This window comes from Hypanus sabinus, chromosome 23 (assembly GCF_030144855.1).
Source record: "Hypanus sabinus isolate sHypSab1 chromosome 23, sHypSab1.hap1, whole genome shotgun sequence".
Lineage (NCBI taxonomy): Eukaryota > Metazoa > Chordata > Chondrichthyes > Myliobatiformes > Dasyatidae > Hypanus > Hypanus sabinus.
This window is the reverse complement of record NC_082728.1, coordinates 17,800,344-17,872,432: the sequence shown is the minus strand read 5'-3', so window position 1 is coordinate 17,872,432 and position 72,089 is coordinate 17,800,344. Positions and strand designations below refer to the sequence as shown.

The following is a 72,089-nucleotide window of genomic DNA, read 5'->3' as shown; positions in this document are numbered from 1 at the left end:
AGTATTTCATTTTGTTTACAATGTATTGTTGAAACACAAGCCTTTGCCCACAATGGAAAGGAGCACTGATGGTACTTGCCAATGGTATCATTAGGTTATGTATGCTAGTTACTTTTTAATGACAAATCATACTTTTTCGGCATCAAGCTCAATGTGACTATTTTTGCTTGAAAACAAATCATGCAATCTATGGACAACAAAACTAGAAGAAACTGAAAGACTTTAAAATGATAAAGGTAAAAGTTCATGCTGCTTCTCTGGGGAAAATAAATATTAGATCCGTTGAACAGCAGAAGAAGGACATTGAACCATTGAACATTGTTGGGAAACGGTAATAGACTTTCAGTGTGCTCATGAGCCAAAAGAGAGGATTAGACCATTTTTAAAGAATCTTCCTTAAATGAATTTATTATTGTGTGCACTGACATTTAATATGGGTTGTTAGAGGTTTCCCCCACTATCCAAAGGTAGAGCATTCCTATGAAACCGTTTGTAAGCCGAAATGTCGTAAAGCGAAGAAACAATTACCATTAATTTATACGGGAAAAATTTTTGAGCATTCCCAGACCCAAAAAATAACTGACCAAATCAAACCAAATAACACATAAAACCTATAATAACAAGAACATATAGTAAAAGCTGGAATGATATGATAAATATACAGCCTATATAAAGTAGAAATATTGTATATACAGTGTAGTTTCACTTATCAAAATCGGGAAGACAGTGAGGCAAAATTGATGTGGAGGAAAAAAAATCGGTACGTACATGCCTACGCAGGTACACACAAACGCACGTACACGCATGTGCACACAACTACCCGCACAAGGCTTCGCAGTCATGGTAGTCTTTCTTGGGGTAACACACGTATAAAGCGGGCGTCTTTTTTTCGTAAAAGTGAAAATCCTCTTTGGTTAGCAAAAACAGGTGCTAATGTAGGTCTTTCGTAAGAGCGAGTTGTCCGAAAGTGATCGTTGGAAAAACGGGGGCCACCTGTATATGCAATTTAACTATCTATTTCAAATAGGAATATAGAGAGAATAAAATGGGATTAGTAAAGATAAGAAAATATCTTTATTTGTCACATGTACGTCAGAACATTTAGTAAAATCCATTATTTGCATCAAATCAAATCAGCGAGGATTCCACTGGGCAGCCCACAAGTGTTACCACACCTCTGACAACAATATAGCACGTTCTCAACTCATTCACCCTAACTGTACACTTTTAGAATGTGGGAGGAAACCAGAACACCTGGAGGAAACCAACAGGGAGAACGTGTAAGCTCCATACAGATCGCCTTTGACAGGAATTTTCACATCTACGTGACAGACATGCTCTACAAAATCAGAATCAGGTTTATTACGACTGATATATGTCATGACATTTGTTCCTTTGTGGCAGTAAGGTGAGAGGTGAAAGTTTAAAAGAGATCTACAAACTTTTTACACTGAGAGTGGTGGGTGCCTGGAATATGTTACCAGGGAAACAAGTTGGTAGAAGCAGATATGACAGCAATGTATAAGAGATATTTAGACTAACTCATGAGCAAGCAGGGAAGAGAGGATTATAGGCTTGTGCAGGCAGAGCTGTAGTTGAAATTGGAATCGTATTTCACACAAACATGATGGGTCGAAGAACCTGTTCCAGTGCTGTACTATTCTGTGTTCTGTGGAAATGGTATAAATGAGAGCTTGGTAGTCAGTAAATACTCAATGGGTAGAAAACAAGCAATCTCCTGGAAGACAAGCAATCAAGAATCATGCAGGGTTTTGACCCAAAACCTTGATGTTTTATTTCCACCCACAGATACTGCTTTGCAGCAGCCTTTCACTTTACTGAGGTCTTAAAGGACACAAAGCAACTTGTTTGATCTGCTTGTGATATGGAGCTACAATGTAGATCACAGAAACGTCATGTAATTTCCATCTGCTACTCCCTTCCACTTACGTACACACGCAATGCTGGAGGAACTCAGCAGACCAGGCAGCAGCAATGGAAATGTGTTGAACCACTTCATCAGGACTAGAAAGGAAGGGGAGAAGTCAGAATAAGAAGGTGAAAGGAGGGGAGGAAGAAATACAAGGTGGCAGGTGATAGGTGAAACCGGGAGAGGGAGAGAGGTGACGTAAAGAGCTGGGAAGTTGATTGGTGAAAAAGATAAAGTGGTGGGGAAGGGGGAATCTGATTGGGGAGGACAGACATCCACAGCAGAAAGGAAAAGGTGGGGGAGAGCACCAAGGGAGATGAGGGGCAGGCAAGAAAAGAAGGTGTGATAAAAGGAAACATGAGTGGGAAATGGTGAGGGAGAGGGGCCAATTACAAAGTACCAGAAGTTCAAGAAATCGATATTCATGCCATCAGGATAGGGGCTAGAAAGATGAAATGTAACAAATTGCCCTTCCAACCTCAGTGTGGCAGCACCTTTCTTTGAAGAAGGAGGATATCTCAATTGTTCTGGAATGAGAAGCCCCATCTTGAGAGCAGATGTGCTGGAAACAGACGAACTGAGAAAAGAGAATGATATTTTCATAGGGAGGGAAGAGGTATAGCTGTGAGCGTCAATGGGTTTATAAAAAGGTATCAGTAGATAGACAGTCTCCAGCGACAGTCTCACCTGAAAGGACCGTATGGGGCACTGAATGGTAGTGAGGGAGGAAGTGTAGGGGCGCGCACGCGCACATACACCCTCCCCCCGCCCCCCCCAGCCTGTATTTATTTATTTAACTTTTTTTTACAGAACATTTTGCCACATTTCTTGGGACGGGAGCTGAAAGCTATGGTCAGTGTGCAGAGTGAAGCATGCATAAGATTTCCTTTCAACATGAAAGGCTTTGCCTGGTTTATAGTTGCAAGTGGAGCACAGATGCAGACCCCGACACACTGGACTCTCTTGTGACCTTAGTTAGTAAAGCTTCTGTCAAGAAGTGCAATAAATTGCATATCAACCTTACAACTCAGCCTGGCCACAACCAGTCATGCCAGCAGGGGATGTTGACTTAAACTAGCCAAAGACCACTTGAATAAGCTAATTACTGCACTGATGAGTGGATTAATGCAGTATAAAATTTCACATTGTCTGCACAAGGGTTCAGAAGAAAGTGATTAAGTTTCATCAAACTGTTGACAGGGAAGTAGTGCCGTGAGGTCTATAGTAAATGGCTCTTAAAGCATTACTGAAGAGGTTTCACATTCTCCACATCTAATGGGAAATGCACAAACTATGCGCTAGAGAGAACAGGAATCTTTTACAGGATTGAACTCTGTGTGTGGGAATCTTATTACGGGTTTATGGATTTTGCCAAATGTTTTTTATATGAATCCTGTGATTACGTTTTCACAGGGATGTAGTACACATCTCAGAGTCTGAGCCACCTCTTATTACAGGCTGATTATTGTTCATCCACCTGATGTGATATCCACAGCAGGCTCTAAAGAGATAAAGAATTAAAGAAGGACATATTTACTTTTAAATTCCACATCTTTGTGGTTCTCCTGTTTTGAGTAGAGCTTTTGAGCATATTTTGTCTACTGGACTTGGATTCATCTTCTTTGTTCAACTGATGAGAATGATCCAAATTTTGCTTCAGTAAGAGAAAGCCACACAAGGACACAATGATCAAAAGAGGACGATTTAACTGTGGCATGAGTATTGCAAATTGGGAAGACATTGCACGTAGTAGATACAGTACTTTTGCAAATGTCTTAGGACTTCTACTTGCCTAATACTTCTGCACAGTACTCTCATAATTTTATGTATTACATAGTACTACTGCAAAAAATACTCATGACATCTGTGAGTGATGATAAACCTGATCCCAGGATGCATCTCTGTTGTAGATTGAGCGTGAGAAGGGTCAGGGAGAGGGGAATGCTGGTTTGGAAAAGGGGAAGGGAGAGAGGAGGGAGTGTGAAGCACCAGAGGGATATTCTGCAATGCTACATGAGGAATCAAACGACCTTGCCTGGTGTCTCAGAGCTGGGTGTGTGTGCACCTGCGCCACCCCGTCCCCCTGGCACTCTTTCTCTGTCACCTGTCCCACACCTCTCCTGCAGCATCCTACCCTCACCATTCCCAACACCCTTTGCTCCCGCCAGATTTACAAACTCGCTCTCTGCTCCATGTTGACAAATACAGTACTGTGCAGAAGTCCAAAGTACCCAGTTATATATACCTAAGACTTGTACAGTGCCACAGATGGGAGCAGTCTCCACTGTGGCTGCAGAGAACAAGGGCAGGTGCAAAAGGAGAGATTGAACAATTAATAAACCCAACTATTGATTTTTATTGGACTGCAGATCATGGTCTCTCTTTGGGGAGCTTTGCTATCACTTGCCTGGCGGGTGATAGGTGCTGATTCTTCCCGCTAAGTGGTGGAGCGAGACAGGGGAGGCTTGATGCTTTGCTGCTATTTATGCGTGAGAGGGGGGAAGGGGGCTTGGGTTCTAATGTTTAACAATCATTCATTCTTTGTGGTTCTCTTCTGTTTTTGTGGATGTCTGCAAAGAGCATGAATTTCATGTTGGGTACTGTATACATTCTCTGATATTAATTGGAACAGTTGAACCACAGCCACTCGTGGCCACACTGCACCTCTTGATATGTGGACCTCTTGATCAGCCTCCACAGCCACCCGATGATCCACCAATAGGCAACCCCACAGGAAAACATCAAGAGACTTGAGTGATTGCACTATTGCTATTGTACTAACCAATTGCCAAATAGATATGATCGATGACTGAAGGTAATGAGAAGGCACTGAAAAAAAATGACTTTTTTTTTAAGAACCCCAACCTCTTCCTTCTCTACATACTGCCTCTAAGTAAACACATTTTCAGACAACGTCGCATAAGAATTACTAAGCTAAGAACACATTGAAATTTTTAGGAATGTAAATTGTCTGCCAAGCTGCCCATCTATCTAACCTGAGTGCGAGGTTGAATCACTCCAAGCGCCGACCTAATTTGCTGAGATCAAGGACGGCTTCAGGCTGGACAGCCCAAGGGTAATGCTGTGCCGGAGTCCAGGTCCTAGAGCGAGGCACTACCCAGTGCTTGGACAACATAAACGCTGGTCATCTAGATAGACTGGAAAGCTCAAGTGTCAGGACCAGAGATGAGGGTCAGGCTGACCTTTCTTGCTGTCCTGCAATGTTCATTCCTCTCTCCACAGCACCGCGACTGTGAACTGCTCCGGCTGCTGTTTCTCTGTGAGTTTTGCGCTGTTTTGCCTCGCCAATATGATCAACTGAGACCGCAGTTTGGACTGCTCCAGGGAGTGAATGTAAGGACTCAGTTTGGTTCCGAATGCTGTCACTTGCTTCTATTGTTGCATGATTTGGGTATTTTTTCTCTTTCTCTGCGCAACGGGTGTTGGTCTTCCTGTTTTTTAAATAGGGTGCTTCAGGTTTCTTGCTTTGTGGCTGCCTTTGTGGTAAGTCTCAAAGTGCATAATTTATGTATTCTTTGATAATAACTGTACTTTGATCTTGAATCTTGCATGTTTTCATCATCACAGGGATTATCCTTCAAAGGTCTCTCATTGATGAGGAAATTCTAAGGAGCATCTCGATTGTGCAAGGCACTAAATGCAACTCTTCTTTTCCAGTTTTGTCGGGAGAAATAGAATTAGTTGCAATATATCCAGCAATATTCTATCTCTCTACCATATGTTTCAATCTTGCTTGCTTCTCTTTGCACTGCTGCCATCAGGAAGAAGGTGTAGGAGCCTTGGGACTCAAACAACCAGGTTCAGGAAAAGTTATTACCCCTCAACCATTAGGCTCTTGAATGAAAGGGGATAACTTCCTCAACTTCACTTGCCCCATCATTGAAATGTTCTGTGGATCCAAACTATGGATTCACTTTCAAGGATTTTTCATCTCATATTCTTGATTTATTGCTTATTTATTTATTATTATTATCTCTCTTTTTGTATTTGCAGAGGTTGTGTCTTTTGCACACTGCCTGAACACTTAAGTGGGTGCAGTCTTTCATTGATTCTATTATGGTTATTAGTCTGTTATAGAATTACTGAGTATGACTGCAAGAAATTAATGTCAAGATTGTCTGTGGTGATATTTGAATTTGAATTTCGGTTTATTGTCATTTTGGAAACCACAACTACAATGCAATTAAAAAATGAAACAATGTTCCTCCAGAAAGATATCACAAAAGCACATGACAAAACAGACTACACCAGAAAATCCACATAACGTTTGGCAATCCCCAAATCCAGAGTCCGGAGAGGCTGCTGCGTATTAATATCATGCTACCATTTTAGCGCGTTCCCAGGAAAGGAGCTCCAAATCCACCAGACAAAACAAGACTACCCAGACACACCAAGTCAGGAGACCAACTCTACCACCCAACAAACCAAGACCTAAAGCTACAAGACCTACACAAAACCACATAGTTACATATAGTTATAGTTAACATATAGTTACAACAGTACAAACAATAACGTAATTGATAAAAACAGACCATGGGACCAGTAAAAATAGTCCAAAGATGTTAAAAGACTATAAGTTCACAAGAAACCACCACACAGTTTCCACAAATCCTCAGGGTCCCGATAGACTCTTCATCCCACGCAGGCGGCAAAAGGGAATACCCCCGCTATGAATTTCCACGGTGCTGCCAGACCCAGCCTCGCAGACGCAGCACACAGTGAAAGTGCCCCGACCGCAGTGGGCTCCAAGTCCATCGAACCTCCGATCCTCCGACCATCCCCTCTGACACAGCCTCTCCGAGCACCATTCTCTACCTGCCACCGGCAACGCGACCCCAAGGGCTGGGGGGCTGTTCTTCCCAGCAGAGACCCGGACCTCACAACAGCAGCAGCAGCAACAAAGAAGGCCTTCCTGGAGATTTCCAGATGTTCCTCCGTGCTCCCACGTCTGTTTTTCATCAGATTAGGATTGTGCACAGCACCCCGCTTGACAAATAACAGATATCAACTCCAGCGAGGCTGCTGCAAACTGCGTCGCGCTGCCATCTTGAGAATATATATGTACTTTGGTAATAAATTTACTTTGAATTTTCTTCCCTTGTCTTGAATGAATTGGAATTTATCTATGGGTAAAAATGGAGACAGGTTAGGAGGAGAAATTCATTCTTATTAAGTATGAGTGAACCAAAAGGCCAGTACTGTTCTATAACTTTGTAGTTACAGGAACTGAACCTTAGAAGCAGAATTCAACATATGGCTTCTACTATTGCACGCCTCGTGCAAGGAGCAAATGGTCATTAACTTGTTGATTTGGGAAGATGCTGTGCTTGAAAGTAAACTTTTATGCCATTCTCAGTCTTGAGACCAACTTTATATTTCATGTATATTACTGTTTTTAAATTATTGCAGTATAAATTGAAATGGTTTCCTCCTTTCAAGATCTTAAATGTCCACCTGCTTGCCATTCCACCAGATGACCTTCTTCAGTTTAGTATCCATTTTAAAAAAAGTTGTGCTCTTTGTGAAATACTTTGGCATGTTCTGCAACCCACTAAAGCAAGCTTCTTAAATGAGAGCATATTCACTGCTGTTGATTTTGGACTCAAAATGCCATGTTAAATAAGACCATCTAAATGAAATTTCAATATAAACTACCAAGGAATAATGGTTTTTGTTGTAATTGTGAACAAAGGCACCAGAGAGACACTGAAGTGAATATACTAGTGTTTTATTCAGCATTTGAGACCCTTTTGGAATAAGAGGCCTGCTCGGCCCAATATTATATGACATTTATATAGGCTAAAGATCAAGGGTAACAGCAGGACAATTCTATTATTGCAATGTATCTAGAATGCATCCTTTGAAAACATATAGATTTCAAACATCTCCTTCACACCCTCACTCCAGATACACAAAATGCACGTGAATCCCCACTGATTCTAGGACGCATTCATGCATATGCAGGCCTCTGAGGTCTCAGTGGAGTGTTTCTTTGTTTGTGATTTAACCCAGGCTGCAGATCCAGGAAGCCCATTGTTCTGAGCTACGTTTTCAATCTGCAATCCACATTCAAAGATCGGTTGCTGATGAAATTAATATTTGCTATATACCCTAACTCCAGAATATGCCGTAGCAGTTCCTCCGAGAAACAGTAGTTGTAAAGTGCTACATTGTGTTTACAATATGACAATAATGTTAGCTTGTAGCAATTAAGTGTTTTGCAGTTTGACTAGATAGAGTTACAGAGTAAAAGAGTAATATCATTTGGTAGTAAGCCCTTCAGCCTAGCAAGACAATGCTAACCATTAGTACAATCTCATTTTATTCTCCAACACTTCCATCTAAACTCTTGACAGAACATCAATGCAAATCAATTCAAAGTGATATTATTTAATTTTTGGTGCTAGTGCAGTGATAATTCATTGGTTTTATCTTGTGTTTGGATAGTTGCCTTTTGAGTAAAGATTGAAGATATTTGGCTGTACCAAAGAATGAGGGATGTACTCACTGAGACATCCAGGATTCTGAGAGGATGGTCAGGGTTGAAGCTGAGAGACTGTTTAGTCATGCAGAAGTTCTGAATGAAATGGATTTCAAGAATTTCCTCAATGAGTCCATTATAACCTCTGGGCCGGAGAATGAGCTACAATATATCTTATCCCTTGTGGTCAGTAGACTTTCTAAGTAACCTCCTGAAGGTCAGGCTCTCACCTGTGACCAATAGCTGGTCTGATAATTTGTGTTAGACCATAAGATCATAAGACAAAGGAGCAGAATTAGGCCATTCAGCCCATCAAGTCTGCTCCACCATCCCATCATAGCTGATCATACATCTGCCTTCTTGCCTTATTCTTTGATGCCCTTTAAAGAATAAAATAAATGAATACGCAAGGCTAAATACAATATATTCCTAACCAGGATCGTGTTCAAAGGCAAGAGGTATGAAAAATAGAACAGCAATAATAGAAACCTACCCCATGGTCCAAAGTATACCATATATCTTGGGCCATTGGTTAATTAGAGGAGCTGCTTATTTGGGACAACTCATAAAGAACAAAAACCAAATGAGAAAATAGCCATGATTCCCTTTGTTTATTTGGGACCTTATGCCACTTAATTAATTGTCGACCAGTGGTGATATGTCATCAACACTGGACTATAAGGCAAATAGTCACATGTTTGAATCCAGCCAGCTCCTTGCACACTTTCTACCTGTGCTGGGTTGAACATTGAGCTAGCAACTCAGCCTCGTAAAAAAACAGTTAAATGCTATGGAAATGGCAAAAATGTCACCTGATGTGCCACAAAGCATGAAAAGGAACAACAACAGTGCCACTTAACTGGGACAGCAGACTGTTGCTGAACAGTTCTTACTATTGTCAGTCATATGCACCTGTGTGTGGCCATTAGATGCTACACTATGCTTAGAATGAACAGTTTTTAAATAGCATCAGTTGTGTGTGTTTGTGTTCAAAAAGCAATGCTTTTTGTCGCCGATAGTTGGCAAATAATCAGTAAGACGATTTAGACAGTTTTGCTCACTGTAGTTTCAAGCATTCAGGTTTGAAGATGCCAGAGACAGTCGTGAGTGAGGAGGCAGAGCTAAGTAGTTATGGGGCCCAATGGCGACTCCTTTGCTTGCATCTCCGAAAACAGTTCTATTTCCACCTTTAATATCTCTATTTTTCCCTTTCAGGGTTCTTTTGGAGTTACGTGCTGACTCCGGTTCTTGCGGGAATGGAACTTGCTCTCATGGTTCCACAATCGGCCCCTAAAGACTTGACCTAAGATTTCAGCATGGATTCAGAAGCCTGGGGTCTCGGGAAAATGGGGACAGGTGGATCAAGGGTCGGTGTCGCCACAGGAGACCCATATGTCGTTTGGGGAGTTGGAGTATCTGCTGTGTGCCTGGGGACCTGGGATCTTTGCAATCGTCAGGTTTGGACCTGGGTCCGCAGTCACTCTTTACAGAAGGGCTGAGTTCATGTGGCTGCTCTCTTCATATGCGATGTCTCCCATATTCTGAGATTTATGCGATGGCTGCACTGTACTTCATATTGGTTTCCCTCAGTTTCTCGGTGTTTTCTTTCTTATGGTCAACTGGCGGATGGGCGAGTTGCTAATTTTTGTGTGTAAGAGCAAGTGTTGAAGGTTTGGTGATACTGCCGCTGTTCTTTTCTGCGAGTGAGGGATCAAGGATTGTTATGTGTGAGGGGTCGGTGATTGTTATTGTGGCTGATCTTTGCTGCGGGGGAGTGGTGAGTTTCGGAGTCTGCGAGTTTTGTTTCTTTTGTTTTTCATGCGAGAGGAGTTAATGTCTTTTCTTTCATTAACACTCATGGTCTTTCTGTACTTAATGGCTGTCTGGAGTGGACAAATTCAGAGTTGTATCGTACATGCATACTTTGACAATAAAATGAACCCTTGAACTTTTGAACCTTTGAAATGCAAGGAACTATACTGTATATCCTGTATAACTGTAGCATAACATCCTTACTGTTGTACTCTATCTTCCTTGCAATTAAATTCAGTGCTCCATTGCCTTCCTAATTAATTGTTTTATCAGTATACAAACTTTTTGAGTCTCTTGTATTAGGAAATCCACATTCATCTGTAGAGTTCAAACAATATTCTGCTTGTTTATTGCTTCTACCAACATAGATCTAGATGTCATGGCCAAGAAGCTACATCTGTGCCTCTTTTTCTTCAGGTGGTTAGGAAAATTTGGTAGGTCCACATTAAGTCACACCTCATTGTCTGCCCTTTCTCAATATCAGTAACACTACATTCTGTCTTTGATTATTGATTTTTCCTTTGTACCACTTCAATGTTGTGAAATTATCAATATCCATATAAAACTGAGGTTTTCATTGTGATGCTGGTACATGTGCCAATGATAAGCCATTTACCAATTACCAATTATATTTTCCTATATTACGTTCCACTGGTAATTTTTTCTCCACTCACCTAATTTGCCAAATCTCTTGCAGAATCTTTATTTCTTCTGTGTCACTTGCTTTCTACCTTTGCATCATTTTTGGTATTACTTCCTGTGCGTGCATAGATCTGCTGGCAGCCTTAGCCAACTCATGTCCCAGAGGGTCTCGAGGGTCTCTACCCTCTGCCCATGATGCCTCACTGTTTTTGCTGTGCACAGCCTTTACAGATATTCACTTACAAACTGCACCTCTCTTGTCAAAGGTACAAGCAGCTTTTAAATAAACATCACCAGTTCAGTTGCTGCTTTAAATCTGCTTTTGGGAATATCAAAATGTGCTTAAAATATTCTGCAAAAACAATGGGGTCCGCAGGGAAACCTTTTCTGAGCATGAAACCTATTAATTCCTGGCCTTGTAAATGATAACAGAAAAGGATATTTAAATTATAAATAATGGCTGGAACTAGTTCTCCTTGACTGGACATTCAGTCCACAGCATGCCAGAGTTTTTCATTTTATTACACCTTAGTGTAATCTTTTTTATATTTTCACTACTGTGCAGCAGAATGACTCCATGCTATGAATTATGCCTGTGTTGCAAAGTGGCTATTAGGAGCCCCAAGTTGATTTTTGTCCAGATTATATTTTATACCATCTCGAATGGTGGCATATCTGAATGCCTTTTTGCAATTAACCCATCCTTGTTGCATTTGAGCTTTTTTCTGAGGTAACTTTCTGTGTAACTGGCTGATACAGCCAGTGAAGTATTTGTAAGTCCAGCTCCTCACTTTGCATTCAAAAAATAGAACATCAGCTCTCCTTGATGGAGCATATTTATTCTGTGTAGGCAGGAGAACTGACTGAGGTCTGATGACCCCCTGAGTGAGACTGGAGTTTGAGGCCTAGTGTTCGGGATCTTGTCATTGGTGAGTCCACAGTTTAAAGTCCAGTGTTCGGTGATCAGCATGTACTGGCATTAATGCCGAGGATCGAAGCCTGAGAGTTCAAACAGAACTCTGTATGTCAAGGCCCGTTCAATGGATCTGAATTCACTGGGGAAAACAATGTCTGATATCTGCAGGCCCAAGCCTGTATTCACCTGAGGTTCGAGGCTAAAGGCCTTTACTGGGATTAATGGTCTGTGCATGTGCATGGCTGTGAGGCAGGGGCAGAGATTGTTTTTGCTGTTGTTGTTTCCTTGCTTTTGTTCTGTTCTGAGTTCTCCTGTCCGGCATTGTGGACATGCTATGTTGGACCAGAATGTGTGGTGACATTTGTGGGCTGCATCCAGCACACCTTTGGGTGTGTTGGTTGTTAACACAAAAGATGCATTTCACTGTTTTGGTGTACTGGTGATAAATAAACTTAAATCTTGACTGGAAAATGATAAACTCAGAATACGGCAATCCACATTTTGTTTCTGTTACCTATTGTCGGTTCTTTTTAAGGCAAAGTTATATTTATATAAATCACCCTTGAGATATGGTGGACGATGGTTAACTGTCAAATTGCTGCTTATAGATTCTGATTCAGTTTTGGATTTATATATTTATCACATAGGCATCGAAACGTACAGTGAAATGCAGCAGTTGTATTAACTACCTACACAACCTAAAGCTGTGCTGGGGACAGCCCGAAAGTGTTACCACTTATTCTGATGCCAGCAAAACATTCCTAAAATGCTCAACAATGTTAGCTTGCTGTTCAGAAACTAGCTGCTGTATAATTCCCCGGTTGAAAATGACCAAGATGGCGGCGCAACGCACTTTGCAGCGGCCACTCCGGAGTTGATATCTGTTATTTGTCAAGCGGGGTGCAGTGCACAATCCTAATCTGATGAAACACGGACGTGGGAGCACGGAGGAACATCTGGAAATCTCCAGGAAGGCCTTCTTCGTTGCTGCTGCTGTTGTGAGGCCCGTGGACCCGTGGAAGTCCATAGCGGAGGTACTCTCTTCTGCCGCCTGCATGGGATGGCGAGTCTGTTGGGACCCTGAGGACACGTGGGAACTGTGTGGTGGTTTCTTTTGAACTTATAGTCTTTTAACATCTTTAGACTATTTTTACTGTGCCCATGGTCTTTTTTTTATCAATTATGGTATTGTCTGCACTCTTGTAACTATATATTAACTCTAACTATATGTTATATGTTAACTCTATGTATCTATGTGGTTTTGTGTAGGTCTTGCAGTTTTAGTTTTTGGTTTGTTGGGTGGTAGAGTTGGTCTCCTGACTCGGTGTGTCTGGGTAGTCTTGTTTTGTCTGGTGGGTATGAAGCTACTTGCCGGGGAACGTGCTAAGATGGTAGCGCAATATTACTAATACACAGCAGCCTCTCCAGACTCTGGATTTGGGGATTACCAAATGTTTTGTGGATTCTCTGGTGTAGTCTGTTTTGTTGCGTGCTTTTGTGATATAATTTTGGAGAACGTTGTCCCATTTTTTAACTGCATTGCATTTGTGGTTTCTAAATTACAATAAACTGAACTGAACTGAACATGTTTCAAATAGTCTTCATTGGCAACAAAGGTGACAGACATAAAATGCAAGTCTTTCTTTCTTTCCTTACAGTCAGAGTTGAGTAACTAGGTTTAATTTGCCAGTGGGCAGCGTGAGCAGCCCTTTTTTTGAGTGATGAACTGTTTATGGACTGCTTCTGGTCTACATAAAATCACACATCAGGGATAAAGAATACAGAAGCTGGTAATGCACTATATTGAGCACACGTCACAGCAAGCTATGATGTGAGCTCAGTATAATGCATTACCAGCACATGAGGCTACTTAGCAAGATAAGAGCCCATGATATTACAGGAAAGATACCAGCATCGATAGACTATTAACTGATTGGCAGGAGGCAATGAGTGGGAATAAAGGGAATCTTTTCCATTTGGCTGCCTGTGACCGCTTCATTTCACCTTGAATGTCAAGGACTTGGATGAAGGAATTAATGGCTTTGTGGCCAAGTTTGCAGAAGACACAAAAATAGATGGAGGCATAGGTAGTGTTGAGGAAGCAGGGAGTCTGCAGCAGGACTTAGGCAGATTAAGAGAATGGGCAAATAGAGGTGGCAAATGGAATACATCACTGGGAAGTGTATGGTCATGCACTTCGGTAGAAGGAATAATAGCATATTTTCTAAACAAGAAGAAAATTCAAAGAACTGAGGTGCATAGGGACTTGGGCATCCTCATGCAAGATTCACTAAAGGTTAATTTTTAGGTTGAGTCAGTGGTGAAAAATGCAAATGCAATGTTAGCATTAATTTCAAGAGGACTAGAATATAAAAGCAAGGGTGTAATACTGAGACTTTATAAGACACTGATAAGGCCTCATTTGGAGTATTTTAAGCAACTTTGAGTCCTTTTTTCAGAAAGGATGTGATGACATTGGTGAGGGTTCAGAGGAGGTTCACAAGATGGATTCTGGGAATGTAAGGCTTGTCATATGAGAAGCAGTTAATGGCTCTGGGCCTTTTCTCATTGGAATTTAGAAAATGAGGAGGATCTCCCTGAAACATATCAACTGGTGAATGGCCTTGATAGAGTGTATGAGGAAAGGATGTTTTCTATGGTGGCTGAGTCTAAGACCAGAGTGCACAGCTTCTGTATAGAGAGATGTCAATTTAGAATTGACTTAATTTGATTTGACTTTATTACTTACATCCTTCATATACATGAGGAGTAAAAATCTCTATGTTATATCTCTGTCTAAATGTGCAATATGCAATTTATAGTAATTTATAATAAATAGTATGTACAGCAATATAATATAGAAATACAGTTGTGTCAGCATGAATTAATCAGTCTGATGGCCTGGTGGAAGAAGCTGTCCCAGAGCCTGTTGGTCTTGGCTTTTATGCTATGGTATCATTTCCTGGATGGTAGCAGCTGGAACAGTTTGTGGTTGGGTTGACTCGGGTCCCCAGTGATCCTTTGGGCCCTTTTTACACATCTGCCTTTGTAAATGTCCTGAAGTTCACATCTACAGATGCTCTGGGCTGTCCACACAGCTCTCTACAGAGTCCTGCAATTGAAGGAAGTACAGTTCCCATACCAGGCATTGATGCAGCCAGTCAGGATGCTCTCAATTTTGCCCCTATAGGAAGTTCTTAGGATTTGGGGGCCCATACCAAACTTCCTCAACCATCTGAGCTGAAAGAGGCACTGTTGTGCCTTTTTCACGACACAGCCGATATGTACACACAACGTAAGATCCTCAATGATGTTTATGCTCAGGAATTTAAAGCTGTTCACCTTCTTGACCCCAGATCCATGTTGTGTGTAGCCTGTCTCCATTCCTCCTGTAGTCCACTATCAGCTCCTTTGTTTTTGCAACATTGAGGGAGAGGTTGCTTCCTTGACACCACCGTGTCAGGGTGAGGACTTTTTCCCTGTAGGCTGCCTCATTATTATTTGAAATTAGGCCAATCAGTGTAGCATCATCAACAAATTTAATTAGCAGATTGGAGCTGTGGGTGGCGACACAGTCATGAGTATACAGTGAGTAAAGGAGGGGCTTAGGACACAGCTCTGAGGGGCACCTGTGTTGAGGGTCAGAGGAGCAGAGGTGAGGGATCCCACTCTTACCACTTGCCAGTGATCTGACAGGAAGTCCAAGATCCATCTGCACTTCTCTGAGCTTCTTGTCGAGCCTGGAGGGAATTATGCTGTTGAGTGCTGAACTGTAGTCCAAAAGTAGCATTCTCAAAGTAGCATCCACCTTCTCCAGATGTGTAAAGATGGTGTGTAGAGCTGTGGCTATTGCATCATCTGTCTATTGGTTGTGTCGGTAAGTGAATTGTAGGAGGTCCAGTTTGGGTGGTAGCAAGCTGCAGATGTAGTCCTTGACCAGCCTCTCAAAGCATTTGCTTATTATTGAGGTGAGTGCAACAGGACGCCAGTCGTTCAGACATGCTACCTCGGTCTTTTTAGGTACAGGAGCAATGGTGGATGCTTTGAAGCAAGAGGGCCCTCTACAGTTTAAAAATGTCTGTAAGTACACCTGCCAGATGTGTCACGTACACTACGAGTACCCGCTCTAGGATGCCATCCTATCTCACAGCCTTTCAGCTGTCTACTCTTTGAAAACAGCTGCGTCCTTCAGCCTCAGAGGTGACATGTGCTCCTCAGGGACTCAGTGTGGGCAACATCGAATTGAGTGTAAAAAAGATTTAACTCATCTGGGAGAGAGGCAGCTGTGTCAGAAACTTCACTGCTTTTAGCTTTGCAGTCTGTGATGGTGTACTGACCTTGCCATAAGCTGCATGTGTTGTTGGTGGAGAGTTGAATCTGAATCTTGTCCCTATATTGTTGTTTTGCTACCTTGATGACATTGCGCAGATCGTAGCTGCATTTCTCGAGTTCCTGCTGACTAACTGTTGATCTAGGGTTTCTGGTTTGGTAGACCCTGACCGATTTCTGAGGGACATCCTCATCAATGCTCTTCCAGATGAAACTGAGATGAGGAAGAATTTCCTTAGCCAGAGGGTGGTGAATCTGTTGAATTCGTTGCTACCGGGGGCTGTGGAGGACAGGTTATTTGGTCTATTTACAGCAGAGGTTGATAGGTTCATCAAGGTATTAAGGGTTATAGGAAGAAGGCAGGAGAATTGGTTTGAGAGGGAATTGGATCAGCCATGATGAAATGGCAGTGCAGACTCGATGGGTTGAATGGCCTAATTCTGCTCCTATGTCTTATGGTCGTATGATCAAACTATATTCAGTGAATTTGACACATGTGGATTTGACCACTAGCAGCTATTTCTAAGAGTTAGAACTACACCTGGCCTGTACAACCAACTGCTCGTATTATCTATTGATATCATAGTAAATATTAGTCAGAAAATTATCTGAATTCTGAGAGGAAGAATTGACCATGATGGTGAGGGGGAGAGGCTTTGAAGGGCTCTGAATTCAATGTTTGCTGTCTGCGTCTGATGAGAACAGGGCAGACCCTCTGCCCATGATATTGTGACAAAGTAATTCAATGATACCTACAACACTTCCACCTGCACAATGCCCATATCCCTCCATTCTCTGCATATACATGTGACTGACTAAGAGCCCCTTAAGTGCCTCTAACATATCTGACTCCATGACCACACATTCCAGCACATTTCAGGCACTCTCCACTCTCTCTGTAAGAAACTTCCCCTTGTTACGAACCCCGTAACTGGGTCACTTACCAGCAAAGATAGAGAGGACCGTTGAAGTCTGATGGTACTATTTTTAAAAGTCTTTATTTATAAAGGGGCACAAAAATAAGATTAATACAGACATTCAGATAAAATACGTCGTCAATACTCAATCGAAAAATGCGGGTATAATAATAATCATCAATTAAGCAATAGCTCTATCGTTTGTCTAGGGCAGGGGTCAGCAACCACTGAAAGAGCCACTTGGACCCGTTTCCCACAGAAAAGAAAACACTGGGAGCCGCAAAACCCGTTTGACATTTAAAATGAAATAACACTGCATACAACGTTTTGTTTTGCCTTTATGCTATGTATAAACAAACTATAATGTGTTGCATTTATGAAATTGATGAACTCCTGCAGAGAAAACGAAATTACATTTCTGCATGCAACAAAAACATTTTGAACTCCGAAAAAAAGACGTTGGGTTGAAGGTTACTTTTAAGTAAAATACTCAACGTCTATTTGAGTCCTTCTTGTATTTATGAAAAACGCCAAACTTAAATTTGCCGCCAGCAGCAAACCAAAAATAACGTCAGCCCGCTGTCAACCTGAAAAATAAAAGGACTATTTCACTGAACATATGAATATACGTAAAATAATAGGCAATTAAAATATTTATCATACTTGGTCAGGTTGACTCACACCTGACAATGCAGTTGTATTCAGTAGGGATGGATCGATGCTTAGGGGAGTGACCGGGAAGGATAATGTGTTTTTTTCCTCTCTGAACTCACAGAAGTGTTTCCCAAACGATGTTTGCATTGCGATGATTGCAGAATGTAAATACTCCAAATTTATCATGTCGTGACCTTGTTTGAACTTTCTCAAATTGGGGAAGTGAGACAATGTGCCTTTCTGTAAATCTCTGGCAAGCACTGTCAACTTGCGCTCGAATGCCAAAACATCCTCCAACATGTGTAGGGCTGTACGTCCTTACCCCGTTGAAGAGCTGTGTTCAGCGTGTTCAGGTGCGCTGTCATGTCTACCATGAAGTGTAGCTTTTCCAGCCACTCTGGCTGTTCCAGCTCAGGAAAGGTGGGCCCTTTGCTGCCCAGGAAAGTTTTCACTTCTTCCAGACACGCGACAAAACGTTTCAGCACCTTCCCTCTGGACAGCCAGCGATAAACACACGTTGTAGCGGTGTGCTACACGCAGTCAGTAAACTGCAGTCAAAGATAGCTTTATTCAAACTAAACAGCCTTGCTTTTAAGCCTCCCTCAACCTGCCCCCCCCATGGGCGCGGATGCTGCAAAAGACACGTACTCACAAACCTCCGTAGGCTATCTCCCTTAGCCTGAACGCTGGCTAATTGTGAGCTGGTTCGGATGTGTCAGGAAATGGGTCGCCACAACGTCTTAATTAGATTGTACAAGATCACCATAATCTTCAAATTTAGAATTACATTTCAAAAACTAACAAACTAACATAAAATACATTTTAATTAAATACTGACCAATTATTTCCCAAAGCAACAGGGAGCCGCAGCACAGACGTAAAAGAGCCACATGTGGCTCCGGAGCCGTGGGTTGCTGACCCCCGGTCTAGGGGATATTGTATTGTCTGATGGAAAGATAAAAGTCACTGTCCTTTCAAGCTGCAGCTTTTGGGTTTAAGAGAGACGGTTTGAAACTTGCCCGGGACTTTTATGAGGCCAATCAGTTGCATCGGGGGAGTTGGTTCCCCGTTGTTAGTTCCAAGTCGTTTTCCGTGGTACCAGCCACCAGTCCCCAGGCAAGGGAACCGAATGCACATGGCTTCCTTCAAATGGCTTCCCGCTATTACGGGATCGCTAGCGTTTCTTCTGGGGCGTCTGAGGGGCTGTCCCTACAGCCCCCCCTTTTATCTTAACTCGTCGGGTAGTAGATGTCAATCATGTTGGGGTGATGCAATCTCTCTCTCAACCAGCCCACTTTGCCCTAGGGCTTGCACGTAGCATAGTCCCCAATCCACAAACGTTGTCTCCAGGAGACAATGGCCATGTCTCTCTCTTTCTCATTTCCTGGGTCCTCTGATCCAACCCAATAATGCTCTTGCGATTCTCACAAAGGAGGGGGCTACCCCGCACCCTTCGGCCCCTCAGAGCTGTGGTACAGTCATAACACCCTGCACTCTCATTTGAATTTTCCCCTTCCCACAAACACATGCCCTCTTGTATTTAATGTTCCAACCTTGGGCTAAAGGTACCAGCTGTCTGCTTTATCTGTCACTTGCATAAACTTATAAATTTCTAATGGGTCTCCCCTAAGCCTCTGCCGCTGCAGAGAAAACTAAGCTATTTTGCCCAACCTCTCCTTACAGCATATGCCCCCTAATCCAGGCAGCATCCTGGTAAACCTCTTCCGTATCCTCTCAAAACCCTCCACATCCTTCCTAAAATGTGGTGACCAGAATTGAACGCAATACTCTAGATGCAGCCAAACCATTATTTTAAGTCATTAAATTATGTCGCAGCTTTACAAAAACCTGCAACATAACTTAATGACTGTTGAACTCAGTGTTTCGACTAATAACGACAAGTATACCGAACATCTACCTTACCACCCTTATCAAATTCTGCAGCTCCTTCAGGGATCTGTGGTCTTGGACCTCAAGATTCTTCTGTGCATCAGTGTTGTTAAGAGTCCTGTGACTAACTGTGCAACTTCTTCCAGCGATGTAAAGTTTTTTGCAAATCACCCTAAGGAGATCGGTTCACTAATCTTTTGTTAGAATGAGCGGTGGGGAAAGGAGGGGTAGGTGCAGAAGATAGAAATAAAGAAGTGTACTGCATTGATTATACAAGGTAAAGGCAAGAACTGGTAAATGGTTGTCCTACAGGTATTGATAAAATAGAGCAGTGAGAGTTAAATTTTTTTTTACCATGGGAATCCTGCTGATGTCCTTCAGTCTTTGTTCCATGATGCAGTCAAGTGCTGGGAACGGAGCTCAAGGTGGCGACCTTCCCTGTGACCTTTCTCCACTGGTGCACGTGTTGCCCGGAGGGTTTCCTGCCCCATTATGGGAAGAGGAAGGGATATTAAGTCTCTCTCCTCCTGTCTAACACCGGCATTAAATGGCTCCCTTGAAAAGCTGGTTGTACTTTTGTCTCTCATCTTCTATTTTCCTGATGCCAACATGCACCTCCTTGTAACCTGCCTTCAAGTGGTCACTGCACGCATTCACGTACATTCACAGTGCAGAGTCATGGCCAATAGGAACATAAGTGCCATTTGCCTGATGCAGAATATCATGCTGCTAAATTGGCCCATCCAAATGACCAGTAATGGCCATGTACATTAGGAGTTTTCACACGTGCATTTTCAATAGGAATTGAATTCCCAGGCTAATTTTGCGAAGAATTTACTCTTTTAAATATTCAAAAATAAACAATATTAAAAACAATATGTACACAACCAAAGCATAACTTTCTTCATATTCATAGCCTGATCCATTCTATACATCCATGGTGTTATTAGTTGTCTACATTTGTTGTGTTAGCACATTCTGTATAGAAGGCACCAATTCCACTTATATGGCTTTTTTGAATGATGCACACTTAGTTTATTCAAGAGCTTTTCCACAGGGCCAAGCCCCACTGTGTCTAGTGAAAGCAGAGCCTTGATCACAGACCTTCCCCGCAAAGCCATTTCATTGGCAACATTGAGCTTCAGTGGTTTCCTCACTATGTACCCCTGGAGCGTGGAGTGCGCCAGGCAGTAGCCTTTCCTTACAGACAACTTGTAGTGGGAAACCAACAAGATTTGGGCAGACTAAAGTGTGTCTTTCACCTAATTGATCATCTTCCAGCAGACCTTGATGCTTAACTTGGTATACTTCCTGGGAACAGACTGTAGATCAGAGAGTCCTCTGTTAGTCAGCTGCTTGGGTTGAACCTCGACCAGGGCTCTTGAGTCCCTTCCAGATCTTCGCAAGTGCACAAGCCACAAAGAGGTGGGTGATTGCTTAATTCTTATCACAGCCATCACGTGGACGGTGTGCACTGAGGATGAAACAGTGACTGTGCAGGAAGCATCTGAAGGAGAGGGTGCCAGCCATGTGAGGTTTTGATGCTCGTGTGTGTTTGTTAAAAAGGTTAGCTCTATCTGTCACATGTACATCTAAACATACGGTGAAATGCATCAGGAATTACAATAGGTATGTGCAACAGGAAGAGGAGATCAAGAGAACACACACCAGAGCTCATCAAGGAGTCAGCAATGGAAAGGGAGAGCTGCTTCAAATTCCTGGGTGTTGATGCCTTTGAAGAACTATTTTGGGCCTGACATATTGATGCAATTATGAAGAAGGCATGCCAGTAGCTATATTTCATTAGGTGTTTGAGGTGATTTGGTATGTCATCACAGGCTCTAGCAAGTTTCTGCTGATGTACTATGAAGTGCATTCTAACTGGTTGCATCACTGCTTGCTATGGAGGCAACAATGCACAGAATCAGAAAAAGCCGCAGAAAGTTTTAAACTTCACCTCCCTTTGAAGATATCTTCCAAAGGCAATGTTTCAAGAAGGTGGCATCTGTTATGAAGGATGCTCACCATGCAGGACATGACCTTTTCTCATTTCTGTGGAGGAGGAGGCACAGGAGCCTAAAGATGCCCACTCAATGTTCTAGGAACAGCTTCTTTCCATCAGATATCTGAACGGTCTGTGAACCCATAAACACTACCTCACTATTTTGCTCTCTTTTTGCACTGTTTATTTATCTGTTAATTTTTATATCTGATTGTAATTTATAGTAACTTTTATGTATTGCACTGCACTGCTGCCGTAAAACAATAAATTTCATGACAGATATCAATGATACTAAACGCGATTCTGGTTCTGATTTTGATTTTATGCAGCAGAGCTGTCATGTACATATGTAACATCTTGTCAAAGGCCTTCTTTTGATCTACTCTCCCTATCCCAGTACATCTTACTCTTGTTAAGCTGATGATATTGAAGCACAGAAGGGGAACAGACCAAAGACCCTCCAAGAAAGTACAACTTTCCTTGCACAAGTACAAGTTTTAAATGCTCAGGTTAGTTTTTGCCTCAATGAACTGACCTAACCAGTTACACGGCTTTATGCAGAACAGTCATCTCAGAGTCCAAGCAAAGTGATTTCTTTTCTTTATACACAAATTTTTCAGGCTGACTTTTATTGCGTTTGCAATTCACTATAATTTTTTCACAGACAGACATCCCTTTTTCTGGTCCGGCGCTGTACGGTATGACTGATCATCCAGTGGAGATCTTCTTACTTTACACCAATATCTGGCTGACGTTACATGTAAATTTTTGGCAGTATTCTTAAACAGATATTGCAATAAGTAGTCTCCTGCAGCTATCCTCCCATCAAATTGCTCTTGCTCCACAGTATTTATTTTTCATTAGCTTAGATCTGTTTATTTTCTCCTCTTGCCCAGGCTCTTCTCAACTTTACTTGTGGCTCCTCCAATGTTCTGTAGGCTGTAGAGGGGTCATTGGCTTCAGTCTACCATCACTGCAGGACTTGTATTTGTCCAGGACAAAGAAATGGACAGGAAAATCCATTGCCCACACAAGCTGCACAGCCAACTGCCTTTTCCAAAAGCTCCCTTCTGGGAAGCATACTAGGGCTAACAAAAGACAAAATTCATACCATCTGAGAAGTTTCTTCCCGCCAGACATTTAATCTGAACAAGTATTCTGATTAGCCCATTCCTTCTATCTATTACCTTAGTCATGACAGGGCACTGTAAGCTCACCAAACCACTTTTTATAATGCTGTTTGCATTGTAAATACATGCTGATTTTATTCAGTATCTGTACTTTTATATTATTCTTTATTCTTTATGATTGTTGAATGTTATTGTTTTGTTGCACGTCAAGCCATTATACCTCAGAAAATTTGTAATACATGTAAATGTGCAGTCATCATCATCATTATGTGCCGCGTCGTATGCAGTGGGCAATCATGGTCTTTCCATGACCGTGATTTTTCTTGGCAAATTTTTCTATAGAAGTGGATTGCCATTGCCTTCTTCTGGACAGTGTCTTTACAGGATGCATGACCCCAGCCATTATCAATATTCTTCAGAGGTTGTCTGCCTGGCGTCAGTGGTCGCATAACCAGGACTTGTGATGCTGATACAACCATCCACCACCTGCTTCTGAGGCTTCATATAACCCTGATCAGGGGGTGCCAAGCAGGTTCTACACCTTGCCTAAGGGTGACATGCTGGCTAGCAGAGAGGTGCAGTGTCTAACACCTCCTTTGGTAGAGATGTATCTCCACCCCACCACCAAAAATATAGACTATATGACAAAAAAAAGTTGATCCTTGATTCTCGATCACTCTTAGCAGTTGATACTTTCCTGGTCGCAATCATCCTACTTTTAGCATGGACATGGAATTCCTCATCAAGTGCTTTCCCTCTCATTCCTACGCCACTCCTTCCCACCAGAAACCATTCTGTCAACACCTTCCTCTGCCTGACTGAATTAGGCCTCACATCGAGTAGCTTCTCCTTTGTCTCCACTCAAATCTTCTTAATAAAAGGCCTTAATGTTGGAAACTGTGTGGTTCCTAACAACGCCAGACTGATGAAATACTGCATTGAAGATTCTCTGTTTTACCTGATAATCTGCTGTAGGAACTCAACACGCTGAGCATTAGCTTTGGGAGGAAATGCCTTGTTGATGTTTTGTGTTGAAATTCTGCATTCCCATTTCCTGTTTTGTGTCTCCATTCCCTGTCCCAGTTCAACTCAGCTGCGTTCCTTCATCTCTTTTTCCTGAGACACTTTGAACTGATCTGGAACAGTAACTCCGTTCCTCTCTCTCCAGATGCTGACCGACCTGCTGGAAATTTTCAACATTTCCTGATTTTACTAACACCAGAAGTCAGAAAGTTAATCTTTCATACTGAGGAAAGCTTCGGGTGGGGGTGGGGGTGGAAACTTTGCCAATCCTGTCTCAGGCAGAGTTGCATGAGCTGTTGTAAGAAGCTTAAAGTTTTCCCTCTAGAGCAAGAAAGTTGAGATGACATTAGATAGAAGCATGTAAGGATGTGATTAGCTGAGACAGGGTAGATAAAATGCTGTTGTCATTAGCAATGGTTCAAAACTTCCCTATGACAGAAGAAAGCAATTTAGCCTACTGGGACAATTGCATTCCTCAACAATTTTCCCTGTAACCCACCCCTCCTCTCACATCCCCATCAATTCTACCACCTATACAACATTGGGGGCTATTTATGTAGCATTTGATTCCTCTGGATCCGTACTCCATAGAGTTTAGAGGAATGGGGGAGAACTCATTCAGACCTATTGAATATTGAGATGCTTAGATTAAGTGGAAGCAGAGATGATGATTCCAATAGTGGGGGAGTCGAGGACCAAAAGGCACTGCCTCAGAATACAGGATATCCCTTTGGAATGGAGTCGAGGAGGAATTCCTTTAGTCTGATGGTGGTGAATTCTTGGAATCCCTTGCCACAGACGGCCGTAGAGACCAAGCCAATGGTTATATTTAAAGCAGAGGTTGATAGGTTCTTGATTGTTAAGGGTGTCAAAAGTTATTGGAGAAGGTAGGAGAACAGGCTTGAGATGGTATTAACCAGCCATGGTTGAATGGTGAAGCTGACTTCATGGGCCGGATGTGCGGATTCTGCTCCTATGTCCATTGGGCTTAAGGTCAATTTGCAGTGTCCAATTAGCCTAACAACTCACAAATCATTGCGATGAGGGGGAAAACTACAACATCTCATTAAACACATAGGGTCACAGGGAAAACATGCAATCTTCACGCTGACAGCATCAGAGGTCAGAACTGAACCTGGTTCACTGCAGTTGTGAGGCAATGGCTCTGGCGACTGCACCACTACGCAGCTCACGGAGTTGGAAATGGAAGCTAGCACAGACTTTGAAGGCTGAACATCCTCCTTATCTCTTGTGACTGTGCTGCATTTCTATGAATGCTTTGCACCTGCAGCCCGGACTCATTCTGGTGCCAGTTTGGAAGCGATTGCATTTGAGAAAATAAAATACTCTATTACAGCAGCCAAAGAGTTATCCTATTCCCGAGTGCAATTCCGAGCTCCATTAACAATTAAAGAAAATTGGGGAGTGTGCAGAATTATAAATGGGCTTGACACATAATAAGTGTTAGCATGTTTGTGGCTTCTGGGAATGTTTTGATAAGACTTTTGGAAATTTGGTGAACTGTGCTTTGCACATGAAGAGGTGAAAGGTATAATATTTCCATATGGCTGAGGTCCGCTGATTGCTATTGTTAAAATAAAAGTGGGAAAGAGAAACATTGCCTGGTGTGTTGTGGAGGAGCAGGAGGGAACAGAGGTCTTGCTGCAGGTTGACCCTAGTTGTTGGGGTTCCACTCATGTCCAGAAGCTGAAGGAGTGTTGTTTCTAGCACTCATCAGTGTTGATCAAAGGCGGCAGATTCTCCCCTGCTGCTTTTTGATCAGAAAACTCCCTTCCATGGAGGTCTCTGATGGGGGTAAACTTCACAATTTTTGAAGTCAATTCAGAATTCAAGTGGATATGATCTATTTTATGATTCTGCTGAATTCTGCTTGTGGTTTGACAAATATGCAGCTGATTGAGCATGTGTGCAACATCACAGTACATAAAACTTGGTCTATTCTCAAATAAACCCCCGCAATTCATGGTCCTGGTATTTCTTGGCATTAACATACACAACAAGGAACTGATGACTAGTCTATAAGACCTGGCATGTCACTGTTTTTTTTTTAAATTTGCAATACCAAAATAGAAATTGACACAGAGGGAATTAGTATTTTTTTTGATTGTAGTTGACAAACCAGAACTGAGACAGAAATCCTTCTAATGTTTTGTCTTCCTGCCTGTTCAGTTAATTATGGTGCAGAGTTTTGTTTATCCTGAAGCCGGAGTGCCTGTCATTTGTGAGTGGCCTGTCATCACCGAAACTCATCTCCCCACCTTTAGGTTTCGTATGAAAATAAAAGCATAAGAAACAAGTTCAGGAATTGGCCAGGTCCCCTAGAGATAGTGACACTCTTCAGTAAGTAGGAAGCTGGTGGTAGGGAGGAAGATTGGCTCTATGTTCCTCCCTAATCAATATGATTGGAGTATTACACTCATTTGGCTAGAGTGGACATTTCTTGTCTCTCACATACCTGACACCAGATTTGATAAACAAGATCTGAACACCTGACTCGATGTCAAATGTTATACTGGGAACTGCTAACAAATATTTTGGAGGGTGATGAATTTCGGAGAGGTTCAAAGTCAGTTTATTATCTCAGTACGTATATCTCACCATTCATTTTCTTGCACGCATTAATAGTGGAACAAAATCTAATAGAATCAAAATGAAACTTACATAAAAGAAAGACTGACAGGCAATCAAAGTGTAAAGGAAGACTACCTGTGTAAATATCTAATACTGAAACACGAGTTGTAGAGTCCTTAAAGTGAGTCTGTAGTTTGTGGAAACAGTTCAGAGTTGTGGTAAGTGCAGATATTCACACTGCAGGTTTGTGGAAGATAGAACATTGGCGGCATTTAAAAAGGGCATAGATTATTTTAAAAAATACTTAACTGGCACAAAAGAGAAGATATTAAATTAAGATTAATGGTTGAAGATTAGCTTTATTTGTCACGTGTATCTCAAAACATCAAAACATACAGTGAAGGGTGTCATTTGCTACAACAACCAACATGGTCCGAGGATTATACTGGGGCAGCCTGAAAGTGGTGCCAACATAGCATGCTCACAATTTACTAATGCTAACGCTAATCCATACATTTTTAGCAAGGGGGAGGAAGCCATAGCCCCCAAAGGAAACTCACATGGTTACAGGGAGAACATGCAAACTCCTTACAGAGACTGGTGGAAGTTGAATCCTGCTGATTGTTGGTATGCCAAACTGAATGCGTGTGACCAATGCTGATTCAGTGCTGGGGTCCCTATTGATTGTCATACATATTAATGAGTTGGATGAGAATATACTGTAGATGGCTTGATATAGCCCTATGGTCTTATTAGGGTCTAGATCAGGGGTTCCCAAACTCAGTTCCACAGACCTCTTGCTTAACTGTATTGGTCTATTATTTTGCATGAATATTCTCCTTCCACATTAAAGGACAGATTATATTTTAGGACTAAGATAGCTCAAATAACATGTGAGTTAACCTGCACTATTGAATCAGTGCGATCGAATGACATTAAGAGGCAGTACGTGACTCTCCTCAGGCAGATCTTCTCTAATGAGTCAGCAGTGTACAGGCTTTGTCGGTCTTGCAGGAGGTGTGAATCCGTTTGAACTGGAACTGGGAACATGCCCTCCCTGTTTACACATGCATCTTAGTATTTGTCACACCAAAGCTCCCTGGATGACCTGAACTCCAATAATTGTTTGACTATAATTACAGAAAAGCATTCCCACTTAACTTTGCAGGGAACGGAATGTGTTCCTCTTCTGAACTTTTGCTTGTGGTACTTGATTTATAATTCTATTGTTCAAAGTTCATTGCTGTACACCCACTCCACTTACGTGGGGTGGAAATGAGAGAATTCAAATGTATGCACATTGACTCCATGCTGTCAGCTGGGAGCCATGCTTGTAGAGATTAGGGACTTGAGGATCCTTTTCTGCATTTTTGTTATCTTTGCTCAAAGCCATTAATCGCAGAATCAGCTACTGTTTCCTTTGCTACAGATTTGGCCGGACATATTTCCACTCTCAGCAAGAAGTGTCTCGATCTTTCTTCCCATCTCCACACAGCTGTTTGATTCTACATTTGTGCTAAAGGGAATGTGAAGCAATTTCCCCAGGTATCCTATCAAATGAGTGACATCCAGTGGCAGGTCTGATGCATGTCATATCACATACAATTCAACAGAAGGAAGAGCGATAGATGATCTGCTGGAGGAACTCAGTGCGTCAAAGTGTCTGTGGGAGGAAAGGTATTGTCAATGTGTCGGGTCAAAACCCTACAACAGGACTATCTTGATGTTGCACGACTCATTGAATTCCTTCAGCAGATTACATGTTGTTAAGATTCTAGTATCTGCAGTCCCTTGCGACTCCAAAGAAAATTCATACTCAGGAACCAGGTGACGAGCTGAACATCTTCCTGTTCTATAACTATATTATCTTCAGAACAGATGAAAAATTTATTATTTACAAAAAAAACATGAGCACAGTGTTCAATTAATATGAATGAAAGCCAGTGTTTTAGACCTGATCAATATCAATAGCTATTGCTTTGTATGGTAATGTACTGGTTAAATTATTGCACTACAAACCAGAGGTCTGGACCATTAATTAAATTCCTGAGAAACTGGGGAATTCAAATTCAAGTAATTAAATAATTATGAAATTAAAGCCCTCATAATGGTGATTAAGAAAGCGCTGGATCGTTGTCAAAGCCCTTGTGGTTCTCTAAATATACTTTTGTGAAAGGAACGGTTGTCCTTACCCAGTCTCGCCTCTATGACTCCAGACCCACAAGCATAGCTGACCCTGAATAGCCTCCTTGGTTTTGGAACAATCACAGATGAACAATAAAATGTCAACATTGCTGGCAATGTCCACATTCTCTGAATTAATAAAGTTGTTGGTATAATCACACTGTGATCATGGGGTTAAGACCCGCGACACAGGTAATTTGTATGTTACAGATAGAATCTACACAACAATTAAGGACTTATTCTGTGAATAGTAGGGCACTGGGGAGTGTAGTGGAACAAAAGGACTTGGAAGTACAAGTGCATAATTCGTTAAAAGTGACGTCACACATAGACAGGGTGGTGCAAAATCGGTTTAGCATGCTGGCATTCATCAGTCATAGCATTGTGTATAGAGTTGGAATCCCACTGAAAAGCCAACTGTATTTTTGTCTTACCCTTCACAGATAACCACCCCCCCCCCCCAATATGTCAGCATCAACTCTCCAAAGGTAATTTCTCAACAAATATGGTGAAGTCATGGGAATCTCATGTTGCACATTTCCCTGAGCTACTCCATTCAAACTTGTGTACACGGCTATTTTTATCCAATCACTAGTACTTAAGGCGGAGCAAGGGCTGCTTAATCAGCCCTTGGTGTCCAATCCAAGGCTAAGAGGAGTGTTCCTTTTTGTTTTAACTCCATACACAAAAGAAAACCTTTTCTCCCAAGAATTGTTGATCAGCCACCAGCAGTCCATTCGAAGGAAAACAAACACTGCTTCAGTTGCCAAAGACCCAGAAATGCCAGTTGACACTGGACCCTTTACAAAGTACGAAGTAAATTTATTATCAAAGTACATATACTTCACCATATACAACCCTGAGATTCATTTTCTTGCAGACTTACTCGGTAAATCAGAACCATTATGGAATCAGTGAAAGACCAGACCCAACAGGATGGACAAGCAACCAATGTGAAACAGGCAAACAAACTGTGCAAATACATATAATAATAATAATAATAATAATAATCCGAATCCTTTATTATCGCCAAGTATGAGGACACATACAGGGAATTTGATGCCGGTTTCCCTTAGCTCTCTCTGTACAGACTTAAAAGCAAACAAAAACAATAGTGTAAATAATCATAAACTATATACATTGAGGTCCACCTCACTGAATGTACAGGTGGACGATTTATAATAGACTAAAATTCAAATGTTCATAAGACTGATTGCATACGGAAAGAAACTGTTCTTGTACCTGTTTGTCCTGGCATACAGTGATCTAAAACGCCTACCAGAAGGAAGGAGTTGGAACAGGTGATGTCCAGGGTGTGATGGGTCTACAATAATGGTGCTTGCTCGCTTCCTGACTCTAGATGCATATAAGTCCTGGATCGAGGGCAGCTTCACACCAATAATCCTTTCCGCAGCCCTGACGGTTCTTTGGAGTCTGTTCTTGTCTTGTTTGGTAGCTGATCCAAACCAGACAGTGATGGACGAACAGAGAACAGACTGGATTATTTCTGAATAGAATTGAATGAGCAGCTCCCGAGGCAGGTTGTACTTCCTGAGTTGATGTAGGAAATACAACCTGTGCTGAGACTTTTTGATAAGAGTGATGATGATGATGATGATGATGATAATAATAATAATAATAATAATAATAATAATAATAATAACAACAACAACAACAACAAAGCAATAACTACTGAAGATGAGATGAAGAGTCCTTGAAAGTGAATCCATAGGTTGTATGAACAGTGCAGTGATGGGACAAGTGAAGTTATTCCAGTGGTTCAGCAGCTTGATGGTTGAAGGGTAATAACTGTTCCTGAACCTCCCTGATAGCAGCAGTCTTTAACTAAGGCACGCACATTGGAAAACAACACAAAATCTGCTTGAAACAGTCAGCCAGTTGAGCAGCAGCTGTGTGAGGATAATGGAATATTGAATAATGGAGAATTGACCTGTTGAGTTCCTCCGGCAGGTGGTCACCCAGGATTCCAGATCTACAGTCTCTTGTGTTTCCAAGCACAATTAGAAGTTTGTGTTTGATTTTAAGCCTGGAACCTCTTCTCAATGTTTAATTAAGATGAACATTCACTTTGTGCACCCCAGAAAATATCTCCAGGGTTTACAAGTGGTAGTTAACAATTCACCAGATGTTTCAAGCAGAAGATTTCAGATGGAACAGCAGCACTTGATGAAAGTCTTATTTATCTGTGTTGTGCAATACCAGTATTAAAGATGACAAGAGTAGTTTAATGACTTTCTCAAATCATTGACCTTTCAATAAATTAGGTTAGTACCAATAAATAGTTTATTTGCATATGAAGACAATCATCTGTATGAAGTTTCAGGTTTCTTCTTGTTCTCTTTTTGATATTGAAGGCAGGTGTATGGTGTTGAGTGGGATCCAGTTCAGCCGTGATGAAATGGCAAAGTAGATTCAGTGGGCTGAATGGCTTAATTCTGCTCCTATGTCTTATGATCTTATTACCACAGAGAAGCAGAAGACAAAATATTTTCTTGACATGCATTTAGTGGCCATTTTATTAGGTGCCTCCATTAGTCTTCTGCTGCTGTAGCAAGTCCACTTCAAGGTTCAACAAGTGCATTCAAAGATGCTCTTCTGCACAGCAATGATGTAATGCAGTTATTTGAGTTACTGTTGCCTCCATATCAATTTGAACCAGACTGTCCATTCTTCTTTGGCCTCTTTGTGCCCATTGCACCCTTCTCTCTAAACAATAAAGATTGTTGTGTGAAAATGCCAGGAGATTAGCAATTTCTGAGATACAAACCATCCCATATGGCTCCAACAATCATTCCAGTCACTTAGATGACACTTATTCCCCATTCTGATGTTTGATCTGTATAACAACAGAACGTCTTGACCATGTCTGCATGATTTGATGCATTCATTTGCTTCCATATTATTGGCTGGTTAGATATTTGCAGTAATGAGCAGGTGTACTGGTGTACCTAATAAAATGGCCATTGAGTTTATATTTCTTGGTCACTTATTCAGAATTCAAGAATGTTTAATGTAATTTCCAGTACATAAGTTTAAAGGATAACAAAATAATTGTTATTCTAGGTCCGATGTACACAAAAGTAAGCTAAAAAACACAGTAATAAAAATAAACACAATAAGGTAGTTTATATACATAGACTGATTGTATGTCCATAAACTGACGCTAGACACAGGAGTGTCTGTGCATAAGCTAACTAACACAAAATAGTAAAGTAGTGGTGGAGTTAGTAGGTGGAGGTGTTGATCAGGCCTACTGCTTGGGGAAAGTAACTGTTTTTGAGCCTGGTGGTGCTCGTGCTGGTGCTCCTTCATGGCTGCTTCCTTGCCTGCTTTTGGTAATCTTGGACCCATGGCCACTCAAATCAAATGGTTCAAATGGAGAATGTTTACAGTATACAACCTGAAATTCTTACTCTTGACAGAGACATCCATGAAGTATGAAACCCCATCGAATGAACGATAGAAACATTGGAACCCCCAAAGCCCCTCCCCCTCCAACACACAAGCAGCAGCAGAAGCTTTGGCCCTCCCCCTCTCCTCCTTCCACTTAAACCATCAGAAGCAACACCCCCACCACTTTTCCACAATGCAAGCAACAGCAAAAAAAAAACCCCAAAGAGACCTTGATCTAGAGTCCATCAAAAATTATAGTCCATAATCCAACACATCAGTATCTCAGATGGGCTCTTTCCCTCCTTTAAGGGAGAGAGAGGTCACCCCTGCAATAGCAAGAGTGGTGACTAGCAAATCGCCATTCTGACATTACAATCTTCTGTGTTGCTTCTGCCTCAGGGACCAATTGGCTCTCACCATCCATCAAAAGAGAGAGAGAGAGAGAAAGAAAGAGAGTGGGATCGTTCGAGCACAGAGGCCTCCCTCCAAAAGCAGTACACATGCCGGCTGTCTCGACGTTTCAGTCTCCCACGACCCTTCAGTTGGCAAAATCAGCAAGGAACCAGCTCATCTATAGGGCACAAATCTTCCAGGCCATTCCTAGAGATAGCCAAGTGCCAGGCACCACTGCAGGTCCAAAACCCCACTATTTACAAACAGCCATAGATTGGACAGTAGATCAGGGATTCCGACACAACCCCAACAACCTTGGAAAGAAAAAAAAATGACAGAAGAGGAGAAAAATTTGTTTTGAGGGCAAACTGGAAAAAATTGGCTGCATCTGCAAAAACCACTGGTGCTATCTTTCCTGGCTCCTCCCACAGGTGAAGAATCAGTCACCTTGAGTCGATGTATCAGGAGCACTCAGCATAAACTGCAGGAGGAAGACACTACATAGTCTACTTGTCCACCTCTGAAACTGGCATAAGCTGTTTCTTTTCTGAAAGAATCCGTGATTTCCATATTGGCCTCATCAGTCATCTCACAATGCAACTGAACTTGAATTACAATTGAATTGAATTGACTTTATTACTTAAATCCTTCATATACATGAGGAGTAAAAATCTTATGTCTCTGCGTAAATGTGCAATATGCAATCTATAGTCATTTATAACAGCTAGTATGTACAACAGGATAGTCAGTAGAAAGTAGAAATACAGTTGTGTCAGCATGAATTAAGCAGTTTGAAGGCCTGGTGGGAGAAGCTGTCCCAGAGCCTGTTGGTCCTGGCTTTTATGCTGCGGTACTGTTTCCTGGATGGTAGCAGCTGGAACAGTTTGTGGTTGGGGTGACTTGGGTCCCCAGTGATTCTTCGGGCCCTTTTTACACACACATCTTTGTGAATTTCCTGAATAGTAGGAAGTTCTCATCTATAGATGTGCTGGGTTATCCGCACCACTCTCTGTAGAGTCCTGCGATTGAAGGAAGTACAGTTCCCGTACCAGGCAGTGATGCAGCCAGTCAGGATGCTCTCAATTGTGCCCCTATAGAAAGGATTTGGGGGCCCGTACCAAATTTCTTCAACCGTCTGAGGTAAACTGTCTTGCTTCAGTGGAAGTAAGACATTCTCCATTGGAAAGGATAGCTGAAGAAGAAGGAGAAAGACCTATTGAAAATTGTTAAATTATCTGCACAGAATTTATGTGCCAATCTTGCATCTGACAAGTTCAATATTTTAGATTATAACACGAGACAAGAAATAGGCCTTTTGGGTCATCACGCCTGTTCCGCCATTCCATCATGGCTGATTTATAATCCCTCTCAACCCCATTCCCATGTATTCTCCCAGTAACCTTTGACACTCTTACTAAACAAAAACCTATCAACCTCCACTTTAAATATGTCCAATAACTTGACCTCCACAGCTATCTATGGTAATGAATTCCACAGATTCACAACCCTTTAGCTAAAGAAATTCCTCCTTATCTCTGTTCTAAAGGGACAAAATCAATTAATTTTTATAGTATTGATGGAAGTTTCTTGCAATCCACAGTTCCTTTCTCACTGACATCATAGATAAAATTAATAGTGGAACAAGAAAAATCTCATTTCCTTCGCATAATTAAAAAAAATCTACAAGGATGTTGCTAAGACTTGAGGACCTGAGTTATAATGAAAGGTTGAATAGATTACAGCTATTTTTCCCCTGGACCATAGGAGAATTCGGGAAGATTTGATAGAGGTATACAAAATTATGAGAATAAGTAGTAGATAGGGTAAATGCAAGCAGACTTTTTTCATTGAGGTTGGTTGGGTGAGGCTAGAACTAGGGATCATGGGTTAAGGTTGAAGGGTGAAAAGTTTAAGAGGAATATGAGGGTGAAGCTCTTCACTCAGACTCTGGTGAGAGTGTGGAACCAGCTGCCAGTTGAAGTATTGGTTCAATTTCAATATGTAAAGGAAACTTGGACAGCATGTGGGATGTGGACAGATATGTCCCAGGTGCAATCAATGGGAGTAGGCAGAATAATTGTTCGGCACTGACTAGATGGGTTGAATGGCCAGTTTCTAAACTGTACTCTATGACTATGACTTTCCAAAATTTCCCATAAATAGCCCAAAAGGCAAATAATTAACAGTATAATGTACACAACCACTTCGTAATGTACAAAAGCGGTAACAGAGGCGCTTGTGCTTATTTTATGGCTGTCTCTAACTCAGCCCACATACCTCATGTTGGCTTTCTCAGTGAGATAAGCCAGTTGAGCTAAATATTATGCTGAATTATGCATCCACAGCCTTTCTGCAGAGAAGCTTCAAAATCAAGTTGTCTAACCACACGAGTAACCCTGCAAGGTTTCCATTCATGCTGGTGAGTATACAGTTACAAATCAGCTGGTTGCTCAACGGAATGGATTAGGCTTGAAAAGAGCTGTTGTTTTAAAGAAGTGGCACTTAGCATTAATCTAACAGTGTGATTTTACATCTTAATTTTATTTCAAAGAGGTTTGATGGGCAGAAATAAAGAAACAAAAGATAAAATAGTTTTCTGTCATTATTCAATGATCAGGAACACAACACGCGATAATAAATTCTGGAACTCTTTTATGGTTAAAATGCCTGTTTGAAACAAAAAGGAGGCATGTGGCAACTCTGTTACTATCTGGATTCACACAAGAGTAGTTACATTTCTAGCCTTGATTTTTATATTTAAAAACCCTGGTAACAAGTTACTGTGTGAATTACTAATGACCTCAACTATCCATAAAAGCTGTGGCATTTCATTATTAGATTCGAGATTCTTGTCCTCCTTCCTCACCAGCCCTGAGGAAGGGTCCCAGCCTGAAACATCAACTGCTTATTTATTTCCATAGATACGCCTGACCTGCTGAGTTCCACCAGCATTTTGTGTGTGTTGCTCCATCATCTGCATAAATTTCATGTTTGAGATTCAATATTGCTTAATGTCATTCTTCAGTACACATGTGTAAAGAAGAGTGGAACGATTGTTACCCCAAATCTGATGTAGCATTAAAATAAACACAATAAGCATAAAGAACACAATATACGTTTATATATAAAATAAATATATATAAGATTAGTTTACAAACATAGACTGACTGTAAACATTATTGAATATTATTTTCAGTTTTTACTCAAGGATAATATAATTAATCTTTGTTACTTGTGACCCAGAAAACAGAAAATCACTGGGAAAATTAGGTGGCAGTGGATTACTTCAAGGCATTGATGCATTTACACATGTTGATTTTGTCAAAGACAATCTCAGGTGGGAATCACTATCAGTGCAATCTACACTTGATTTAGCTGGGAAAATATTTCTTTAGCCAAAAAAGGTGAAAGAATCTGTGGGGTACTTGGCAGGCTCAATTAATGTTTGTGCTAAATCCTTTTTAGTTTATCTGAAACTCCAGGTGGGAATATTCCTTTAAATGGAAACAAACATAAGGTCAATTACACAACACCTCACCCCACCTGCCTCAACCTACCAGTCCTGCACCAGCACAAAGAGATTAAAGCACTTTAATTGAACGTGACTTTCTCTTCCATTTGCCTGCCCTGAATTTGCCTATCGCATTCTTAATCACTTTGTCTTCACAAATCTTTCTTTTTTTTACTGTGACTAGGTTTAGTAAGAATATTTGTATTCTTTATGTTCGGGTAATAAAGGGATTTGAACAGAGTCTATATCTGATCGCACATTCACCATGAATGCTCTGCATGGATAATCGCTGTAAATGTGATATTGGAAGCACAGTGAACTCTCCGTCACTAGGGATGGACAATGGAAATCCCACTCACTGGAAGAAACCTCTTCATACAGGTAGCAGATTTACATTCCACCAGCTGCTATCGGATTCTCCTTGTAAGGCAGGAGATTAGCATTACAGCTTTCATGAAAATCCTTTAACATTCTCACATTTCTTTGAATCTGGTGTCTTTACTTTCCATTGTTTGGCTTGATAAAGGTTAAACTAAAAATCAACTCTTTGCAAGCTTTTAGAAATTCTCAGTCTGATTGGCAGACATCTATAGTATGTTTGACATTTACTTTTGACTATGTTTTTTAAATAATGCCCTGGAATTCCTTATTGGACATTAACTGCTTCATTGGTTCCATTTTCAAAGTGCTCCAAGCAGACTACTGGTATTACTGATTAGGCAAAATTGAAAATACGGTACTGTGCAAAAGTCTTGGGCATATATATAGCTCGGATGCCCAAGGCTTTTGCACAGTACTGTAGTAATTTTATGTATTGCACTGTACTGCTGCCACAATAAAAATGCACATTTCATGATGTATGTGAGTGATGATAAATCTGATTCTGATATGGGTCTCTTCTGTGTACTGAGAGTGAAAAAGAGGCAGGGAGAGGGGAATCATAGTTGCAAAATGGGGATGGGAGAGGGAAAGGAGCAGGAAGTACCAGATAGACATTCTGTATTGATCAATAAACCAGTCGTTTGGAATCAAATGACCTTGCCTTCTGTCTCAGGGTGTGTCTGAACCCAGGCCATCCCTTGTCAATGGTGTTCCTACTCTGCCACCTGTTCTTTGGCGCTCCACCCTTGCCATTCCCAATATCCTTAGGCACTGTGTGTGTGTGTGTGTGTGTCTCTCTCTCTCTCCCTCTCTAAGAATTTTTTGCAGTACTCTATCTTCTAAAACTACATCCACAAATGATATCTGTAAATAACTTTCTTAGGGTGATGTGGAGTGCACTGTGAGGCCCACCATTGGTCATGGTTGACTATCAATGTTGCGTCCCGGCTGTCTGTGAAACGCATGCCGGGGCAGTACAATATGGGGAGCACGCCGTTGCCCATGCAGCAGGCTCCCTCTCTCCACTCAGCTGATAAATCCAAAGAAATGTGATGCACCATCAATAACTCTCTCTGAGACGTGAGGTATCGGCTTTTATTGACTGGAAGAAAGAACAAGCAGTAGGTGGCCACCATACTACATTCTGGAGACTGAGGGCCGGGCTCAGGCCTCAATCGCCTTTATACCGGGGTCTGTGGGAGGAGCCACAGTCAGTGGGAGGGGCCACAGGAGCAGTCAGCAGGGGGGGTGTCCAGACAGGTATATGTAGTTCACCACAAAATGGCAGTTGCATCGCAGGAGTCGCCAGTCAATGCTGAACTGATGCCTTAGGGACTCCACCTCCAGATTTTTCCTCGGGGTTTACTCCTGAAGTCTTTCCTGTGAGTGGACATTGTCACAAGTCAGTGAAGATTTGAGATAAGAGTTTTCATTCTCCTAGATAAGCTGTCAATCACAGCTGTGTCCTGTTCTAGCAATTTTGTGTTTATCATTAAAAGCATATCTCACTTAAACATCAACACACACAAAATGCTGGTGGAACACAGCAGGCCAGGCAGCATCTATAGAGAGAAGCATTGTCGACGTTTCGGGCCGAGACCCTTTGTCAGGACTAACTGAAAGGAAAGATAGTAAGAGATTTGAAAGTAGTGGGGGGAGGGGGAAATACAAAATGATAGGTGAAGACCGGAGGGGGTGGGATGAAGCTAAGGGCTGGAAAGGTGATTGGCGAAAGTGATACAGAGCTGGACGAGGGAAAGGATCATGGGACGGGAGGCCTAGGGAGAAAGAAAATAGGGGGGGGTGGGGGGGAGCACCAGAGGGAGATGGAGATCAGGCAAACAACTAAATATGTCAGGGATGGGGTAAGAAGGGGAGGAGGGGCATTAACGGAAGTTAGAGAAGTCAATGTTCATGCCATCAGGTTGGAGGATACCCAGCCGGGATATAAGGTGTTGTTCCTCCAACTTGAGTTTGGATTCATTTTGACAATAGAGGAGGCCATGGATAGACGTATCAGAATGGGAATGAGACGTGGAATTAAAATGTGTGGCCACTGGGAGATCCTGCTTTTATTTTGACAATAGAAGAGGCCATGGATAGACATATCTCACTTAAACATCATCAATGATGACTATCCTACATCTAACAGCCCACAGAAGGTATCTCATGTTGACCTTCTCAGTGAGATCGGTCAGTTGAGCTGAACGGCAAGTAGTTCTGGGCTGTGCAGTTGCATCCAACAGTTATCTAGTTGGAACTTCCCCATCTGTGCCATTACACTGCATGTAAATCTTTCACAGAATTGAGAGAAAAGGGTCTGTAGAATGAAGTAACTGTACTTTATGCAAAAATATCCAGAAATTTCATTGGATTACTCCCATTGAAACATTTCAGGGAGCTATTTTCTACAATTTGTTAGAAGAATCTAAAGAAAGTTGAGCTCCTCCAAAATATATTATTTACAGATTCACAGTCACTTAGATGACAGTGTTGGTTATATCTATTGCCTCCTGCTGCCTAGTGTTGGCTAACATTGGGTCGGGCTCACTTCACACTAAGCACTGATTTTAATGTTTCCCCAAGCAGTTAGGGACTGGTGGGGTGGGGATTTTAAACAAATGCACGAAGTCCTCTATTTAAGATCAGCAATACTTCATTAGTAAAAGGCCCGCACACTTATAAAAAGGATAAAACAAAAATAATGTGGAAAGTGTTGATATTTGAATTAGTATCAGGGTTTGGATTATAACATAGAGGGTAAGAAGTGTTAAGAGGTTTGAATAATTATTAAAAATGGGCAATAGAATTCTGAGCCCTAATACAAATATTAAGCAGTGAATTTACTTTAACTAAATCTGGGATAGGGCCAGTTTTTTTCTGGACTGAAAAAAAAACACTTTTAAATAAGGAACTAAAATTTTCAAACATATTGTAATACACAGATTAGCTGCTTGATTTAATGCCTGAAATATCTTTAACATACCAGATAATTTCTTTCCTAAGTCAGTCCTAACTTGTTACCAGAAGGACTGCAAGCTGTGGTGAATAGGTCAGATTTAACATGCAGGGGCCAAGCAATTTACAAGATAAGAAATCTATTTTTTCATGTGATAACCCAAAGGGGACGTGTTTTGCGTGTTGAACAATTTGAGGTATAAATTTATGACACCTGGCAGAAATTTCCCAGACCACAGCCACTAGCAGGGCCTCACACATAGCAGGTAATTGTTGTAAAATTGCAATGTTCTGCCCATGATTTTCTGTGCGTTCATGTCAAGGGAGAGGATAAATTATAGGCAACACAACCTCAGATTTCCAAAAATATTGGCTCCTGCGTGTGAGGCCTTGTTTTTATTTTGCAGAGGAATAGGTGAGAGTTTGGATTGTTCAAGGCATTGAGTCTCAGCATCCAATTAGCCCAAAGCAAACCTGTGCAAATTTATTCAGTAAGATCTGGAAATGGCTCAGTAAAAGCTTTGCCTCCCAAGATGAACTACAACATTTTATCACAAAATGGTTGTGTTACATAATATTTCTGTTTTTGTGTCTTGGTGATTCAAACTAGCTGGCACTGTCATGTTACTAGCATGGAAAACAACTAATAATTCCCCAAGGGAATAGTAGACAGATGATGATAATGGAGTATTATTCAGGTTTGGAATTGACTTAAATTGTTCTGATCATTTACTTGAGGACTAAACAAGAACATTGCATTGAGTATTTCCAATCACTCAATCTCAAAAAGCGAAAAGCATGTTTGGTTAGTGGAAACAATTAACATCCTCTATTTGCTAAACATGGCAATTCTTTGCATATTTTTGATATTTAGGACATCAACTTTCAAGTATCAAAGTTAATGTCAATAATTTTGTAGCTGTTTACATTTTTCTCATTACCTATCTTTGTGTAACACTGGTTATAGGCTTGTGGAGGTGAATGTTGGAGCACATTGCCAGTGGATTCTTTTGCGAGGAATGTAACCCACTGACACCCTTCATTTCCTGAACTTGGTGTGGTTTATCGGGTTGTGTCAGCTTTCGATCAATGCACCACGTGCTGAGGCCTTGTCCCTATTGGAAACTGTTGTCTGATTCTGTTCAAGAAGACAAGAGCCCTCAGTTGATTTAGCTGAGAGCATTGCACATATATTTCTTATTGATCTTGTGCTCACTCTACTAACATCTGCTGAAACTTTCAACTAAAGAAGGCCATCTAAATTAAAGTGGTAGGAGAACTCTGAATTAATGGAGGGAAACGGCAGTTGATATTTTGGGTTGAGAACTTTCACCTGGATTGAGTCAACCGGACTGAGTCTACTGTCTGCTCAGCTGAGTATTCCTGGCATTTTCTGTTTTTCTTTGTAGAATTGTAGCATCTGTGGTAATGTGTCCTGATGTCAGCTGTCAGCCTGAAGCATTGACTGTTTATTCCCCTTCATAGATGCTGCCAGACCCACTGAGTCCCTGCAAAATATTGTGTGTGTGGCATCTGTGGTGCTTTGCTGTTCTATCCAATTGACACTCTTGTGTCATAGTACCGACCATTAATTCTCCATTTTCTCCTAATTTCCTTTGATGGTGGCATACCTTGTTTTCATCAAGACCTGTAGCATAAAAACCCTGGCTTTGCAACCACTAGTTGCCAGATTGTTGGTTCTGCCAGTGTGGTAATTAATGTTTTCCGGCCGCTTAGGACTGTGTCTTCTAAGTTTTGCTTCAGTACCAAAAATTACCTGTGAAACTCAATCTCTTCATGTCAAGATAGTTTTCTAAGTTTTATTCCAGGTCCGAGGTTTACCCGTGAAACTCAATCTCTGCATCAAGATAAGTCTTTTAAGTTTTACTTCAGCACCGAGGTTTACCTGTGTAACTCCGTCTCTCCATGCTAAGAAAAGTTTTATCTGCTGCTTCCCTTTCTATACTCCATTTCAAGAACAGTTCTGCCTGTCTCCTGCCTTCCTGCAGTCTCGCCTGTCTGTTTGCCAGTCAACGCTCATGCCTACATCTGCATTCTAATGCAACCTCTGTGACTGTGTCCTGCGCTTGGGTTTGCCTTGTTCGTTGCAACATCTTGACACTATGTACATTCAAGCAGTGCCTTCCTCCATCTCACCCTTGCAGAAACCAATATAAATTGTTACGTCTCAATTTGCGCCATATTTTGACGGATCTTTGCACTTCTATGTCATTGAGGAAATATATGACCCAATAACTGGATAAAATCTCTAAAGGCTTGACAAGGTAATTCCATGCAATTATTTTTCAAATAGGATTTCTTTGGAGCATTTCCATCAGACCTCAAACCCATTACTAAGGGCTCGTGGAAAGTTGATTAAAGCTGCCTCCAACCATCATCTTTAGGAGTGAGATCCATTCTGAACTGAGAACTCAATCTCAAAGGAACTTGATCTGGGTCATCTTGGATTGATTGGGAGTTCATTACATTTAGGCCACATAGAAACACCCTCAGATTAGGTTGTCTAAGTGCATCAGAAATAAGTGACAGAGTGAGAAGGACATTTCTTTTTAAAATTGTTTGTTACCATGCTGCTTTAAGATGTACATGTTGTAAAAGAGGGAGCTTCTAAAGCTCCACTGCCCAAAAAGACATCCCCAAGAATTTGCTGCCACTGTTCTGTCCATTTCTCTCCTCCTCCAACAAACACATTCCAGTGTCCCTGAGAATGCACTAAGTACTACCTAGATTTCCCTGGTCACTTCCTACCCTTACAGATTTCTTACTAAACCCTATGAACCTTGTGGGGCTGAGTGTCTGTGGTAACTCCAGATGGAATATGATTTGTAAGGTGAAATTTCACACAGTGCCGCCTTCATTTTTGCTCTAGTGTTGCATCACGAACTGTGCCCTATGAACATTTATTTGCAACTCTCAAAACTCTCACAGCTTTGCTAGATCTGATACCCTGCTTACACATTTATTACCTTTCCAATTAAATCTCTTTTCAAAAATGTCTGCAGAAATCCCATTCAATCATTCAACTGATAATCTTTGTAAACCTTATTCCCAGTCTATCTGCCTGGACATGTGAACTCCTGAAAGAGCTACCTCATTATTCTTTCATTTTTGCACTGTGTATTTACTTATTCTTGTAACTTATGATATTTATTTATTGAGATACTGCATGGAATTGGCCCTTCCAGCCCTTTGAGCATCACCGCCCTAGTCACAGGACCATTTACAAGGACCAATTAACTTACCAATCTGTACATTTTTGGACTGTGGGAGGAAACTGGAGCATCCAGAAGAAATCCATGCAGTCGCAGGGAGAACGTACAAAATCCTACAGGCAGCAGCAGGAATTGAATCCCTGCTGCTGAAAAATGAATTAAGTTTCACATCATATATCAGTGATAATGAATCTGATTCTGATTCCATGGCACCTTAGCAGGTGAATATTGTAAGTGAAGATGATTTTCTGGGAATACTAAATTATAGGGTGCAGAGGTGGAGCACATTTAAACACAAGATAATGAGAGTCCAGTGCCACTGTATTCCTGCTAAAATGAAAAGCAATGCTGGTAGGATTAGGGAGCCCTGGATGACAAGAGATATTGAAGCTCTGGTCAGAAGAAAGGATGCATATGTCAGGATCAACTGAATGCCTTGTGAAATATCAAGAAGAGCACATTCAAGTGAGAAATCAGGAGGGCAGAAAGTAGATATCAGATAGCCTACCTACACAGATAAGGTAAAAAGGAATCCTAAGAAATTCTGAGGGTTTCTGGTTAATTGGGGTACATCAGGACCAATATATTTTGGCCCAATTAAGCAGCTGCCCCAATTATCTAAAGTTTAATGTAAATAGTTAAAAACGGTATAAAAAAGACAAACTACCATTTAACTGAGCAGCAAATTGTGCACTTAAGTGAAAGTCAAAACAAATTAGAACACTAACAACACAGTACTATAAAAATGTGCATACGTTCCTAATAGTTATCGATAGAGGAATTTATCTGGTGTACACCGCCATGTTCTTTTGATTCAATTGTAAGTGAACAAAGTCAGCGCAGACACCTGGTGCAGATAGTGCAGTCAATGCCTTCCTGCACGAAGTAGTTTTGTAACCCATCAATAAATTTCCTGGCATCCTGTGTAGCCAAGCTCATCTTTATCACTTTCCCCATCTTCGTATTTCCCACCTTGGTGTTTTGATATGAGTGCATCCTCTAAATCTTCATTTTCACTGTAACATTCAAGATGTTTATTCATACCTTCAAATTCTTTGTTTTTCCTAACTTGTTGAAGTAGTGAAAATGATTCATTTGTATTCTTGGCCCCATTATCAAGGGGGCATTATCATAAAAAAATTACTTTTCGAATTGGTGAACGTTGGCCCAGATGGATAATATAACACAAACACATGCAACTGATACTATTTTATTTTTCTCTATTTACGAGTTGTCCCAAATAAACAGGTGACCCAATTAATTGATGGTCCAATTAACCAGAATCCACTTCTGTGGGGGAGGGGGATGAGAGTGTGCATAGATGAGTTAAATAGTCTTTTTCTCAGAGCATGGGCATCCAAAGTTAGAGGGGATAGGTTTAAAGTGAAATTTAATGGGGACCTGAAAAAGATGTTTTTCACATACAGTGTGGTGGATATGAAACAAGTTACCAACAGAAGTGATAGGTATAATTGAAATGTTTAAAAGACATTTAGACAGAGACATAGATAAGAAAGGTTTAGAGGGCAACTTGATCAGCATGGACAAATTGGGCAAAGGTCTATACAACTCTTTGACTATCATGCTTATTGTCAAGATTTTGTTAACTTGTAAGGATATCGTGCTGCTTGGAATAGGAGTATCATTATGAGTTTATAACTTTAGTTAATAAATTGAAATTAAACTCAGAAAATTCAGAAAGATGAATCAAAGTCTGAAAAATTCTCCAACTTTTTCCTCGGAGTTCATGGCGGTTTCATGTAGATTATGCCGACTGATCTATATAGCAACGGAGTGAAAATGGTCGCTCATGCTAATGTATGCAAGAGTATAACCTCATGCAGGAGAAATTCTGCAGATGTTGGAAATTCAAACAACACACAGACAAAATGCTGGGGGAACTCGGCAGGTCAGGAAGCATCAATGGAAAAGAGTACATATTTCAGGCTGAGCCCCTTCATCATAACCTGTTGGTTGTTTATGTCTCCTGCCATGCAGCCTCAATATGCAGAGGCACCTTCAACTACTAGTCAATATTCTCTTGTGCCTTCATGAACCTTTGTAGTTTTAAGTTTAATTAGTAATAGTACAATCACTCGAGTTGAATATGATGTCCTATCAGAGGTTGTGTATTATTGGGTCCTCAGGTGGTTGGAAGAGGCTAATCCGGGATCCATATATTCTGATACCGTGTGAGCAAGAGTTCCAGGGGCTTCCAGACCTCATAATCCTGTTCCTTTCTCCACACGCTGATTGCCATTGGACTTAATCCAGAATGTTAGGGTGGATTCCCTTAATGGAGAACGCCTATGTGTGACTTTGCTTAATGTGGGAAGGCTGATCCATGGGTAGCCACCACACAGTCCCTGACAGATCAGGGTCAGGGTCCAGTGGTATGGAATGCAAGACGACTGGGGACTCAGTTTAATTACTGAGCTTAATTACATTTTCATAAATGGGTCATTTTTTTTCTAAATGTGAATGCTGTCGGTATCCAGGTTATAGACAAAACAAAACTTAAGTATTATTTTAAAGCTTTTTCTCCATACAAGGAAACATGTCAGCGTTAAATTTAGTTTGAAATACATCACTGCGTAAAGATTTGCCCAGTTTGATATCTTAAAGAACATTAGTAATTGAATTATGTGTAAACTTTTCTTATTTATTTTAGGCATTAACACTGACACTGAAACATCACAAGTCCATTAGCCAAAGAATGAACTTGTTCTGAACGGAACATTAAAAATAAATAATATTCAACATGCTAGACAGGTCTATCTGATTTATGCAGACATTTGAAATGCCTACATATATACAAGAGATTGAACAAATAATGCTTTGGAGTCTTTGACTGTACTGATAAGTCATTACCTAGAGCTCAGATACAGTTGTATTATTAGAGTTTCTTATCAGTTTTTCTGACAGATGAGATTTACATCTTTGAGTTGCCTTCAGGGATATATCCATAGACTTGACTTTAATAAACTGAAGCATAACTTTGTTGATCTTCTTTCTTTTGTTTAAATTATCTTTCAAAATATGAATAATAGAACATGTGCAAACTTTAAAGGTAATTGTTAAATCATTTGCAATTTGTATATAATATCCTTTTTTTTGGAAACTTAAATACTTGCACTTTGATACTGAGTAATGAGGTAATGAACTTAAACATACTAGAATTTTGTCCTTGCTTTTTTACTCATAATATGTGTTCCAATGTATATGGAAGCGTGATCTGAAAATTAAATATGTACAACGTAACCATATGTGAAGAGTTATTGCATTTATTTTGTGCCTGATTATAATTAGAAATTTCATCTGGGTTGAACAGAACTTTATGTGGTAACCCACCTGGGGAAACATTATACATAAAAATGAAACAAAAAACAATAAAATGTTAATTACAAAAAATATTGATTCATGAAACATGGAAGCTGATAACACTGGTAGAAAATGGAACTAACCTTTGGTGTCACTCTACATAACTACCCCTGTTGTTGCTCTCAACTTAAAAATCTTCATTTAAAAAGTTTCAGGTTTTTCAAACTTCAAAATCTGAATATCAAAAAAAAACGGAATGTTTAATCCTGAAAAATAGAAATAGTCATATCATAAAGACTGATGTCTCAGAGTATGTTACAAGGTTGTAATGCACTTGAGGGGCCTATGCGGTTCCATTAAGTATAAGTCTGAAGGTCAAGCAGTTTATTGCTGTTTGAAGCCTGAGGCAATGTTTGATGCAATTATTTTGCATGCTTATGACTTTAGCCAGACTACACTCTGTAAAGATATTAAAAATAATAAATGAGTAAAAGAGTTCCATATTGCAATGGTTGCGGGTCCCTTTCTTGAATTTAGCAGCAGTAACAGCATTATAGATGTTTGGCAAAGCGTACGTCGAGTGTGTGGCTGAATTCCCAGCATAGCCATAATTTCCACAGAGGATACACTATTTATCCAAGTCCGAAGCTGGCTGATTAATGCAAGAGCTATTGAATTCTAAATGTGCTACAGCACCAGGGCTGATCGTCAGATGAATATCATGTTCATTGGGGCTGGGCTTTGTTTCCAGTTTTACCTGCTTCATTATCACAGTGAAAAATAAGCTGCTGGATGAGCCTATTGGATCAGTCAGCATCTGAAGAGGGAAATGGACAATCTACATATTGGGCCTGCCCACTCTGGGCTTTGCGATGTTTTAAATGTCCTTTTATAAAGTTTTTGCGATGGCCAGTGATCTGGAAGTATAGGGCTAAATCTGCAAATCCCGTAGGCAGGTCAGAAAACTGATGTAACCCTACTATCTTCTGTATTTAATTTGGATGTGTCAGGCAGAAAGTGAGAAATCTTAGAAGAGGCAGCTTATTGCTAATAACTTAATAACAGCAGGTTTAACTGTAGTGTTTGAAATTAGCTCTGGTCTCTCAGTTTCATGAATCTTTGAAGTCTACCAGTGAAACTCACCCAAGAGCGGAGGAGCAACTGGCTGAGGTCTCACAATGTTTTGCTAGGTAACTCTATGAAAAGCTTTCTTTACAGAAGTCATGTTAGTTCTCAGCAAATTCTGCAGAAAGCTTTGAAGAATTTTGAACTGACCTCTGTTAAAGTTGCTGTTCTGTTTCAGAACTTTTATGGCCTTTCAGAATTCGTCAATATGTTAGCAGGGAAACCTACTTCCTTACATGAATTCGGAGTTACTAGCATGGCTGCTAATAAAGCGTTGGCAAATCCAAGGAAGGAGCTGCCTATTTCATTGTATTCCTCTGTTTTACAGGCACTTTTATCGTTCAGCATGGAAATTGTGCTTCTTCATAGTAGATGTGAATTTGAATCGTATAAGCTGCTCGACGAACCCACAAATTTGAACTTGATTGTTGTCACACTTGGACATCCTGATTAGTCAGAAAACAAAGTAATGAAGCGTTCCCAATGAAGAGTCTTGGCCAGAAATGTCGAGTTTATTCTATATGTCCTGGCCTGCTGAGTTCTTCAACATTTTGTGAATTACTCTGTACTTCCATCTGAAGAATCTCTTGTGTTAATTGATGCACCATCAATAACTCCCTGAGACATATAGGCGAGATATCGGTTTTTATTGACTGGAAGAAAGAACAAGCAGTGGTTGACCACCATACTACATCCTGGAGACTGAGGCCGGGCTCAGGCCTCAATCGCCTTTATACCGGGGTCTGTGGGAGGAGCCAAAGGAGCAGTCAGCAAGGGGCATATCCAGACAGGTATATGTAGTTCAGCACATTCACCCCCCCTTTGTTTTAAAAGAGAGTCCCCATGTGGCGAAGTTTCTTACAGGTTAAGTCTATCAGATGGTCGAATTTACGTAGCACCAGCTGTGATCGCACAGGTGCCGGTGGTGATTGCACCGGAGATGGCGGTTGTGCTGGTTCTGGCCAAACTGGAGGTGTCAGCCAACTAGGCGTCAATGATCCCTCATGCATGTGCGAGGTGCCTGGTATATACGCGTACAAGACGCCCGGTATAGGAGTGTCGTGAGGAGTCTGTGTAGGGCTCGGTGTGTGCGGTGTCACCTCGGGTACAGGGTTCATAGTTACCTTGGAGTGTTCGGGGTAGTGGTCTGCTGCTCCTGCGGGCGCCAGGTCGCGGGCGGAGACCGTGTCCTCCCGCCCATCAGGTAAGACCACGTAGGCATACTGGGGGTTTGCATGTAGAAGGTGATCCCTCTCGACCAGCGGGGAGTATTTATTACTCCTCACATGTTTCCGGAGCAGCACTGGCCCTGGGGATGTCAGCCAAGCTGGTCGGGTGGTCCCAGTGGCAGACTTCCTGGGAAAAGAGAATAGGCGCTCATGAGGGGTGGCATTGGTGAACGTACATAACAGGAAGCGGATAGAGTGGAGTGCCTCAGGGAGGACCTCCTGCCATCGAGAGACCGGCAACCCTTTTGACTTAAGGGCTAAAAGTGTGGCCTTCCACACAGTGGCATTCTCCCTCTCCACCTGTCCATTTCCCCGGGGATTATATCTCGTGGTCTGACTAGTAGCAATGCCCCGAGCCAGCAGGTACTGGCGCAGCTCGTCACTCATAAAGGAGGACCCTCTATCACTGTGGATATAGCAGGGATATCCGAACAGAGTGAAGAGCTGGTGCAGGGCTTTTATGACGGTAGTGGTGTTGGGGCAGGGGATGGCAAAGGGGAACCGCGAGTACTCGTCGATAATATTGAGAAAGTATACATTGCGATCGGTGGAGAGAAGGGGGCCCTTAAAGTGAACACTCAGTCGCTCAAAGGGGCGGGTAGCCTTGATAAGTTGTGCCTTTTCAGGACGGTAGAAGTGCGGTTTGCACTCAGCGCAGACTTGGCAGTCCCTGGTCATCGTCCTGATGTCCTCAAGGGAGTACGGCAGGTTCCAGGCTTTCACTAAATGGTAAAATCGGGTGACCCCCGGATAGCAAAGATGTGCATGGAGGACGTATAGCTGGTTGAACTGTGTGCTAGCACATGCTCCCCGGGATAGGGCATCAGGGGGCTCATTGAGCCTTCCAGGCCTGTACAGGATATCATAGTTGTCGGTGGAGAGTTCTATTCTCCACCGCAAAATTTTATCATTTTTGATTTTGCCCTGCTGTTGGTTGCTGAACATGAACGCAACCGAGCGCTGGTTGGTCAGCAAGGTGAACCTTTTGCCGGCGAGATAGTGCCTCCAGTGCCTAATAGCTTCCACTATGGCCTGGGCTTCTTTCTCCACCGCAGAGTGCCAAATTTCAGAGCCTTGAAGGGTACGAGAAAAGAATGCTACTGGCCTGCCTTCCTGATTGAGGGTAGCAGCCAGTGCGAAATCGGAGGCGTCACTCTCTACTTGGAAGGGAATGGTCTCATCCACCGCATGCATCGTTGCTTTGGCAATGTCCCCTTTAATGCAGCTGAAGACCCGCGCAGGCCTCAGCAGAGAGGGGAAAAGTGGTAGACTTGACCAGGGGGCGGGCCTTGTCTGCGTAATGGGGGACCCATTGGGCATAATAGGAAAAGAAACCCAGGCACTGTCTGAGGGCTTTGAGAGTGGTGGGAAGAGGGAGTTCTAACAGGGGGCGCATACGGTCGGGATCAGGGCCAATGACCCTGTTTTCCACGACATACCCAAGGATAGCGAGTCGGGTGGTTCCGAACACACACTTGTCCCTATTATAAGTAAGGTTCAGGGCTTTGGCCACTTGGAAAAATCGTTGGAGGTTGGTGTTGTGATCCGGCCAGTCGTGACCACAGATGGTGATGTTATCCAGATAGGGAAATGTGGCCTTCAGTTGGCACTGGTCCCTCTGGAAGACCGAGACACCATTTGTGACACCAAATGGGACGCACAGGAAGTGATAGAGCTTGCCACCCGCCTCGAAGGCGGTGTAGGGGCGGTCCTCCGGGTGGATGGGGAGCTGGTGATAAGCGGGTTTCAGATCTATTGTCGAGCACACCTTGTACTGAGCTATCTGGTTGACCATATCCGCGATGCAGGGTAGGGGGTATGCGTCAAGCTGCGTGAACCTATTGATGGTTTGACTATAGTCTACGACCATCCTATTTTTCTGCCTGGTCCGAACAACAACCACCTGGGCCCTCCAAGGACGTGTGCTTGGCTCAGTGAACCCCTCCCTGAGCAGCCGCTGCACCTCTGACTGAATGAAGGCCCTGTCCCCCGCGCTGTACCTCCTGCTTTTAGTTGCCACAGGTTTACAGTCGGGGGTCAGGTTGGTGATCAGCGGTGGGGAAGGGATCTTGAGGGTGGAGAGGCTGCAAGTGGTGTCAGTAGCGCAGCTGTCGGCATGGTGCAGGGTAGGATGTGTGGTTCGGTGTGTGTGTGTGTGGTCAGTAGCAGTGTATATGGCAAAGTCCCACAAAACTGAGGATTCCTGACAGTGAGTGGTGGGAGGGGCCCGTCATATGCTATCGTCACACTCTCGAGGTGGCTCTGGAAGTCCAGCCCCAATAGCACAGGCGCACAGTTGAGGCATGACCAGTAGCGCAAAGTTACGATATTCTGTGCCCTGCACCACCAATGTCGCTACACAACCCACCCAGATGTCTGTGGAATACGACCCAGAAGCCAAGGTGACCCTCTGGCTTACCGGCCATGTCACGAGTCCGCAGTGTTGCACTGTGTCCAGGTCAATAAAACTCTCAGTGCTGCCCATGTCAAACAGGCAGCTAGTCCTGTGCCCCTCCACCAGGATGTCCATCATTGACCTTGCAAGCTGGTGTGGGGCGCTTTGGTCGAGAGTTACGGAGGCCAGAGTTGAACTGCCGTCTTGGTGCCCGGTAAGTATCGGTGGGTCGGGGGCGGGGCGAGGTGGCGCCGACAAAGATGGCCGCCCCCATCTGGGCATGCAAGATGGCGGCCCCCATACCTCGCACGAGGCAGGCAGGCAAGATGGCGGCCCTGATGCCTCACACGCAGCGCTGCCCAACCCCGCTCGTGGTTTAGACTTACAGACCTTGGCGAAATGGCCCTTCTTCCCGTAGCTGGAGCAGGTCGCTTCTCGGGCCAGGCAGCGTTTTCGGGGGTGCTTTTCGAGTCTGCGGAAGTAACACTGCGCAGGCTTGCGACTGGCAGGAGCTGTGGTCGGGTTCGAGGAGTTTGTGGAATCGCAACTGGCAGCTGCGTTGGCAAATTCACTTGTGGGAACCGGCGGCGGCGGGGTCTGAGGTGTCCACGGAACCAGTGGGGAATCGCGCGGCTGGACAGCATCAGCCTTGTGCAGCGCAGCCTTCAGCGTGTCGGCCTTCTCAATCGCCGAGCGTAAGGTAAGATCGGCATTTTCCAACAGCCGCTGGTGCACATACGCTGACCTGATTCCTGTAACAAAGGCGTCTCGTACCAAGAGCTCCGCATGCTGTTCTGCTGTGAGAGTTTTGCAGTCTCAAGTTCGCACGAGTGTTTGTAGGGCTCGGAGAAACTCGGCGCTCAATTCTGCAGGCCGCTGTCGTCGCGTAGCTAAGCGATGTCTTGCGTAGACGGTGTTCACCGGCCACAGGTACTGTCTTTGGAGGACGTCCAGTGCCCCTTCGTAGGTTGACAGGCCTCTGATAAGTGAGTAAACTTTCGGGGTGACCCTCGAGAGGAGCATTCGGTGCTTAACACCGGGTTCGGTTGCACTAACCTCCTCCAAGTATGATTGGAAGCATGCAAGCCAGAATTCAAAGGCAAGAGCTCTTCAGGGTCTTGGGGGTCCAAATCCAATCTTTCCGGATGTAAAACGCTTTCCATGTTTTAAAACTTCCAGTCAATAAAATTGATGCACCATCAATAACTCTCTCTGAGATGTGAAGGCGAGATATCGGCTTTTATTGCCTGGAAGAAGGAACAAGCAGTGGTTGACCACCATACTACGTCCTGGAGACAGAGAGGCCGGGCTCAGGCCTCAATCACCTTTATCCCGGGGTCTGTGGGAGGAGCCACAGGAGCAGTCAGCAGGGGACGTGTCCAGACAGGTATATGTAGTTCACCACATTAATGAAACGTTAAAGCTATTTTTTAAAAAATGCTTTGCTGAAAATTTTAAGTTTTCCTTTTCTCTGCACATCTGAAAGTTAAAAGAAACACCATCACCTATTTTGCATTTTCAAAAGTAATAACCCAAACCCCTATTCATATGCAATGTTTGGGAAATCTAGGCATTGTCATAATGTGCAGAATAAGACAGCCAGTCTGTACAGAGGAAGCTCTCATCTGCAGGACCTAGCTAATCTGTAAAACAGGATGATTTTGAAATAAGAGCCCTTTCTTATTTTGTGGAGGATGGCATGCAACTTCCTCTATTTCTTGTTTCTTCTTTTACTTTGGTTCTTGAATTCCACGAGTGGGTTTAAGATGCAAGGCCCTAATCATTTCCTTTTGCTTGAAACAAGTCTAAATGATTTAAAAAGATATTTAGTTTGGTTAACCAGAGCTATATCCCAAGCTTAGAGAAAGTCATTAAGAGATCATTCTACATGATGTGTTTATTGTAGCAGTTCTTTATTTAACATGGAAGTCTGTACGCAGTGACTCAGTCCTGCCTACACGTTCCTTAGAAGAGACTTGGAACCCTCGACAGGGCTTTGTTTTAAGTACAGATGCTACTTACAATTCTGCCTGTCTGCGGTCTAATGACATCATGATTGACAGTTTGGAGTGCAATCTACACCAACATAAAGAAGCAGCCTCTTTAAATTGAATTCAGCAAACCTTCTGTTTTAATATTTCAGGACCAAATAGAGTTAAATCAGGATTGCCAGTGCTAAAGGAGTTTGGGTTCCAATTCGTTCCCACCCAGATTTATTTTCAGTGTTTGGCATGCGAGAGGAAAAGGATATGAGATATTTATAAAGGGAAAAAACTTTATAGGCTACCATCAGATTTCATAAGGAATATTGTATTATTAGTTCCATATTACATAATGGGAAGCTATGTCAACTGGTTTTTAGTTACGAAGTACAATATTGTTATTTTAGTGTTCCACATCAATGGCATTTATATTAAAATATAATGGGCACTGAAGTTCATATGCAGAGACTAGAAGCAAACAGCTATAGAAGTAGAAATTAATTATGGCAGATGGAAACCTAGATCTACCTGTTCCTGTTTTTCAAGTAAAAGAATGGTCTTTGTGTCTTCCATTAATGCCCCTCCTCCCCTTCTTACCCCATCCCTGACATATTTAGTTGTTTGCCTGTTCTCCATCTCCCTCTGGTGCTCCCCCACTTTTCTTTCTCCTGAGGCCTCCTGTCCCATGATCCTTTCCCTTCTCCAGCTCTGTATCACTTTCACCAATCACCTTTCCAGCTCTTAGCTTCATCCCACCCCCTCTGGTCTTCTCCTTTCATTTTGCATTTCCCCCTCCCCCCACTACTTTCAAATCTCTTACTGTCTTTCCTTTTGTTTAGTCTTGACGAAGGGTCTCGGCTCGAAACGTCGACAGCGCTTCTCCCTATAGATGCTGCCTGGCCTGCTGTGTTCCACCAGCATTTTGTGTGTGTATTTTGAATTTCCAGCATCTGCAGATTTCCTGGGGTGGTTCTTGTGTTTGCACTTTTTCATGAGTCTGATATGTTATCTGCCATTTGATAATGCCACTGCCATTTGAGATAGCAATGAAGGTCCTCCGTCTCTGATGTTGTTCAGGTCTTCCTTCATCATGTCAGTAGCTTCCACTCAGTTTTCACTACCGTCAGTCACACAAGTCCCAGGTGGAGGCTTAGGAATACATCACTCTCAGATGTAGAAGGACCCTTCATTGCTGTTTCCATAATAGTTTTGTTTTACCAGTCAGGGTTGTTAGCCCTGAGCTGAACCCTCGAACCTGGGGCACCAGTGGACCTCACTTAGTCTGGCCTCTGCCCTTTGACTTGTTTGGCATGAGTGACGTTTTCAAGAGGCAAAGCCTGACTCTAGCCAGGATAACTCACTGGGTCATCGAGGCATGCAAGCCCTTAAACTCAACGACAAGGTTTTGGTCCTTTTGGAGGATCTGCAGGATAGCTGATGTAAAATGAATGGATGCATCTTGCTGGTCAGTCAAAAGGTTGCTTCAGCATCCAAGTTGACACTGTGGAGGAATACAGAAGGGTGCATTGTTGACAAGCCTCCTGTTTTATCCGAGTGTGGTGAACTACATATACCTGTCTGGACACGCCCCCTGCTGACTGCTCCTGTGGCTCCTCCCACAGACCCCGTATAAAGGCGATCAAGGCCTGAGCCCAGCCTCTCAGTCTCCAGGATGTAGTATGGTGGTCACTCACTGCTTGTTCCTTCTTCCAGTCAATAAAAGCCGATATCTCGCCTTACATCTCAGAGTGAGTTATTGATGGTGCATCACCGAGTGAATACAGTGCAGAAAAATAGCATGGTGCATGTTACAAAATACGCATTGGTTCTCGGAGAATGCAACAAATGGCTGAGCAAGAATTCTCAAAAATGAGATGGAAAGTGACATGATTTGATGACAGTCTTTGAAGGAAGGAAAACGAAGTTTTTAATGTAATAGTTATTGCTGCAAATGTGCAGTAAACTAAAGTTTTCCATGATATCCACAAATGCAAAGGAAAGTTAAGCTTTCTAAGTCCATTATGATTCTCTTGGAATGACATCAGAAGCAAAGTAAAGCCAAACATGCATCTTAAGCCAACCAGCTGACTCATGAACTAATGTATTTTCTTTACTATCTTTAACAACTTACTTTGGTCTTCTGTCACTCTTGAGACTGGGCTGTTATCAGATCAACAACCTTGCAGCTTTTTTTCTAGTATTTAGCCCTTTCATTCATGTTAATATGAACAGAGTCCTTCATGATTTTTTAATGCTTCCTCTGTCGAAACCATTATTGATTCTTGTCATGTTGTTTTAGAATGTGCGGACTAAACTTTCAACACTTTCCGGACGTTATCTGATGAAGTGCTGGAAGTTCTTTTATCTGGAAACAGGAGATGTTAGCAAGCAGCCATTAACCATTTGTGGAATTAAGTCATTTAAAATTCCATTGCAGTTCTGGTTCTATGGAAGCAGGTGAGACTGTTGGGCATGCCAGGCATTACCAAATGTTCTAATAATGGTACAATCAGAATCTGGTTTACTATCGCTGACCTATGTCGTGGAGTCTGTTGTTCTGCAGCAGCAGTGCAGTGCAAGATTTAAAAATTACTATAATTTACAAAGTAATGCAAAAGAGGAACTGCAAGGTCTGTCAGAAATCTAATGGTAGAGGGGAAGAAGCTGTTCCTGAAGCATTGAGCATGAGTCTTCAGGCTTCTTTACCTCCTTCCTGATGGTAGTAATGAGAAGGGAGCATGCCAAGATGGTGAGGGTCCTTAATAATGGATGCTGCCTTCTTGAGGCACTGTCTCTTGAAGATGTCCTCAGTGGTGAGGAGTGTCGTGCGCAATGATGAAGCTGGTTGAGTCCATAGTCATCTGCAGTCTCTTTCAAATCTGCCCTTTGAGCCTCCATACCCGATGTTGAGGCAACAAGTTAGAACGCTCTCCACGGTGCATGATTCTGTCAGTGTGTTGGATCCAAGATTGATCCCCTGATATGTTGATGCCCAGGAACTTGAAGCTGCTCATCCTTTCCACTGTTAACTCTTCAATGAGGACTTTAGTGTACTCTACCAATTTCAACTTCCTGGCGTTCACAATCAATTCTAAATGGCTTTTACATCCCAGGTTCACTTGTTGAAATTTTGACTGTGAGATCTGCCCAAGTTTTCACTAGAGCCACTGGGAGTACAGAAATTCTGTGGAAAATGGACTTGGCATCAGTGGGGTCTATGGCTCCACAGCATTCAGGGTTGAGGGGGATGGATGCGAGAATAATTTCAAATCCAAATTTCTGGTTATGGAGTATTTTAGGTTCTTACTTTGCCATGGTAACCAAGACAATAAAGCTTTGTTGACCACCTAACACTAACTCTTAAACAGTTACCCGTTATTCCATTGGTTTTGGTTGCTTTGCTTTAGGTAGCTGGGCTTTTGTTACAGAAATGACTCACTGCGACCTCAAAATAGAAAACTGGCAGAAGCCCTCTCAATCAAAAGGAGAAAGGGAACTGTACCACCATGAACTCTCGGCTAATTGAATGTTTTGCCAGTCAGTAAAGGAAGTTTCCGAGAGCCAAGAATTCCTTCAGATAAGAAATGGGGCAGGAGGAAGAAAGAATGGGAACTTGTGGGGGAAAAAATGTAACAACTCAATTTTTTGCAGCCAAAATTTTTCCAAACTGTTTTTCCTGGATCACAAAACACACACACTGAGCTCAGCGCAGCTTTGCATCATTGCCAATAGTAAGTAAGCAAATCTCTTAAATATTGCATGTTTTTTGGTTACAAGTAACCCAAATGTATCTAATGACATAAAAATTGCTATGTAATTGGCTATAAAACCCCTACTTTCAGTGGCTGACTGTGACTGTTTTGGAGAATTGTGCAGCAGGCACTTTTAGCTGTTCTGGATAGGAAAGAATAATTTTTAAGAGGCTCTTTGGGACTACCTAGACTGTGAAAGATTAGGTTGGACATGAAGTGATACCCAGCAGGACATGTGCTGCTTGAAGCACTGCTTATAAATCTCAATCTCCTGCAAGATTTTTAACCCATTCACATCGTTCTTACTTTGCTTGTCGTCATCCTTCCACTCCACACCCCTGAAAGAAGAGAACAATGACACTTGGTTTTATTTATTCATTTAGAGATACTGCAAAGAACAGGCGTCTCTAGCCAAATGAGCTGAACTGACCAACAACGCACCTAGTTAAAACTAGATTTATCACAGGACAATTTACAATGACTAACTAACCTAGCAACCACTACGTCTTTGGACTATGGGAGGAAACCAGAGCACCCGGAGGAAACCCATATGATCACAGGGAGAACGTACAAACTCCTTACAGACAGCACCGGAATTGAACTCTGAACTTTGGAACACCACGAGCTGTAATAGCATTGTACTAACTGCTACGCTACCGTAGCTTCTTATATCGTCTTTGTTTCAATTCCTAGCAAAAAAACCAGTTCCGTAAACATGTTATACTGGACGTTGAGTAATGCCCTGATCTTAAGTAGTCCAGCAAAACTTGCTACCTAATGAAGCTGCTGGTAATATTTTTGAAAAAAAAAACTTTTTATCACCTTGCCATTTGAAGACAGTGAAACAGGCACACAGAATGCTGGCAAGTGAATGGAAGTGAATAAACAATTGATATTTCAGGCCAGGCCTTGAAAGACCCTGACCAGCTGTATTGCTAAGGATTTCCAGCAGAACTTTTGTGTTTAGAAAGACCTTGATATTTAGACAAATAAATAATTGTAATTAAAAACAGCATAAACAAGAGATTTAGCTAAAAGTACCAAAACACTGCTAAGTAGATAAATTATTGCTGTAATATTTTCTTTTAAAAATAACTTTCTTTTTATCTCCAAATCTTTTGTCCTGTTCTGTTGCTCACTGAGGTTTGGCAGCATGTACCAGGTATGACTTGGCACACCCACAGACACCCAAGAGACCATGTTCTTATATAAGGAGTCATAAGCATATGTAAACAGTTAATCAACAATGGTTCCCTTTCCAAGAAACGAACATAAAACGTAAAAGGTGGTTTAGGCATTTTGTCCCCACATAGCTGCTCTGCAACTTAGTAATGTCATGTTTGACTTTTCACCTCAGCACCCCTTTCAACACTAACTCTATATTTCTTGATTCTCTTAGTTTCAAAAAGTAGCCAGCAAGATCAGTCTTTTATAAACACAGGAGTTATGGATTCTGAAATGGCTTCAGAGCTCAGATTTACTAATCAACATTCTTTTAATCTAGATATATTCATGAATTAGTTTCAATGGATGCCATTAAGATTCCATTACATTAACAGGGCTTGAGAATGCAGGCCATATGAAACAATGTTAAACCAAATTTGAAAAATTGCTACTGGTGAAGCGATTGATAATAAGGCTAGTTTTAAAATTCAGGAAGCTGCTTTGGTTGTATTTCAAACGTCTTGATGTAAAATTTCACATAACAGAAGTTCACATTGGATATTCAAGCATGGTGATTAGTGAAGCCCTAGGGATCCATTTCACAGGAACCCTGAGAGGTTTACTGACCCCCGTACACACCTGCCACATCAAGTTCTGTGCAAAGAGTGGCAATTTCTAAACTGTTTTCCATATTTTTTCCTCTTTATAGAGTAGTAATGCCTGCTTCTCAGCACTTGGCTGGATTCGTAAGGAGAAAGTATTGAACTGGCTGATGTCTCAGTGACTCTTAAAGTATAATTAATCCTCAACAGCTTCTATGGTATTAGACGGCCTAAGGTAATTTGGCTTCATTGCAGGAAGTAACAGGTTTTATGAGCTGTCAACTTCATATTGTACAACACATAGAATGAAATGCTGCAAAATCAAGGTAAGTTACTTCTAAAAAATAGAAGTATATGATGAAAATATAACTGATACGATTTTCTTGCACTTGTAACACTGAAAAAGATATTTATGTCATTCCATCAGTTAGGGAAAGAGAGAAAAAAATACCTTGGTGGATTAAGAAGGTGCACATATAGGCACGCACTGATTAATCTGTAGGCTTCATAAATTGTCAGCTAGAATTTCCACGAGTTGTATAAGACCATAAGGTGGAAGAGTTGAATTGGACCATTTGGCCCATCAAATCTGCTTTGCCATTTGATGATGGCTGAGTTACTATCCCTCTTGACTCTATTCAGCTACCTTCTGCCTATAATCTTTGAAACACTTTCAAATCAAGAATCTATTAGTCCCCTTTAATAATACAAGGAAGCTTAATGTAAGTTGTTGAAGATCATTATCCAAATCTATTACCTCACCAAATTTAGTCATCCAGGGTATATGAATATATGTGAATTATCTTAAAATATGTTTCTGATTATTAATAAAGGGTTCTCTAAGGTTGTTATAGCCAGGGGTGGTAATGGGGACAAGCTCCCACTAACTATTAAATTCTCCCAGTGGCGTGCACCTCAAATAGCTGCTGACAACCAAGTCCAGCTCTTGGCCTTCACGTGTGGCTTAGCTACTAAGCCTGGCAGAACCATTTCTACTGACAGGAGAATTGGATAAGGCGAGTTACTGGCACCTTAAAACCAGTCGCTTGGGACAGATGGGTCTCATCAGCTAAAGTAGGAGAAGGATAACTCGTATCTCAAACCTTTACTGCCTTGCAGCTATACCCACTCATGGGGAAGGCTTCGGCACTGAACCCCGAGTGACACATCCAGAGCTGGGATACCTAAGGAAGTCCTACATTGAGTTCAATGCAGATTGACAACTCATGCAACGCTGCTGGTACTAAACTGTATCGTTCTCTGTCATTCGTTTGGATTCATCAGATGCGTGGAGAGGGGAAGCTTGCTATATGGGCATCAGCTTGCTCTCCACATTGTACTGTCCAGGCTTGCATATCTGGACAGCCAGGATACGATATCCATGATCAACTCTAACTGACGGAGGCCGTCACTCACTTGCTCAATTAATAAAAATCTTAATAAATCGAGAACACCTAGTGAAAGATGTAGGCAGATATGGGAAAGATCTCACACCAACAATTATTACTGTGATTAAATTGCTACGTGATTTAATGACAAGTCCTTTAAATCCTACCACACTCTTCATAAAGCCACTGAAGTTCAAACTCTGGTGCCCAGCCATCTATCAGTACAAAGTTCCATCCATTACAGTCAGGACCCAAAATTAATCCAAAGTTAAATCATGTAAAGAAAGAAATTGTGTATGTTGGTTCTTCTCAAGTGGAGCAGTGGTATTTAAAAATCCTGGTGGTTTGAGCTACAAAGAAAAGCTGGTCTGTTAACAGTCGAAAATCCACTTGTTCTTTCTCATCGGTAATTTGGAAGGGCTAAAAGAAAAAGAGATATATTCCTGGTTTTACTGGTTTAAGTGGCTGAACTTAATGAGACATTAAATAAACTGTTATTTGAAAGTTATTTGCAGAAGATTAGAGCCCAAGAATTATGATCATTTTCAAATAACTATTTTGACTACTTGAGGAGTTAGGGCAAGAAACTAAGTTGTACTTAATGTAACTCTAATAAATTTCTCTGAAACATAAAAAAGGAATGGGGAATAGGCACAGGATTAGCTCCTTTGGTGTATGATGTCTGCGCTGAACGCGTTACCACATTAAACCCATCCCTCCTGCCTGCACTTGATCCACATCTCTCCATTCTCTACATATTCATGTCCCAATCTAAAAGGTTCCTGAGCACCACTGTCTCGTCTGCTTCCATTACCCCTTCTTGCATCCGATTCCAGGCACTGACCCTCTGCGTAGAATACCTGCCCTGCACAGAGCACCACAGTAACACAGCAGTTAGCTCAATGGCATTACAGCTAAGGGGCATTCCGAAGTTAAGAGTTCAATTCTGGCACTTTCTGTAAGGAGTTTGTACGTTCACCTCATGACTACGTGAATATCCGCCACGTGTTTGGGTTTCTCCCACAGTCCAATGACCTACTGCTTAGTAGGTTAATGGATTACTATAAATAGTCCTGTGATTAAACTAGAGTTAATTAAATGGGTTGCTGGGCGGTGTGGCTCACTGGGCTGGAAGGGCCTGTTCTGCACAGTATCTCTAAATACATAAAAATAAAAATACATTCTAGTTAAATCTCCCCCCACCCCCTTCACATTAAAGCTATACCCTCTAGTATTCAGGTATGGTTCTGGCTGTCTACTCTACTTAGCCCTCTCATAATTTAATAAACTTATATCAGGTCTGTCTTACCTTTTATCTTTAATAAAGGGTTCCTTAAGGTTGTTGTAGCTGGAGGTGGTAGTGGGGATAAGCTCCAATTATCTATTAACTTCTCCCGAAGGTGTGCACCTCAAATAGTTTCTGACAACCAAGATCAGCTCCTGGCCTTGACGTGTGGCTCAGTTACTAAGCTTGGCGGAACTGTTTCTCCTGACAAGGGAAGGGGCAAAGTTGAATATAATGCCTTGCTCATTTTGAAGACTGGAGTTCGGACTTATAGAAGATTAAGGTGTACAAATATCATGAAGAAGTGGTTGGGGGGGGGGGGATGTGTAAGGGTATTGCTATTTATTTTTCTCAGTACTTAAACGAAATTGTGTTGTTAGGTCTTGATTCTTTGGAGCATAGAAGGTTGAGGGGGAAATTGATAGAGTTATTTAAAATTATGAGAGGGATAGATAGAGTTGACGTGGATAGGCTTTTTCCATTGAGAGTAGGGGAGATTCAAACCAGAGGACATGAGTTGAGAGTTAGGGGGCAAAAGTTTAGGGGTAACACGTGGGGAAACTTCTTTACTCAAAGAGTGGTAGCTGAGTAGAACGAGCTTCCAGTAGAAGTGGAAGAGACGTTTGATATTGTCATTTAAAAAAAAAATTGGATAGGTATATGGACAGGAAAGGAATGGAGGGTTATGGCTGAGTGCAGGTTGGTGGGACTAGGTGAGAGTAAGTGCTCGGCACGGACTAGAAGGGCCGAGATGGCCTGTTTCCGTGCTGTAATTGTTATATGGTTATATGGAATGGATTGTTACCCTTGAATGACTGAGGTACAGTATGGTAGAAGATAAAGCAACTAATGTAACTCAACACAAGGCTTAATATATAACAGCTCCATGTGCTTCTATTGCTTTAATCAAGGAAACTTATGTTATGGAAGGAGGTGGAATGGTTGTGTTTCATAGAATTATTGGCCCCAAGTAGAATTTCACGTTTAACTGTGTGTGCCAGAACTGAGTGGTTCCATAATTGATACCTTATGTAATGGTGCGAATGCTTGTGCCTACTAAGCAGGTGGGCTTGACCACAATTGCATCTCCTGTGGGCCCTTTGGTGGAGGTGGGGCCACTTCAGATTTTGGCATTTGATGAGGTAAACTGTGAAAGGCAAATGCCTTCTGACTGGAATTGTGAAGCTGAACTACTGTTTAATGCTGATCAAAATCCATCTTCTACTTTCAAATCTGTTGGAAGCCGAAAAAAAACAATTTGCATAAACACACATCACAACAAAACATAAACAGCCAGTGAGCTGACTATATATATATATACAAATTCCACAATAGATGAATATTTTGGCATGATTACTGGAAAACATGTAATTATTAAGCTAGCACAATGTGTGTTATTTTATAATCTTTTCTAATTTCCTTGACAGTTTGCAAAACACACACATTTTCTATCACATTACATCTGCAGAAATTATTTTCTGTACAATATTGTCAAAGAATATTCCCAAGCAACTTAACCCTTTGGAAGATTTGCAACCTTGTGGTAAAGCATTTTGTACTAAATTTATTCTTTTCAAATTGTATTCTTTTCAAAGTCAAAGTCAAAAGTCAAAGTAAAATTTATTATCAGAGTACATACATGTCACCACATACAACCCTGAGATTCTTTTTCACAGGTCAGGCATACTTAGTAAATCTATAGAGTAGTAACTGTAAACATGATCAATAGACAACAAACTGTGCAAATACAGACATCGAAAAAATAGCAATAAATAACGAGAATGAAATAATGAGACAAAAGAGGTCTTTAAATGACTGTTCAAGAACCTAATGGTTGAGCGTTAGTAACTGTTCTTGAACCTGGTGGTGCGAGTCCTGAGGCACTTGTACCTTCTAACTGGTGGCATCAGAACAGTGAGAAAAGTGCATGGCCTGGGTGGTGAGGATCTTTGATGATTGATGATGCTTTTCTATGGCAACTTTTCACGTAGATGAGGTCAATGGTTGGGAGGGTTTCACCTGCGATGTACTGGGCCAAATTCACTACCTTTTGTAGGATTTTCTGCTCAAAGGAGTTGGTGTTCCTGTACCAGGAGTTATTTGTCACAGGTCTATCAAAACAAGTTGATTGAAATGCGTTGATTGGGTCAACAAGTCTGAGAATGGTGTTGGGACAGTTCACAAATATCACCATGCATCTGGCACCAACATCCACCAGTGACATAATTTTCAGAGAGCTATGAGCTAAGTTTGATCATTCAAGTATAACGTGTATTGTCTTCACACACAAAAAAGCTGGAGGAACTCAGCAGTCAGGCAGCATCTATGGAGAGGTATAAACGGTCAACTTTTCAAATCAAGACCCTTCATCAGAAAGTGTTGGAGTTCCTCTAGTTGATAGTGTGTGTTCTGCTGGTTTTCCAGCATCTGCAGCATCTCTAGTATTTATCTACTGACTTCATATACCTTCATCTTTGAACAAGTAAAATTTAAGTACTATTTTGTTATATTGTTGACATTACTACAGGTAACCCGACCCTGAGTTTCCTGCCAGCAGCAAATCTACCCTTCTTGCCATTGATCCATGAAGTAAGTATGAACTTAATTTCTGCAGATCCATTTTTATCAGTTCTGATTAAGAAAAGTGAGGGTCTGTATTAATTATGTACTGAAATGCCATCCAAAGCAACCAAGCAAATATTTCCCATTAGCTGTCTGTCAAATCAACTGGTAACACTGAATCTGTCTGAATATTTTTGACATTCACAATTCTCATCATTAATGAAAACTCATTCAAATAATTAAAAGATGCCCAAAATGATCATAAATTAAAAACAAATTTTAAAAAACCTAAAAGAATTCTTAAGAAATTATAGTCTTCAGGAGAAGGAAACCAGACGTCCATGAGCTAATCCTCATTGGAGGATCAGAGGTGGAGAGGGTTAGCAAATTTAAATTCCTAGGTGTTAGCATTTCAGAGGACCTGTCCTGGGCCCGGTACTTAAGTGCAAATATGAAGCAAGCACAGCAAAGCCTCTACTTCCTTAGGAGTTTGTGGAGATTCGGCATGACATCTAAATATTTGATGAATTCTATGGATGTGTAGTGGAGAGTATATTGACTGCCTGCATCACAGCCACGTATGGAAACACCAATGCCCTTGAATGAGAAATTCTACAATAATTAGTGGATAGAGCCCCCTCCCATGAGGGGGCTTAGTCCTCATGGGAGAAGCCCCCTGAACCATTGAGCACATCCACATGAAATGCTGTTGCAGGAAAACAGCATCCATCATCAGCGACTCCCACCACCCAGGACATGCACTCTTCTTGCTGCTGCCGTCAGGAAAAAGGTACAAAAACCTCAGAACTGGCACCACCAGGCTTAAGAGCAGTTACTAGCTACCTCTCAACCATCAGGCTCTTGAATCAAAGGGGATAACTTCACTGAACTTCTTTTGCCCCATCATTGAAATGTTCCCACAACCAATGGACTGATTTTCAAGGACTCTTCATCTCATGTTCTCAGTATTTATTGCTTATTTATTTATCTTTTCATTTCTTCTTTTTGTATTTGCACTGTTTGTTGTCATCTGCTCTCCAACTGACCACCCTAGTTGGGCAATCTTTCTTTGATTCTGTTACAGTTACTATTCTATAGATTGATTGAGTATGCCCGCAAGAAAATTAATCTCAGGGTTATATATGTACATTGAGAATAAAATTTACTAAAATTTGAACTTTGAGAACCATAGGTAGGGTGGAGAGAATCTTATCACATCTCTTTATTGGTGATAGAAACACCTTAGGAAGACATAGGACTGTCAGAAGCTGTGTTATTTATCACAGCATGCACAGACTCTGACTTGCCCTTGCGACTATATTACTTCCTGTATATACCTGATCTGGTTGGATTTCTGGTCAACATTCACCCCAGTGTAAATAATAGAAGATGCATTAATTGGAGTTGGTTTATTGTTGCCACGTGTGCCTAAGTACAATGAAAAGCTTGTCTTGCTTGTAATGATCAAATCATTACACAGTGCATTGAGGTAGAACAAGTTAAAACAGTAATGAATGCAGAATAACAGCTACGGTTGCAGAGAAAGTGCCATACAGTACTGGTAAATAAGTTGCAAGATCCCAAGTCCCAATAACCATATAGAAAACATAAGACAGTCTTTTGGGCAATTTTGAGGGAATAGTATGGCAATTATAATCCTCAGCTTGAAGCCTGGGCCTAGACTTAAGTTATACCAGTTGTTGTCTGAGAGTTGTTGTTTCAGTGTTATACATCTACCACACTCCCTTTGCATTGAGGATTGCATTGATGCTGCTTTAAGACATTGAGAATCTGAAAATTTTGTGACTTCTACTGCCAATTTCCCCACTTTATTTATTTTGCTTAGAGATATAGCATGGTAGCAGACCCCTCTGTCCCAACTAGCCCTCTTTGCTCAATTATACCTGTTGGACCAATTAACCTACTAACCCGTGCATCCTTGGAAATAGGTTGGAAACTGGAGCACCTAGAGGAAAACCTACATGGTCACAGTGATAGATAGATAGATAGATAGATAGATACTTTATTCATCCCCAAGGGGAAATTCAACATTTTTCCAATGTCCCATACACTTATTGTAGCAAAACTAATTACATACAGTATTTAACTCAGTATAAATATGATATGCATCTAAACTCACCCTCCCAAAAAGCATTAATAAATAGCTTTTAAAAAGTTCTTAAATAATTTACTAAAGTGCATTGAGTGGTAACTTAAGCTCAGTCTTAACCCCGGCACTTTAACACGTCTTGCGTAAACTCGTTACAGATAGTGGTGGAATTGAACCCGGGTTGCTGGTGCTTTAACACTGTTGCACTATCTGTTAATTAGGATGGCAGTGAATTTTGGTTGCCCAGGTTGAGGCGTTTGATGTTGCAGTGTCGCTTGCAGATGCTTCAGCACCAGCCGAGGTGACATCCAGTTGTTGGTGTTCCTCTCTGGGAATACTTGCATTCATATAGGCCCCTGTTCACTTTCCTCGGTCCTTTATTTAACCTTCAAATTCTATTCACTTGTGTTTCTTTGGGTCTTAGGGGTATGTTTGTTCACAGAGCTATTAGAAGAGGACCACGTTTCTAAAAAGTCTCATGCCTGCTTCGTGTTTGCCTGCACCAGAACCTCTGCAGTGCCCCAGTTTAAGCAATGTCCTTCATAGCCTTCTTGTACCGAGATCAGCAACAGTAGATCATGACTTTGTCCCGCCAGTTTGTGTTCCGGAAAATGAGTTGAGAGTTTACATCTTGTTTGGCCAATGCAGTTCTTGCTGCAATCTCCACAGATGATCCTGTGCATCACATTGCTTTGGTCAGTTGCTTGTATTGGTACCTTGGCTCTTGAGACAAGCTTCCTTAAAGTCGCCATTGAATTGTAAGTGATTGTGATGCGGTGAGGTTCAAGCCGTTGAGCTGTTATTTCTAAGATATTCTTGATGTAGGGCAAGGTTGCTATATTATTGTGTCACTTAATCTTATCTTCATCATGCCCATCTCTGACTCTTTCCTTACATTTCTGGATTTCATTTCATATCCCAGTAAATGGGTTCATGCCAAAATATCCATTATAAGCCCACATCTTCCCACCATGCCTCCTGTAAAGACTCAATTCCATTTTCTCACTTCTTCTGTTTTGAATGCATTTGCGCCTGGTGAAGATACTTTTCACACAGGTATCTCCAAGATGTCCTCTTTCCTCCTTAATGGTCATATCCCCTTCGTGGTTCTTGAGAGAGTCATTGACTGAGCCAATGTTGGAACCTTCTTCCTTTTGGACAGAGCAAGAACAGAGCTTTTTCTGGTCCTTTCCCACCATTCAATGGATTATCCTTTGCAAATTTCACCACCTTCAATGAGATTCCAGCACTAGACTCATTTCTTCTCTCCTCTTTCAGCATTCTGAAGGGACCACTCTCTTCAGAACTCCCAGATCCACACGTCTATCTCTGCCAATTTCTACTCATGGCACCTTGGGGCAGCACAGTAGTGGAGCAGTTAACCTAACACTATTGTAGTACCAGTGACCTGGGTTCAATTACTGCTGCTGTCTGAAAGGCGTTTGTACATTCTTCCCCTGATTGCGAGCCTTTCCTCTGGGTGCTCCAGTTTCCTTTCACAATACACTGGAGCAACTCAATAGGCCAGGCAGCATTTATGGAAGGAAGTGGACAGTCAATATTTTGGGTTGGAACTTTTCATTAGGACTCAAAGAAGGAGGAGAGATACTCAGTATGCAGAGAAGGGATGGAAGAAATTCTAAGGGGTGATAGGCAGCTGAGGGAAAGGATAGAGTAAGAGTGATGTCAGAAGCTTGGAGGTTATGGGTGGTAGTGACAAAAGGCTGAAAATAATTGAATGTGATTGGAGAGATGTGGTGAACTGCCTGTCTGGACATGTCGCTGGCATCCATGCGATCACAGCCGGTGCTACGTAGATCGCAGCGACAGATTTGACCACCTGATAGACTTGACTTGTAAGAAACTTCGCCACATGGGGACTCTTTTAAACAAAGGGGGGGTGAATGTGGTGAACTGCCTGTCTGGACATGCCCCTTGCTGTTGGTTGCTGAACAGGAACGCAACCGAGCGCTGGTCAGTCAGCAAGGTGAACCTTTTGCCAGCAAGATAGTGCCTCCAGTGCCTAACAGCCTCCACTATGCCTACGTGGTCTTACCTGATGGGTGGGGGGACACGGTCTCCATCCGCGACCTGGCACCCGCAGATGCAGCAGACCACTACCCTGAAGGCTCTCCGGTAACTATGAACCCTGCACCAGAGGTGACTCCGTGCTCACCAGGCCCTACACAGACTCCTCACGACACTTATATACCGGGCGTTTCGTACGCATTTATACCAGGCGCCTCACACATGCGTGAGGGATCACCGGCGCCTAGTGGGCAGGAACAAGCGCAACCTCCATCCCCTGTGCAATCACCAATGTCGCCGGCATCCATGCGATCACAGCCGGTGCTACGTAGATCGCAGCGACAGATTCGACCACCTGATAGACTTGACTTGTAAGAAACTTCGCCACATGGGGACTCTTTTAAACAAAGGGGGGGGGGGTGAATGTGGTGAACTGCCTGTCTGGACATGTCCCCTTGCTGACTGCTCCTGTGGCTCCTCCCACAGGCCCCTGTATAAAGGCGATCGAGACCTGACGCTCGGCCTCAGTCTCCAGGACATAGTATGATGGACACTCACTCCTGGTTCCTTCTTCCAGTCAATAAAAGCCGATATCTCGCCTTACATCTCAGTGTGAGTTATTGATGGTGCATCAAGAGGGAGGTGGAACATGGAATAAAAGGAGGAAACCAGTGGAAGCTGTTATGTTCCTTCTTAAGACGAACTTAGCGTGGGTAACACTAACACTTTTTTTATTTACAGTAAGATGGCTTCAGCTTGACCCGAGCATATATGACCAGCTCCTCGCCAAATACTTTTCATTTCCGGGTGAACCACCTGCATTGCACACTGGGAACTGCAGTTCTTTATTCTGTACACGCATCATAACACAGCAACAGTGTGTAGTCAATGGGGCAAGGAAAAGGGAGGGAGTAGGGAGAGAGCTAGGGGCCAGGTAGAACAGGAGGAGAGAGAAAAAAGAAGAGGAAAAAGGGACAGATGGGGAAACAGTTGCTGGAAGTTTGAGAATTCCATGTTTATGCTATCAAGTTGGAGACTGACCAAGCAGAATACGAGGTGCTGCTCCTCTGTGAACTGACAGTAGAGGAGGCCATTGGCAAACATGTTGGTGCGGGAATGGGAAGCTGATTTAAAATGGCTGGCCATTGGGAGATTCTGGCTGGCAAGGCAGATGGAGCCAAGGTGATCAGCAAGACGGTCATCCAATCTGTGTCCAGTTGCCCCAAAGCAGAGGAGGCCACAACTGGAGCCCTGGACACAGTTACCAACACAGTAGGAATCAGAGGGCTCGGGGATGATAGAATGCAGGGATCGCAATGAGTTTCTAGAACATAGAAACATAGAAAACCTACAGCACAATACAGGCCCTTCGGCCCACTAAGCTGTGCTGAACATGTCCTTACCCGAGAAATTACCTAGAGTTACCCATAGCCCTCTATTTTTTAAGGACCTTGTACCTATTCACGAGTTTCTTAAAAGACCCTATCATATCCACCTCCACCATCGCTGCTGGCAGCCCATTCCAGGCACTCGTCACTCTCTGTGTAAAAAACTTACCCCTGACATCTCGTCTGTACCTACTTCCAAGCAGCTTAAAACTGTGCCCTCTCATGTTAGCCATCTCAGCCCAAGGAAAAAGCCTCTGACCATCTACACGATCAATGCCTCTCATCATCTTGTACGACATGATTGGAGAGAGCGATGGTTAGGAAGCTGGGTGCCAGGCTGACTCTACTGGATTCAGATTGAGGAATGTTAGACTTTTTTAAAAAAAATGAGAACCCTTATGTAAAGTAACCCCAATGGTTTTAATTTCACTGTTGGGAATAGGTATGAAAACCTTAGTGTGCCCCAATCCCCCGAATGTAGTCTTGTGCCCTGTTCTGAAAATTATGTGCTGGAACTCGTACTGGCAGTAACAAATATCATTATAACAAGGTTCCAATTCATAAGGCGGTGTATAGATGGCTGCACTACCTTAATACTCACCTCCAAGCAAAACCACTCTCGGTTTAAGGTGATCCCCAAAGAGGGTAGTGTGTTGCGGCTGATAAAAATAAACAAATTTAAGACCTGTATTGGAAGAATTTCTGTGATTTATGACATGTGCAAATGAAAACAGTTAAATATTTGTAGGTCCGGGCTTTATTTTGTCTGTGCACGTGTTAAAATAGTATCTTGCTGTGACAGAAACACAGAGAAATCTGCAAGAAATACTAAGTTAGGTATATTATCATAGTAACACAATGCTTCAATTATCTGTGGATCGTTTCTTGGTATTCCTCTGGGCAGGACACTGTATATATTTCCAGAGGCTTGAACCTGGAAGGCAGCTTTCTGTGTAAGTGGAACACATTTATTTCTTTCTGTTTGCTTAACTTGCAAACCTGGTGTCAGGGGTGCAGGGGGGGGATGAGGTGACAGTGCTAACAATCTGGGCACCGGCCTCTCAGTCTGATAGATGCAGCCTACGATTGTCTGCTACTCTGTTTCAGCTAAACTGAGATGGGAGCTCAGACGGTGAGTCCTGGAAAAAGGATATGACGGCCTGCCCCATTTACTGCTCAGTAGGGTGGCTGGTACTTACAGCCCACCGTGTCAGTTGTGCATGCAGTGCTCCGAGGCAGTCTTAATACTTCAGCTACCTTCGCATTCCGTGTCAAGTGTTGGCCAAATTGCAGACGAGCTATCAAATGCACAAGGCTGAGAGTTATGCCAATGTGAATATTGCCCAAAATTTCCATCAATTATTTTTGGGGTAAAGGAAAAGAAAAGTGGGTTTAATGTCTTACAGTCATCTGATCTATACATGGGCTTTATGGAATCTTATGGGGACATCAGAGGAACCAACGTCTCCTCTATGGAATCTGTCAATGTATACTTCCTACTGCCTCAGTAAAGCAGCCAGCATAATCAAAGACCTTACCCACCCCAGGCATTCTCTCTTTGCCTCTCTCATTGGGTACATGATACAAAAGCCTGAAAGCGCATACTACCAGTACAGGCTCAAGGACAGCTTCTGTCCCATAGTTATCAGGCTCTTGTATGACAAGATGGACTCTACCTCTTTCTGATCTTGCACTTTATCATTTAGCTGCATTGTATTCTTTTGGTAGCTTTTACACTTTATTCTGTATACGGGGGGGGCATCATTTTAGGGAGGAAAGTACAAGGGAGATGTTTTTTACACAAAGAGCGGTGTGTGCGTGGACGACATGCAGTAGAGGCAGATGCATCAATGATATTTAAGTGACTCTTAGATAAGCATATGGATGATAGGACAATAGAGGGCTACGTAGGATGGAAGGGTAGATTGTTCCTCAATTAGGTTAAAAGGTTGGCATGACATTGTGAGTGGAAGGGTCTGTATTGTGCTGTAATGTTCAATAATCTACAGTACGTCATTGTTTTAGCTCAATGCACTGTGTAACGATTTGATCTGTGCGAACAGTAGGCAAGACCTGATGGGGGTGGGACAAACAGTCCATGAGCAGAATGGGTGGGTTTCTGCATGATGTACTGGCCCTTTTCTGGCACCTTTCTGTACATTTATAGTGTTGATAGCGGGCTGCTGCCTGGCCTGTTGAGATCCTCCAGCATTTGGTGTGTGTTGATCATTGATTGTGTTGGATGTCTTATCGAGGTGTTCAGGTAATTCTGAGAAAGCAGAAGAATGGGGACAAGAGGGATAATAATTCAGCCATCATGGAGTGCCAGAGCAGTCTTGATGTGTCAAGTGGCTTGACTCTGTTGGAATCTTTCACATCCTACAAATTCATGCGTCTGTACAACAGCTTCCTTACCACCACTGTTGTATCTACTCCCTTCGGCAGCCCATTCCAGACACCTACCTCTCTGTGTAAAAAACACTTGCTCTACATGTCTCATTTAATCTTTCCCTTTCTTAACTTAAAAGCATGTCCTCCAGTATATGACATATTAAGCCTGGGGAGAACTGTCAGCCCTATCTCTGCTTCTCATAATATGATTAACTACTCTCTGGTCTTCCCTCAGCTCTCAACAATCCAGCAAAAACTATCCAAGGCAACTCAAAGGTGTTGTAAGTTCTTCCTTCAGTTTATTTGAAGACTGGGCTTGGTTGCAATACCTTCCTCAACTAGCAGCCTCAGACAAGAAGTGTGGCATTTGGAGTCCCAGTTACTGACTTGGGAGCACAGCATTGCTCCCAAGCAATTACAGTGTAAAAAAGAAGTCATAATTGTTTCCAACTGTCATGCCTTTTCTATCAATGTCTCCAAATTTTACCCACATGAACTGATAATTAATAGTCCTATTGAACCTGCATGAAACTTGTGCCAGTTCTTTGAAAATGCTTTACTATTTGTCCCCTCACCTGTTCATCCCTCAGTTCTGTAAACCTTTCTTTTCCTAGCAGTCATCCAGCTTTCAACTTTTGAAAGTTGCTACTGTAACGTCACTCATTGCATTTCAGATCATGATGCTGCCTGATTTACAGAGTATGCATTATGATCAGAGATTAAGAGAGCTAGGGCTTTACTCTCTGGAGTGAAGGAGGATGAGAGGAGACATGATAGAGATGTACAAGATATTAAGAGGGATAGACAGAGTGGACAGCCAGCACCTCTTCCCCAGGGCACCACTGCTCAATTCAAGAGGACATGGCTTTAAGGTAAGGGGAGGGAAGTTCAAGGGGGATATTAGAGGAAGGTTTTTTACTCAGAGAGTGGTTGGTGCATGGAGTCAGTGGTGGA

At 42.1% G+C, this 72,089-nt stretch overlaps 1 long non-coding RNA gene across 1 annotated transcript; it reads left to right on the top strand.

Annotated features, from left to right (window-relative positions):
• The first annotated feature begins 36,155 nt into the window (after window positions 1–36,155).
• Window positions 36,156–67,905, top strand: LOC132379853 (uncharacterized). Its single transcript, XR_009507545.1, has 3 exons — window positions 36,156–36,222; window positions 63,184–63,245; window positions 67,843–67,905. It is a non-coding gene; the product is annotated as an uncharacterized LOC132379853 (long non-coding RNA).
• Window positions 67,906–72,089: the final 4,184 nt, after the last annotated feature.